Source organism: Pseudonaja textilis, chromosome Z (assembly GCF_049901715.1).
Source record: "Pseudonaja textilis isolate UNSWEBS1 chromosome Z, rPseTex1.2, whole genome shotgun sequence".
Classification (NCBI taxonomy): domain Eukaryota; kingdom Metazoa; phylum Chordata; class Lepidosauria; order Squamata; family Elapidae; genus Pseudonaja; species Pseudonaja textilis.
Genome location: NC_142008.1, coordinates 76,677,296 through 76,741,213, shown reverse-complemented (window position 1 = coordinate 76,741,213; position 63,918 = coordinate 76,677,296). Strand labels below are relative to the sequence as shown.

Sequence of the window (63,918 nt, the reverse complement as noted above, 5' to 3'; positions counted from 1 at the left end):
GATATCATTTTTTGCATAGCATGATGCATTGTCAGTTTTCTGTCTTTTGATCCAAGTTATTGAATTCTAGTTGAGTCCAATTAATTATTCCAGCTGAGTATCATATTATAGGCATGGCCAGGTGTTAATTGCCTTTATGATATTTCCTCCACTCAGTTTTGATCTCAAGATTTTCTGGACTTGTTTTATATGTTGTGTTTAACTAATTTTCTTGACTTGGCTGTGCAACAAATCAGAAGCTTCCAAAACTCCTAAGTACTTCTACCCTTCTTCTGGTATTACTACTTTTATCACCTCTTCATTTTCAAGGTCCAATCCATCATCTTTAATAATTTTTCCTGCCTTAATAGCAATTGTTGCATATTTGTCAATGCCAAATTGCATTTTAATGTCTCTGCTAAATTCCTCAGTACTTTTTAGCAGTGAGCTACATTCAGCTTTTGTTTTTCCAAACAATTTTAAATCATACAAGTAGAGCAAATTCATAGCCATAATTTACCTTGTTTAAAATGCTTGTTAGTGGCGCCATCAATAATACAAATCAAAGAGGTGACAATGAGTCACCTTGGAAGATTCCTCATTTGATTTCAATTTCACCAAGTTCTTCTCTACAGGCCATCAACTTACGCTTGCCATAGCTTCATGGAAATTTTCAGGAATTTCTGGATGTTGTTGCTATTTCCAAAAATGTTGAAGCATTTCTCAATCCAGCTGTGTGGAACAGAATCAAATACTTTCTTATAATCAATCCAGGCCATGAACAAATTCGTTCATCTTTTCTTTGAATTCTTAATAACCAATTTATCAATCATCAGTTGGGTTTTAGTTCTTCTTGAATTTTTGCAGCACCATTTCTGTTGTCAGCATTCCAACCAAACTCTCCATCTCCAATTCAGCACTCAGAGACAAAGTCCATCCAAGTAAGAATTTATTAGAGAAGTCCTATTGGCATGTCTGGGAAAACCCGAATCTGAAATTCTGTGTTTTCCCCTGCTAAATTAAACTCATATCCAATCCCCTTACTGATGACCCTCAAGTCACACTTTCCAGTCCTCCATTCTGAACTCCTGCCAAGTCCAGTCACTCTCCCCTAAATTCCAGCAACTCAGCTTTGAGCTATAGTGAAAGGTTGTTGTTGTGGCTATCCTCCCTTCTCATTTTACTTTCATTCCCAAAGTTACCCATCCTCCTTTGTGGCAGCCCCAAATCTGATTCAAGATGGATGGGGGTTGACATCTGTTCTACATACAGCAAATCCTTGTTTTCTACATATACATAAATTTGGTTTGCATTAATGACTGTAATTTGTATGTTGTTAGCAAGCAAGTGATTGGCCTGTAAATTTCAGGCTTATTTCCCTTTTCTTTATCTTTCTGAATCAAAAAAAGTTCTTCCAGTTGTTAGCCAATTTTTCACTTTCTGTTGTTTTCTGCATTTGATTCATCTAGTCTGCTAATCTTGCATGCAAACGTGTTAATGATTTCAACCAGAATTCATGCAGCTCATTCTAAACCTGGGACACACTTCTTGTTAACCTTATTTCCTTTTTTTTTTGCACTATTTCGTTATGTGAACATCTTCCATTCTAGTCACTTTTACAGTGCTTTCAACCTGCTTCATGCACTTTGCATTCTCATTGTGCTTCTTGTTTTCCCACAAATTCTTCCAAAATGTAAGGGTATTTTCTTTCTTAGATTTGTCCACTTTTAAGGATCTTTACAGAAATGATGCTGGTTTGTTCAAAATTATGAATGTCGTTGAAACTGCATTATTTAGTTATCATATTGCTTTATTTTCTCTGCAACCGCTACAATTCTTTGTTTTAGTTCTTCAATCATCATTGTTACTATCTTCTTCTTTTTCATCTTCTTCAATTCAAGTCAAATAAGGGAGCATACTTTGAAGTAATTTTAGTCTTTACTGGCCCACATCCACTTCATTATGGTATTATAAGCATTGACTTGGTGCTTCTACTGCTCCATTTAAGTTTGATAAACAGGGGGAAAAGAGTTGGGTGTCACCTATATTCATAATGATACACACCCTAAATCCTTGGATGGCAATTATTCAACTATTAAGACAATTATGCAACTTGTCAGTGTGTGTCAGTGTGTGCTCCCTTCAAAATCCAAGAAAGAAATACCCAGACTCCATGAATCAGAGCAAAGTTATTCTTTTACTGGAAAATGAAGAGGAAGCTACAGATGGAATTCCGAAACTGAGAATTTGGCGCACAGATCACACATACAAAGAAATGGAATTGTTCCCACCCCCCGAAGTCCAGAAGTCTCTTCCAATTAAAAGTTCTGAATATGATCATGTGGGCATCTTCAGGTGGTGATGAGGCCTCTGTCCGTTGACCTTGACATATTTTGATAAGACATCACAGCTGCGCAAAAAGGGATAGAGGCTAGCAAGGAAATGGAAAGTTGAAAAGAAGAAATCATACACCCCCTCCTTTTGCTTACCCACAGTAAAGGAATGCAAAACACCTCCAGCTCTTTTCTGCCCCAGAATTACCCCTCCCCTGTTGCTAATGACAGCCGAAAGAATTAAGCCTAGCAGTAGAGAAGATAAAGTAGGTAGGATATGGGAGAAATAAATGAGATAGATAGCAGTTAGGGTACCCGAAGAGATCTTGAGGCTGACATTCGGACCCCCCTAGAAAAAGGACATTAGTCCCTGTAAGAGAGAACAAAAAAATACATTAAGCATTGCACACATTTCTATGGTTTATCAGGATACTTAGCATAAAATTTCTTTAGCAGTTCAGGGGCCCTAATGTCTTTTTCGTTCACCCACTCAGCATGAGATGGGGGAAAATGTTACCAGGCCACAAGATATTGTAGATGACCCCTCCACTTCCGAGAGTCCAAAATCTCTTTAATTTCGAAATGTTGTTCACCCTCAATCAGCAATGGCACGGGGGGATCAGTCTGGGTCGGTCTCAATGTACAGGTATGTTCGGGTTTTAGCAGGCTAATGTGGAAAACGGGATGAATGCAACAAAGAGTTTTTGGTAGAGTCAATTGAACCGTCACAGGATTCACAATCCGCTCAATAGGGAAAGGCCCCACGTACTTAGGACCCAACTTTTTTGATTTCTGAGTGGTTTGCAGATATTTGGTTGAGAGGAATACTTTGTCGCCTACTTGATACGACTTTTGTGGGGCTCTCTTCTTGTCCGCAAACTTCTTATGGGATTGGTGCGCCTCGTCCAGAGCTTTACGAGCGACTGGCCAATTGAGTTGAAGTTGAGATATCCAGTCGTCCAATGACTGGACATTGGGTTTCTCGCGAGGGAGTTCAGGTATGGGTACAAAATCTTGCCCCGTGGCCACTTTGAAGGGGGTAAATCCAGTACTGCTGTGAACAGAATTGTTATACGCCACCTCCGCAAAGGGTAGTAGATCCACCCAGTTGTCTTGCTGATAATTTATGTAACACCGGAGATATTGCTCTAACACCCCATTAGTCCACTCACAGGCCCCATTAGTTTGGGGGTGGTGGGTGGAGCTTAAACCCTGGGTGGAGCCTATTAACTTCAAAAATTTCCTCCAGAAGTTCGAGGTAAATTGAATCCCTCGATCAGAAATTACACGCTCAGGGACATCATGCAGTCTGTAGACATGTATAATGAACAGTCTGGCTAACGACTTCACCGAGGAATCTTGGAGCAAGGTATGAAGTGTGCTTGCTTGGAAAACAAGTCGGTCACCACCCAGATGACTGTGTGCTCAGCACTCTCAGCTAAATCTACTATAAAGTCCATGGAGATTTCCTTCCAAGGGGCAGTTGGTCTGGCCACATTCTGCAACAGACCTGGCGGCTTACCAGGAGGTCTCTTGGCTGAGGCGCAGACTGGGCAGCTTGCTACATAAGTTTCAATGTCTTTTTTCAATGAGGGCCACCAGAACCGCTGCTTCACCAGGTGTAAGGTCTTCACGAAACCAAAATGACCCGCTGCCTTGGAGTCATGAGTCTGTTGTAACACTTGGCTCCTCAATGTTTGTGGTACATACAGCTTTGCACCCATCCAGGCTAAACCATCTCTAACGGTGCAGTTATTCGCATTTGCCTGGAACCACTCATCTGTTTTCAGAGCTTCTTTAAATCGCTCGATCAAGTCATTGGACAGATCTGCCTCTTGTTTCCTCTTTTGCGCTCTGGTGACCACTGGTGCAGCCAGCTGTGTGGTGGGCACAATCGGACTTATCACTTCTTTTCGAACACTGTTGTATTGTGGCATTCTAGATAAAGCATCCGCCATAAAATTCTTTCCTCCTGGGATGTATTTCAGAAAGAAATTGAATCACTTGAAGTACTGGGCCCACTTAACTTGCTTAGGAGATAATTTCCGAGGCATTTTTAAGGCCTCCAGATTTTTATGGTCAGTCCATACCTCAAATGGGTGCCTTGCGCCTTCCAGAAAATGCCTCCAAGTCAGTAGGGCCCAACAGACTGCAAAAGCTTCTTTCTCCCAGACAGCCCATCTACGTTCAGTGTCAGTTAATTTACGGGAGGTGTAGGCACACGGTTGTAGTGTCCCCTTCTTGTTTAACTGAAGTAAGACCGCTCCTACGGCCACATCGCTCGCATCAGCTTGGATCACGAAAGGGGTGTCCATGTCTGGGTGCTTTAGCACTGGTTCTGCAGCAAATAGTCTTTTTAGCTTTTTAGCTTGGCACTCCATGGACCAATTCAATGGCTGGCTGGGCTTTGGCTTCGCTTCGACCTTTGTTTTTAGGAGGTTGGTGATAGGCATGGCTATTTTAGCAAAACATGGGATGAATTGCCGGTAAAAGTTGGCAAATCCAAGGAAACTTTGAAGCTGTTTACGGGTTCTCGGTGGGGCCCAATCCAATACAGCTCGTACCTTCTCCGGGTCCATCTCGAGGCCCTCGGGTGAGATACGATATCCCAGGTAGTCGATTTTTTCTTGATGGAACTCACATTTGGACAATTTGGCATACAATTTGGCAGCACGCAGTTTGTGCAGCACGGACCATACCAGTTTCACATGTTCGTCTCTAGTCTCCGTGTAGATAAGGATATCGTCCAGGTAGACTAAAAACCCCTTGTATAAATGTTCGTGGAGCACCTGGTTGATCATTTGCATGAAAACGGCTGGTGCCCCCTGTAGGCCAAATGGGAGAACATTGAACTGGAAGCAACCCATCGGGCAGTTGAATGCAGTTTTCCACTCGTCTCCCTCTTTAATTCGGATTCGGTAGTAAGCCTCCCTCAAGTCCAGTTTCGTGAAGATCTTCCCCTTGGCCAGGTGGGCTAACATGTCCTTCATTAGAGGAAGGGGGTACACGTTCTCCACGGACACCGCATTCAGGTTTCGATAGTCCACCACCAAGCGTTTGGAGCCATCTTTCTTCTCGCAGAACAACACAGGGGCTGCCACTCGAGGTCTGGCAGGTTGGATGAAACCCTGTTTCAAGTTCTTGTCGATAAACGATCTCAATTCCTCCAATTCCCTTGGGGTCATCGAATACATCTTTGGCTTCGGGAGCGTCACCCCCGGTAGAAATTCAATGCTACAATCGGTTGACCGATGGGGAGGGAGCTCATCGGAGGCCTCTTCGCTAAACACCTCTCTTAGGTCCCAGTACTCTTTCGGGATTTTCTCCTCCCCTTCTATGCGCTCGGCCCCTGCGGAAGCTGTCTCAGCAGGGCTTTGGGGCTTCGGATGGGGATTCTCCCCAGTTCCCGGGTGGGTTGCTCCTCCCCTTCCGGAAGCCGATCGGTGCGAATCCGTATCCACCCCTCTCTCCAGTTCACTTGGGGATTCCATTTCTGAAGCCAGGGCAATCCCAAGATTAGGGACTGTTCCATCCCGGGAGCCACAATAAAACACAGGGTCTCGCTGTGGGTTCCCATGGTCATCTCTAGGGGTTCCGTTATAAAACGTGCAGGGCAACCTCCTGCCTCAGACCCATCCAGTTGGCAAAAGGATATGGGCGTTCTCAAATTTCTCAGTCCGATGCCCATGGCCTTAACTACTTTCATGCTAATTAGGCACCTCGTGCACCCCGAGTCCAATAAGGCCAGCATTTCCCCCTCGGTCCCTGAGGTGGGCACCCTTAACTTAATTGGGATGGTTAGGGGCCCCCGGTTAGGACTTACCGGGACGTCGTCTTCCGAGTCGGTCTCACTCTCGTCGGGGGGAGTCGGAGGCCCCAGCTCTTTTTCTGCTGGGGGAGCGACCTCTACAACCTCCCCTATCTTTAGCCCGGTTTCGCGAGGCCTGGTTGGGGAGGTTTCGGGCTTCCTCCCTGGGCCCCGTCCTCTCTTTGGATCTGGTTTGACCCGACAATCCGCAATCCGGTGGCCCTCCTTCCCACAACGAAAACAGGCAGTGGATTTGGCCCTTGCCATCATCGCTCCCTTTCGGGGTTTAGGGGTCTCTCAGAGCCGGGAGGGGAGCAGGTTGCTCCATGCGGGGCCTCCTCTGCGTCTGCTTCAGGCTAGATCTATTTCCACTTCTTCCGCTAGCAGGTACCACAACTGCAAGTCATGTGGATCCCTTCTGGAGATGCACATGTGGTATACCTCTTCATTTAGGCCATCTTTGTAGGCTTCTATTAGAGCCTCCTGGGACCAGCCTCGGATGCGGTATGCCAGCTGTCTGAACTCTTGGGTGTAGTCAGCAACTGATCTCCCCCCTTGAGTTATGGTTTTCATTCTGATCCTGGCCCTTCTCTCCGCCAGAGGGTCTTCAAACCTCCTCCTCAAGGCAACATCAAGGCTTCGCAGTTGGGGGGAGTTATCATTATACAAAGTCACCACCCAGTCTGCTGCCAACCCCTCCAGGGTCCTGGTAACACATCTTACTTTGGCTGCTTCAGAGGTAAACTCCCTTTCATATTCTGCCATATAGCTTCCGACCTGTACCAGGAAAAACCCCAAATCCTTGGGATTTCCTCCAAACTTCACATCTAAGGGGGGCAGGTGGCGTCTTCTAGGCATTACACCCATTGCTGGGGCTCCCCGGGCGGCGGCTGGTTGTTGCGCTGGTGTGGGCTGGGCTAGGGGGGGGGGTGGCAGCCCGACTTCCCCAGGCTGAACTCGCTCCCCCTTCCCCCTCATATGTTGGAGCCCTGCCGGGTTTCTCAGAAGCATCCATAAAGCTTTTCCCGGCTTGATCCAGCCTGCATTCCATCTCCTCCCCCTCTTGCCACAGCCTTTCCCTCGCACCTCTTCGACTTACAGTGATTCCAGGAGGGGGGGGGGTCTTCCGGATCTCTCCATCCAACTCCTAACGACCATCTGGGCATCTCAGCTGGGGTTTCTTCCAGAGTAAGGTCGGCCAATAAGTCGGCGGCTGGCATCTCTGGTAACAGCATTGGCTGCCCCCCCGCAGCTCCCTGGTCATCTTCATCACTGGCTGGAGATGACATGATGTGAAACCCCCTCGGAAGAAAAGTTGGTGTTTTCTCCGGGTGGGCTGATGGGGAGTTTCGGAATAATGTCAGTGTGTGCTTCCTTCAAAATCCAAGAAAGAAATACCCAGACTCCATGGATCAGAGTAAAGTTATTCTTTTACTGGAAAATGAAGAGGAAGCTACAGATGGAATTCCGAAACTGAGAATTTGGCGCGCAGATCACACATGCAAAGAAATGGAATTGTTCCCACCCCCCGAAGTCCAGAAGTCTCTTCCAATTAAAAGTTCTGAATATGATCATGTGGGCATCTTCAGGTGGTGATGAGGCCTCTGTCCGTTGACCTTGACATATTTTGATAAGACATCGCAGCTGCGCAAAAAGGGATAGAGGCTAGCAAGGAAATGGAAAGTTGAAAAGAAGAAATCATACACCCCCTCCTTTTGCTTCCCCCACAGTAAAGGAATGCAAAACACCTCCAGCTCTCTTCCCCCCACAATTACCCCTCCCCGTTGCTAATGACAGCCGAAAGAATTAAGCCTAGCAGTAGAGAAGATAAAGTAGGTAGGATATGGGAGAAATAAATGAGATAGATAGCAGTTAGGGTACCCGAAGAGATCTTGAGGCTGACACAACTACAGATCATTGGTTGTTGTCATTGTGGTAAAAATCCAGAAATAGAAATAAATATAAACTATTTTATCCCTTCCTTTGCCAACAAGATGTCTGAGGATAAGGGGGGGGGGGGGGGGGGGGGGGGGGGGAGGGGGGGGGTTGGGGGGGGCGGGGGGGGGGATATATTTAACTTTTGGTTTTAGGGTTGTTTTTGGGTTTGTTTTTGGTTGGGGGGGGGGTATTTAATTAATATCCAAAAGGGGGGGTTTTGGGTGGGGGAGTGTAGGGGGGGTATTTTGGGGGGGTTAATTTGTTATACTGGAATTCATTATAATGCAACTATAGAAAACTGAACATATTCAAAGTAGTGTTTAGACTTTAAGAGAGCTGATTTCAGAAAACTAAATGAAAGACTAGGAAGGATTCCATGTATAGAAATCTTAAAAGAAAAGCAGTTCAAAACATTTGAGAAATCCTGGAAAATGAGATACTAAAGGGCTAAACAAAAATGAAGAAACACAGAATGCTCCAGATTAAAGTCAAGGAAATAGTTGGACCTCTAATGACAGAAGATGGCGAGAATGTGATGGGCAGTAGGGAGACAGCAGAACTGCTTAATTCTTTTACCTTTATGTATCTATGTTTATGCAAAAAGAAAAAAAAAACCAACGTATCAAAACCTTAGCACCATGGGATACAGAGTAGGAATGCAAGTCAAAATAATCAAAGAATTAGTAAGAAAACACCTATGTACTTTGGACTAACTGCAATCTTTGGGACCAGATGGTTTACATCCCAAGATCCTGAAAGAGTTGGCAAATCTCAGAACCACTGAATGAAACCTTTCAGAGCTGCTGGAGCACAGGGGACCTGTCAGAGGGCTGGAAAAGAGGTGATCCAGAAAACTACAGACCAATCAGCTGAGAAAATCCTAGAAAAGATAATCAAGGAGCAGATTTGTAATCATCTGGAAATGAACAAGGTCATTACTAGAAATACCTATACTGGTTTTCAAAGAAAGTCTGTGCTTTATATTGAGTTCTGATACTGAAAATTACATAGTTTACATAATAATTTACATATTAATACATGTTTTAAAGAGAATACATAACACTGGGGCAATAGATTAGTTTAGGGTTAGGGAAAACGTAGTAAAATTACTATATATGCATCTTAGTTTTTTAATTGAAGTCATGAAAATGTAAGACTCTCCAGCAATACAAAAATATTTTTCAAATACAGACAATAGATTTTATTTAATAGTTAATAAAATAAGATATATGGATAGAAAATGTTGAGAACAGTGAAGTCTGACAATACTCGACAAAATAAAGATATATATTCTGTTTTCTTGCAATCAAATGACAAAACAATTCAAAAGATGAGATGACAAATCTTTTCCAACTAAAGGAAGCATTTGGTAAATTCACCATATACTGACATTCCTAAATTGATGAAGTAATCTTTTTAAAAGAACATCTCCCATATAATCTCATTAACATAGCAATGTAACTGGTGAAACCTAGATTATACTTTTATCTTTCCAGCAAGAATTTTTACAAATTATAGTGTTAGTGCTTACAATTCTATTCTGATATTTATTTTTGCTATCCTTCTGTTCCATTTTTTTCATATTTTCAGTTGTTACCTTGAAGACACAACTGTAGAAAATAGATGAAACCTTGACATCATATTTTATTTCAGTTTTGAGGTTTTGCTAATGATATATTACTATTCTATTAGCTTGGAACAAGCTAAAAATTTAAATTCACAGATATTCTAGTTAATAGAATGGCCTAGAAAGAACAATTCTATTTCAAATATTTTTCATTAACTGCTTACTCTTCCTAGTTTCCCTTCTCATTCTTACCCTGTGTATATTAGGATCAGGGTATTTATAAACTTCTATCAATACAAGGAATCCTTAGGAACATAGTTTTTAATTTTTCTTGAATTACATTAAGTTTCATGGTTTTCAGAATCAGTATGCAGTGAGTACATATTACAAAGAAAAAAAAAGAAGCAGAAAGGAGATCATCATTTTTTATTTTATTCCTTATACTTCTTGGATAATCACAGCCTATCAAGATAATAGAAGAGCTGTAAAGGAATGGAATGTCCTCTCATACCCCACCTCCCCAGTGAGAGTTTACTAAGTATTCCAGAAGTCTAAAAAGTGAAAAAGGTGTATCTCTTTAATATGAATAGCATAATTCGAATGATAATGTTAACTATGCAATGACTGAGAAATATGATATGACTTTTAAAATTTGTAAAATTGATTTATAAGAAAGTACTTTGAGGACTCAAAAGGAAGGGTTTTTGTAATACACATGATTAAAATTTCAATGTTCTATTAAATCTTGGAGAACAAGGTCATGTTCAAAGGAACTTTCAGTGGTACATTGCAAATGAGGTGTTTTCTGGTCTTGTTTCTATAGCTGAATAGTGAAATATTAACCTTTAATAAGAAAGATTTATAAAATAAGAGGGCGGAGCTGGCGTCGTGACGATACGGCATGCAATCTCAGAGGTCTGAGATCGCTGCCGATATCTTTGCTCCTGGATGGATCTAAACGGACCCAAAGAGACAGTGAATGAAAAGAGCACATCCTGTCAATCCCAGGGATATCGCAAAGTCCCTGGTAGATCCCCCTCCTTACTAGTTTACCTTTTGTAATAGCTATTTGGATATGCAATGTTAGCACAATAAACTTAACTGGAATCACTTTCTGTAAACTATGCTCATTGATTAGGGCCATATATTTAATAAACTGAACACAAAAAATTACATACATTGAAAGGAAAGTAAGCATACTGCAAAGTATCAACATCATCATTATTTTATGACTTGTTACTATTATTAATAACAATCATTTAAGATTAGTGAATAACCAAGAATGACTGGAGTGTCAGGCAAGCAGACAGTTAAGAGCTGAAGCATACAGATAATGCTCGAGTTATGAATGTAATGGAGACTGCCAATTACATTTGTAAGCTGAGGATTCATTAATAGGATCACATTAAATGAATGTGATCCCTCCCTGCTTTATCCAATCTATTCACTAATTGGAGTGCTTCTGACCACCCAAGGCCTCCCCGACCCACATATCTCACATATCCCACCCCCTGTTATCTGGGCATAAAAGGAAGGAGCAGGACCCAGGGTTTCCAGATAAACTTTTATTCAAGCACGGTCAAAAAGCGGCAAGCTGTGGCCACCGCCGGCTTTTTATAGCCAGCACTGTCCAACTCCAGCCACTGACAGATCTACATTCTTCCCACCAGTGGCTGGACCAATGAGTGGAATCTGACATCAGACTCCATTTATATACAGTTCACATGACACCTCCCCCCCCCATCCTCTCTCACCAGGTCTCCTTAGGCACTGGGCCTGTGGAGATTCACTTACCTTTTTAAAAACTTGAAGATCAAACAAGCCATCTCCTCTCCAGTCTATCTGCCATGGTTTCTTTGCCTGTTCCTGGTGCTCCAAAAGAAGAGCAGTGAGAGCAAAGGCAGAAGGAACAAGCATGCCCTGCTCAGCTTCACTGAGGCCTCCTGCCCAGGAGTGTCAGACAGCCTCAGTGAGTCTGAAGGAGCCAAGACCATGTGCCCCAAGGCTTCTCTTCTCTGTACCAAAATGCAAATGACGGAAGGCCTGAAGTAATGCAAGATCGCTGCCCCCAAAGTCTTCCATCCATTTGCAAATGCTTTCAGCATGGAGAAGACAAGCCTCTGGGGGTGTGCTGCCCCATTCACTCACAAACATTTGTAACTGTGGTTTAGTGAGTTTATTATTATTCTCCAGCAATTCCCTTCACCAAAACTCAGAACTGTCCCAATTAAGTCCAGCCATGAGCAGGCCACAGAGCAATGGTCCAATGGTCCACAAAGCGGGATGTGATGCTAGTTCGCCTCCTCATGGTGCACTCTGAATAGCATGTGGAGAGCATGTGAACCAATGACTAGCAACAACTGGTAGCCAGACTACATTGAAGAATTGGCAGTTAACGACAGTTGGCAGTCAGACATCTTTGTAGAATTCCTGGCTCTCTAATACATGACAATGGATAAAAAACAGATAAAGAAAGTCTCAGTGAAGGAATACAACAAAATTATGAGAAACCCACTTCTTCCTGTGCACACTGGTCTTCCTCGTCTATCAATTGGCAGCTTAAATCCAGGAAGACTCTCTGGCATTCACCCAAAAGCTGTCTAACAACTTTGACATCAACACACAGTGGAAAGCCAAATGGGCTACTGAACACCCAGATACAGACAGTTACGTAACTGACCCTTTTTGACCCTACACAAAAGGTACTATGTTTTTACCTTCCTTGCCAGCATTGGTCAACTCTGAACAGGATCCGTACTCAACATGGTGTCTGCCAGGACTCATTGTTTAAGTGGGATCTTGTCTCTACCCCTCAGTGTGACTGTGGTGCTCCTAAACAAAATACTCATCAAATTCAGTGGTAGGATTCAAAAAAAATTTACTACCAATTCTGTGGGCATGGCTTGGTAGGCGTGACAGGGGAAGGATACTATAAAATCTCCAGTCAGAGTGGTATTTGCTGGTTTTCCGAACTACTCAAAATTTCCACTACTGGTTCTCTAGAAATGGTCAGAACCTGCTGAATACCACCTCTGATCAAATTGTGTCTGAATGTCTATCAAGAGCTTACATCGGCCCAATGTCTGATTTTTTTCAACATTGACCACCCTATCTTTGAATGGCTGGGTGGACTGGACATTAACATTTGAAGTACTGTAAGTTCATGTATTTGCCATTAGATAGATAGATAGATAGATAGATAGATAGATAGATAGATAGATAGATAGATAGATAGATAGATAGATAGTCCTCAAAACAATTGAAAGTTGCTCAAACAAAATAACTCTACCAGACAAACTTAAATCCACACAAGAGAATTCACGAAGCAAGAAAAGTCCAGAGTCACCAAGGTACAAATCAATTCCAAACACGGTGTCAATCCAGAGTGAAGCACAAAATACCACAACCAAAAATACACAGCTGGAAAACAAACACATTCCCAGCAACAGCTCCATCTGTCTGCTGTGTTATATCGCCAGCTTTCCAGTGCAACTTTCTCTTTTCGAGGCTGACCTCCACTGCTCCTGCCCTATATGTTCTCAGACTAGGTACAGAAGGCAGTTCCTCTGCTTCTTTGTTGGCCTGCTGCCATTGCAAATTTTCCCCAGCTGAAGCCTCCTCCAAGGAGACAGCCATTCAGAGCCATCAATCAACTGAGTTCCTGATGTTCCAGGAATGGACTCATCATCTCCTGAGCTGACATCTGAAGAGGAATCTGGGGAATCATCCAAGGGAATCATCACAGGGTGTACACTCTTGGTTCCTTCAGGCTTGTCCACACTGAAAGCTTTTGCACATGGGTGGAAGGTCTGAAGCAGTGCAAGATCACTGCCCATCTGTTTGCAAAAGCTTTCAGCACAGAGAAGACTTTGGGGGCCCGGTTTCAGCTCCTTCAGACTCACCAAGACCGCCCAGCACTCCAAAAGCAGATTGTCAGCAAAGCTGAGCAGGTTGCGCTCATCCTCCTCTGCCTCTGCACTCTGCTTTTGAACCACCAGGAGCAAGCAAAGAAACTGCACTGCCATGCAAACCCCATGGCAGAGAGGCTGGAGAGAAGATGTAGACTTGAGGAAAGACAGCCGATCGGACACTGGGAGAAAAATAGTCCTGCTCTCCTATCCCTCAAATGCAAAGAAACTGCGGCAGAAAGCAGCCAGATCTTTGCAAGGTAAATCAGTCTAGCATAGCAGAATAGAAGGGGGAAGCAGTTTTCGGGAGCAGAATGGGGTAATAGGGTGAACATTTCAGTGCTTTTGCAATTGTTCATAAGGGCAAACAACTGCCATGGTGCTGCAACATTTGTAATTCTGGGTCTTTGTCATAAAAAATTGATGGGTGTAATCACATAATTTCAAACATTCCCTCAGTGAACTGTCATAACTCGAGGATTACCAGTACATAAAATAAAAGGGTACATAAGTAAGACTGAATACCAACAAATAGCCTGAACTTCCAAAGATGAAATCAGGAAAGCTAAGGTTTAGAATGAACAAAGACTTGCAACAAATGTCAAACATAATGGGGGGAAAGTTTCTTTCAACTTATAAATAGCAAAAAAGTTAAGGAAATAATTGGCTCACTAATAGGAGAAAATGATTAGATTGTAACAGGTAGAGAGAAAGCATTATTTGCTCAATTCATTATTTTCATCTATCTACATGCAAAAAGGAAATACAGACCAACATACCAATAATATAACTATAAAAGACAGACTAGGAATGCAAATTAAAATAGCCAAGGAAAAAGTAAAGAACACCTGTCAGCAACAAAAGAGTTCAAACCACCAGCACCTGATGGATTACATCTCAAATTACTGAAGGAACTGGCAGAAGAGATATTGGAACCCCTAGTCCATATTTTTCAAAGATCCTGGTGAATTGAAGAACTACCGGAATACTGGAAAAGAGCCAATGTGGTTCCCCTCTTTAAGAAAGGAAAAAAAGAACAGATCCAAGAAACTATAGACCACACAGCCTGACATCAATATCTGGAAAGATCTTGGAAAAGATAATCAAGCAACAAAGCTGTAATCAGTACTCAAAATGAGGTTATGAAAAACAGATAAAGACAAACAAATCTTACTCATTCTTTGACAAAGTGACTAAATTAGTGAACTGGTGAAATGCTGAAATGCTGGTATACTTGGACTTCAACAAAGCATTTGGCAAAGTAGATCATAACCTACTTCTTGGTAAGCTAGTAAAAATGTGGGACAGACTGCTTCACCACCACATGGATTGTAACTGGCTAACAAACCATACTCAATGTGTAGTCCTTAATGAAACTATATTTATATCTAGGGAAATAAGCAGATGGGTTACTCTGAAATTCTGTATTAGTCCCAGTACTTTTCAACATCTTCATAAATGATTTATATCAGGGGTCACCAATCTTTTCGACCTCAGGGACCACCAAACTCATACTTTTAAATCCGGAGGACCACTAATATGATTTTTTTTAAAAAGATAATATATTCAATATAAAAATTTTATTTTTTATATTAAATATAAATGTACTACCTACAAATTAATTTTTAATATATAAATATATATAAATGTATATTTTTAAATATAAAAATGCTTATTTAATTATAAATATATATATTTATATATATATAAAAAGTTGTATATCTATGGCATTCAGCTTTGTTCGGGTATTTTCCTACATCATTGTAGTTGTGCTTTTAAAGTTGTAGCAACGTTTGGCAGAATCTCATCTGCCATCATCAGGCTTCTGTATAGTGTTCATCTGTGAGTCAGACTTTTATAGTGGTTTCAGATTTAAATTTGGGGCAGCCTATTGCTATGCCAGAATGGTTTTTTCTTCATCCTGATTGGTTGGGAGTCTTGGTCTGTGTTTATTGGTCTTGGAGTTTGCTGTGTTCTGCTTGATTGATGTTTCTAATATCTTCTGTCTGTTTTTTGGCTCTTTTGTATCTTGATTGGCTGGCAACATTGTGTTACTTTATTGGAGGCCTTTAGTGCAGCTTGGCTCCGGGTAAATGGATGGCTATCATTAGTTAGGAAGCTAGGTTTCATCTGGGTGCCTGGTTGGGGTGTGTTTGAGCTGGAGGTATCAGGGGGATCTGTTATATATATATATATATATATATATATATATATATATATATATATATATATATATAAAGATGTATATATATATATATAAAGTTGTGTGTGTATGTATGTATGTATATATGTATGTATGTATGTGTATGTGTATGTATATGTATGTATGTATGTGTATATATATATATATATATATATCTCATCATATATATATATGATGAGATTCTGCCTAAACATTGCTACAACTTTAAAAGCATAACTATAATGACGTGGGAAAATACCCGAACAAAGCTGAATACCATACATGTAAGTACCTGCAAAAACTTAAGAAAATATATATATATATATATTCTTAAGTTTTCGCAGGTACTTACATGTATGGTATTCAGCTTACATACATACATACATACGTACGTACATACATACATATATATATATATATATATGTATGGCATTCAGCTTTGTTCGGGTATTTTCCCACGTCATTGTAGTTGTGCTTTTCAAGTTGTAGCAATGTTTCAGCAGAATCTCATCTGCCATCATCAGGCTTCTGTATAGATGAGATTCTGCCGAAACGTTGCTACAACTTTAAAAGCACAACTACAATGATGTGGGAAAATACCCGAACAAAGCTGAATGCCATACATGTAAGTACCCGCAAAAACTTAAGAAAACATACATACATACATAGATACATACATATAAAAAAAGAAAAGGAGAGCCCTCCCCCCCCTCAAATCTGGTCTCCTGTCATTTCATATCTCCTCCAAGTCGGAGGAAACCTCTTCCTCTTTTGCCAGGTGTGGTTGTCTGGAGTTGGGGGAGGGAAGGAGGGCTGGGCTGGAAGCCTCCCCCACCCTGGGTCTTTAACACCTGGCTTGCTTCTCCACTACTACCTCCTCCTCCTCCTCAGCATGTCCTTCTCTGGGGAGGGCAATTATGAACTAACCAAGTGGCTACACTGAAACCCTAGCTGCTCTCTTTCCCATGGTAAGACTTGGTGTGTGGAGAAAGGAGCTGGCAGTTGCTACTTGGTGATCTCACGGGCGAGGCAAAGTCATCATGGTCCCAGTTAAGACATACCAGTCACAAACTCAGAGTCCAAGCCGAGCGGGGTCACTTTTCCTGCCGGGAAGAGTGGCTGGCGTAAGCACAGGCATGCACGGTTCAGCACAGTGAGCAACCTCCACTCTGGGCTGACGAGCCACATGCTGAAGACCAGATGGCTGTCAGGAAGGTGGGGCAACAGGGGTGAAGACCAGATGGCTGTCAGGGGTGGGGCAACAGATGGACTCATACACATGGGAGATCATGGCATAGGCCTGGCCTGTGAGGGGGTGGGGGTGAGGGGAAAGGATCCTCTGAATTGATGTCACCTCCTATCTCTTGCTTCCGCGCATTGAAGAGGTTGAGCAGCTGCCAGCGAAGCCCTCGAGGGAAGATGTTGCAAGGGGGAGGCTCGCCCACCCCAAAAGCTTCCCTTTCTCCTCTACAGAAGCACTCATGTGCAAAGCATTCACCGCCCCTCTGGCCTCTGACAAGCCTCTTCCTTCCACTGAGCATGTGAGCGCTTCTGTCGAGGAGGAAGAGAAGCTCCTGAGGGCAGGGGCGTGGGAGATCATGACATCCGACTCCTTGGGCGGGATTTGGACTAAAATATGTAAAGTTCTTCAAAAGTAATTTTAAAAAATCTTCAAATTATGAAGACGACACATGTTGTATCTCACCCTTTAATATAGCTGTATCTTTTCCCTACATTTATATGGTTATGACATTGTTCTGAAAACATAGAGGTTATGCTTGTGCCTATGAACTCCAAAGTGCTCTCTTTTTTTTGAATGAATTTGAAACACCTCATAATTCAATTTTTACCATATAAAACAGCTTTGTTAGGTGAAATTATGAAGAAACAATGGAGAAACAAAAAGGAAAATGTCATTCACTGGTACATAGTAGATAGCTATTATTTTACTCAGTTCGGTTTTTCCTCTTTTCTAATGGGCCCCCTATTTGTTCCACTGCTCTTAGCTTAAAATATACCAACATGACTATTTAGTTATGTCTAGCAGAAGATATTTGGGATAAATTAGTGTCCAGGATCAATTTTGTATTTGATCAAAACTTCAGCAAATTAGTAGTAGCAATTACTTCATTATGTACTCATAATCCCAAAATATATTGTATGTGAAAAATACATAAACTTCCTATTTTAGTCCACTAAAAAATTAAATATCTATTCCAGTCTGCATAATGTATTTTGTGTATTTTATGAGGCTCTGCCAAAATAAAAAATGAATTCATAACCTAAAATAAAAATTTCTATAAACATTTGCATTTTATGACAGCACTTCTAGGATATGGAAAATAACTCCAGCAGGCATACATGAAAAAAACATAATTATTTTAATATATATGTGTGTGTGTGTGTGTGTGTGTGTGTGTGTGTGTGTGTGTGTATTTATATGTATGGTATTCAGCTTTCTTCAGGTATTTTCCCATGTCATTATAGTTGTGCTTTTAAAGTTATAATGATGTTTCAGCAGAATCTCATCTGCCATCATCAGGTTTATGTATTGTGTTCATCTGTGTGTCAGGCTTTTGCAACCATTTCTGTTTTAAATTTGGTGCGAGCCTCGTGCTTTGTTAGAATGTTTTTTTCTTCATCCTGATTGGTTGGGAGTCTTGGTCTATGTTTATTGGTCTTGGAGTTTGCTGTGTTCTGCTTCATTGGTGTTTCTAATATCTTCTGTCTGTTTTGTAGCATTTTTTTTTTGCCTGTCACACAGACAAACCCAATACACAAGCCTGATGATGGCAGATGAGATTCTGCCAAAACGTCGCTACAACTTTAAAAGCACAACTATAATGATATGGGAAAATACCCAAACAAAGCTGAATACCATACATATAAATACCTGCAAAAACTTAAGAAAACACACACATACACACACACACACTAATCAGAAGCAACTGTGGTTAGCCGACAGCAGGTGTGGACGGCTGAGGAGAACGAGGACTCAGATGAGGGCCCAGGACCATTAGAGAGTGGCCTTCAGAGATTGTGGGGGCTGGCAGCAGCGATGAGGAGGTTCCCAAGGAGCCTGTGCCAAGTGCGAGTGCATGCAGGATTTGCCACAGGAAAGAGCAGCTGCAACAGCATGGGCAACTCAGGAGTAAGGCTGCAAGGTAATGGCCCCTCCTTCAAGAAGATAAAAGCCAGCTCTGAAGTGAACGTTCTTTGCAGGAAGAATGTTTTAAAATTCAGCCTCATGAACCATACAGTATTTTAAGTTGATATCTAAAGACTCCTGTGTTGTGAAATATTTCTTATCTGTGATTCTTGGCAATCTTGTACAGTTTTGGCAAGATTTGTGCTTATCAAAGTTAATTAGTTTGCAGCAGCCTTTTAACCGGGGATTCGTAAGAGTCATTAAAAGGTTTCTGTTCCCTTTGTTATTGTTTGTCTTATTGGAAAAGAGTTTGGGTCAGAACAGCAACAGGAAACTCTGAAATGCATACTTTGCCACTTCAGCTAAATAAGAATGAAACATTCCATGCTTTAGAACATTTACATATCATATGAAATGTCAGAGAGGGTGATTTAGTTGGGGATCATTGAGTCATATAAACCCCACAATCTTATTTTTTACATTTCTTTTATATTTGGTTCAAATACAATGTAATTGTATCTGCCATTCAGACACTACATTATTTATATGCATTAAATTTTATACTCTGGTTTCCCTTTACATCATATAAATCTTTATATGAAATAATATTAAAGGGATCTTGGAGTCCTAATGGACGATCACTTAAATATGAACCAAAAATGTGTGACAGCAGTCAAAAAAGCCAATCCAGTCCTAAGCTGCATTAATAGAGAGACAGAATCAAGATCACATGAAGTTCTAATACTGCTTTACAAAGCCTTAATAAGGACGCACTTGGAATACTGCATCCAGTTCTGGTCACCACAATATAAAAAAGATGTTGAGACTGGAAAGAATCTAGAGAAGAGCAACAAAAATGATCAGGGGGGCAGAGGTTAAAAAGTACAGGATTTGGGTACGTCTAGTCTAACAAAAAGGACTAGAGGAGACATGATAGCAGTAGCAGTATTCCAATGTTTGAGAGGCTTCTACAAAGACAAGGGGGTCAAATTATTTTCCAAAGCACCAAAAGGCAAGACAAGAAACAATGGATGGAAACTGAGGAGAGAAGCCACCTAGAACTAAGGAGAAATTTCCTAATGGTGAGAGCAATCAATCAATGGAATAACTGGATAATCATTTATCTGAAATGGCATAGGATATCCTGCTCAAGCAGGGGATTGAATTAGAAGACCTCTAAGGTCCCTATAAATCTACCATTATACTGTAGATTTTGCCAACTTCTAAGCAAGATATAAGCATACCAAAAATGACTCATGTGCTCTCCCAGTTATCTATTCTTTTCAGCATAACTATATGTTATTATTAAGGTATATTTAACAATAATCATGGGCATTGTTCTAGAAATATAATTGAACCTATAAAGCATTCTAGCTCTTGTGGTCTGTTATGCTGGAATTGCCTTAAGTATTACACACTAGATGTTATATATCTAGTACTATATTTTCCACATTTCACAGTATAATTCTTTCCAGAAATCATTTTATATTCTTTTTTTGGTTTTATGCTACAAGGATTAAAATTTGAATCTTTATTATAGAAACATAAAATGTGCAGTTTTACCACTTCAGTATCTGAAACTGCTGCTTATTTCATTCATTATTCATTATTTCATTCATTCATTCATCTGCTGGTATTTAGAAGACAGAAAAGTAGCCTTTCTTTTGGTCAGGATTCATGAACCATCTCTGTTATTTTTGCTTTTTTTAAACAGATGCCAACATGAAGCACAAATACTTTTTATTTATAACTAAAATTGCACTTAACTCTCCATTAGATGGTGACCATAACCTATAACAGAATCCCAAAGCTATTCAAAGTTTTTTTTAAAAATCAGAACACTATCCTGCAGTTGTATACTAGTAAGAAGGAAGTGATCAATAGCATCTTTGTAAATCAGTTCAATCACATTTGGTCCCTCAGCTCTGGACTAAGCAATTAGCGACCTCTGTTGGCAAGTTCTCAGAATAAAAGAAACAAAGAAAGTATTCCCTGAATAATTCTGGAGCACTTGGAATTCATTTATTTCTTCATCATACTTTAAAAGACAATTTATAACACATGCAATAATAATATAAGCCAATTTGATTTCCTTTTCCTTCATAGAATGGAATGGAAAGGTAGTTCAAACACACATTTTTAGAAGGACTACTGTCATTCACTCAAAAACTAACTTCTAAAATGGTCTGCATAAAATTGCCATTTAAAAATTAGGCTTTTATTTAAACAAAGGATTAGCAGAGATGCTACATCAAAATATTGTTCTTTATTTCACCTTCTGTTAAAATGATAAAAATGATTTCAAACTGTGAATTCTGCAGAGAGAGAGCACAACTAATTGATCTGGTCTGGAGATGAAAACCATTTCATTCAATAACTGCTTATACTATTGATTTTTCAAACGTTAAATGTTACTTATAGCAAACCAGTTCATTATCTCCGTAGAAAGAAATGATTATCCTTTTTATAAAGGAGATAGATCTTTTCCTAAAATTAAGAATATCATGCAGAACAACCACGATCAGTGTTTTCTTAATTTAAGATAGAAATTGGTGCTTAGTTGATTTAATGCTCGATTGTCTCCCATAGCTGTCAAGAGGAAAGGCAGACTGACAGGAACATGTATAAAATCTCGCATATATTTCAGTTTCTCAAGGAACTGAAGGTGATATCCTAAACTCTGGCTGCCATTAAAAAAGCTGGCCCCTTGGGTTTAATCTGTTCTTTTAGTCAGTTCCACTGGAGACAAGAATTGAAAAAGATTTTCCGATTTAGAGCTCCTTTTCTCGAATCAAGGGAGCGGAGGGGCATTTTCCTTGAAACAAAGGCAAATGGAAAGGATTTGGGGGGAATCGCGCGTCTCCTCTCCCCCCCTCCCCATGATATACAAAATCTACTAAGAAGTAATCTTATCATTATGAATCATTCACCGATCCTCCCGCCTTCTTTACTTTCTTGACCGAAAGTCTTCCCCTCCTTTTATTTTGCTGCCAATGACATTCATTATTCATAGTCCGGGGCGTGTCTTAAGGAGGGGATCTATATAGGCACAAACTGCGGCTGAAAGAGAGATCAGAGGGAGCAAAGTTAGGAGGGAGTTGCAGGCAACAAGGAGATTTAAACGACAAAAAGGATAATTTTCTTCTTTAAATTACTATTATTTTGCATCACCTTTTCTTTCCTGCCTTTCTTTTCTCTTCTCCCCTGAGGACATCTTATTTTATCGTTTTTGGGGAGGGACTCTTAAGAAATTGTGTTGCGAATTGGGCGGCGGGGGAACGTAATTTCCAAAATAAGCTATTTTTGTAGCTTTGAAAAGGAAGGAGCTTTGGAAACAGAGAAATATATACCTCTGAATGACTATTGGTATTAAAGGGCAAAATAGGGGAATTGTTCCTACGGCAGAACTGGGGACTGTGACTCTCTTCTAGCTTGTTTCTGCGAAAGAGATTGGTCTTCTCCAGGCTTTGGAGTTAGAAGGTTCATATCTCTAACCTCCTGCCACCTTTTTTAAACTTTAGGGGGCTCCCGCAGAAGCTGCAAGGAGCTACGCTTCTTGCCCTCTCTCTTCCCAGGCAAGCTGGGCGGCGCTTGTGCTCTGCCCTCAACCTACAGAAACGTGTGTGCAAGAGCGAGTGAAGTTGTGCGTCTCTGTTTTCTGTTGGTCTTGCTTGTTCTTGCCCTGGGCACGAGGGGTACCCGGGTCGATCAGTGCACACTGCTCGAGGTTGTTTGCAGACCTTCTTTACTCTCTGCTTGCCAGACTTAATCCTTTTTTCGTCCCTCCTCCCTGTCGCTGTTGCTATGGTGTCTGGGCTCTACATGCTACTCTGGGCAGTGGTGACGGCAACGGCGCTGCTGAGCCGGCTGGCGGTGGCGGTGGGGCCGGTGGTGCGATGCGATCCGTGTGACACGCGGGCTCTGGAGCAGTGCAAGCCCATGGTTGCGGAATGCCCGGAGCTGGTACGCGAACCGGGCTGCGGGTGTTGCTTCACCTGCGCTTTGCAAGAAGGACAGCCGTGCGGCGTCTATACCGAGCGCTGCGGCTCCGGGCTCAGCTGCCGGCCTCGAAGCGACGAGCCGAAACCTCTGCAGGCGCTGCTCGACGGCAAGGGGCTCTGCATGAACGTAAGCGGCGACGCGGCGGGCGGCAGCAGCAGCAGTTCGTCCGCCGGCAACAGGGTCCGTGACTTCCTCCTGCGCGGGACCCATGGACCAGGTAAGAAAACAAAGAGCGGGTCGCGTATAATTTCCCCCTAGTCAGAGATCCCCGGCGGCGGCAGCAATAGCTTGGCCTGCCTGCTTAGAAGGTCCTAGTGCGCGTGCGCAGCTCGTAAGGCAGGTGTGGTGGTTTGTGCGAAACGAACAGCGCCAGCACTCCGCGGCTGGTTTGTACTGCCAATCTCGCTTCTTTTAGAAGATCCCGTCCGATTTTTCCCCTCGGCCACGACTCGCCATTAAGATAGAACTGAGAGAGAAAACTGTCCAAGGTTTCGCAATAGTGCTGAGAGTTCTTCTTCCTCACGGGCGAGTTCAAGACTTTAATCCATTCACGGCACTGAGTAGCTGGAGGCGGGACAGTAAGGTTGGTAGAATGTGTTGCTTTCGTTAATGTGTACGTGCATGTGAAGTTCAACCATTGTGGTAAAAATTATATTGCCTTTAGATAAGTGCATAGCGTGAGTGGATGGATACAAGTGCGATAATATTAATGTTCCTTATTATTAGCCCCTATTAGAAATAACTGTTGATACTTTGTAAAGTCCAATGCTTTTGAGTTAAGTACGCTAAGTATACACGAGTCCGTGTTTCAAATAGTTTGAAATCCGTGTGAGTTCACTAATAGATGACTTTCTGTTTCAGCGTGATTAACTTAATTCTACATGCAAAGGCAATTCCATATAGCAAGCCAGCTGTGTGTCTTGATGGTGCCTGATTCCTATGATCTCTATATGCAAATTTCTCTGGGCAGTCTTGGTGATGAAGTGATATGAATATATAATGTCATATGCAACTTCAATCTGTATTGATCAGGAGCATTTAAGGTTTACTTGACTATACATTGGCCAATGTATAGCAACGGTTAAAAGTCATTAGCCAGTATATTCTGCTGCCAATCTTTTCATTTCTGTTCCTATCTGAAGTAAGTTATTGTTAGAAAACAACTTCGCATAAAAAGTGCGTTCTTATATCAGTTTTATTTATTAGTTATTGAAGTGAAGTAACAGTGACAGTTTCTTTTTGTAACACACAAAGTATTTACACTGAGACCCATGAATTATGCCATTTTATATTAAAGTGTTATTAAATTAAACAATTACTACCAACCTCTCCTCCATCGAGGGAGGACTGCACAAGTCAAAAAGAGGATTTTGAAAATATTTACAGACCCCTCACATCCTGGACACACTATAGGGCACTGCACGCCAGAAAAACTAGACACAAGAACAGTTTTTTCCCAACACCATTACACTGCTAAACAAATAATTCCCTCAACACTGTTCAACTATTTACAAAATCTGCATTACTATTACTATTAACCTTCTCATCACTCCTTATCACCCATCGCCTCCCAGTTGTGACTGTAGGATTGTAACTTTGTCAATTGTATCCTTATGACCTATATTGACTGTTTCCTAGTATTGCTTATTGGACCCTATGACTATTATTAAGTGTTGTACCTTATGATTTTTGACTCTTGAAGAATGTATCTTTTCTTTTATGTATACTGAAAGCATTTGCACCAAGACAAATTCCTTGTGTGTGCAATCACACTTGGCCAATAAAGAATTCAGTTCAATTCTATTCAATTCTATTCTAAATGCATTTATGGGTGCATGTGTAATAGACTGTGTAAGTTGCATGTACAAATACATCCATCCTTACTGCTTCAGAACAATTCTTCCTAAATTAATAGTTCTGCAAAATGATATTCCTTTGCCTCTTTGATTTTCTAAAAAGTGGAAGAGAAGGAGAGGGAGTGGCCAGTTGCCAGTTGCTCAAAATGCAATTCCATAAGTGGGAGGGGTGATCATTGGAAGTTCAAATCGGTGTTAGAAGCACTCATTTGGGGAACTGGCATAATTTAAAACAGTTGTTAAGTGACTAGATGTAAGTTAAGGAGTATTTATTCATTCAGAATAAAAGATAAAATTCATGGACTATCAGTGACCAGGATTGAAAGGAATTATGAAGGGATTCACTGAAAAACTTTTTTGTCAATATGATTTAATTAAAATGGCTCATTTAATGGACATAGACCAATGGGGTGTCAAACTCAAGGCCTGGAGCCAGATTTGGCCCATGGGGTGCTTAGATCTGGCCTGCGGTGCCATCTTGTAAATAGCAAAGGACCAGTCCATGATGCCTGAGAACAGAGCTCAGGAGGGCTGCACATGGCCCTTGCGGACTCCATTTTTGCTGGCAGAGGGTTGCAAGATGCCATTGCAGACTAAAATGGAGTTTGGAAACTAATTTTCACTGGCAAAGCACTTGGGCCACCTCAGGCACCCCCAACACAATTGACATCAAGCTGACCATTCCCACTCTGCCCACATCTGCCCCCCAAGGTCAAACACAACCCTGATGTGGTCCTCAATGAAATCAAGTTTGACACCCCTGACATAGAGGATGAATCTGGCTATATATCTGTATCATAGTGGGGCTTTTTCATTAGAAATCAAACATTTTTTAAAAAGACTGATCTGGTATACTTGGAGCATTTAAAAAGACACCTGTAGAGGTGACCCTTAAGCCCAAAAAAGTTAGCCGCGACTGTCCTATAGTAACCTGCATTGTTGTATATGATAGGCAGTTGGGATTCAAGGTGTGCCCTCTGTATTTTGAGATCCAGGATTTTCTTAGTGAGAAGAAATGACTGATAAGATATCCTGGATGACAGAGTACCGTGAGTAATATTCTCCTGTTCAGTTTCCCCATGCAGCAGCATTCACTATGTTTATGATTCTCTTCTGACAAGATCAGAGGGTATTCCCAACCCAAATCCTAGCAGGCACGCATAAACTATGCATGTACTATAAAATATGTCATAAGAATCTGTGCAATGTACTGAAATATTCCAAGTTTCTTGATAGATCTTTCAATGAAGGTAGAAAGCTGTCAAACTATGGTACTAGATGCTGTTGTTTACAGATGAATGTGAATAAATATGAAGGTCATTACTGAGCAGCATATGACACATTATAAAGAGGGATTAGTAACAGACTTCTTTCTGAGGTGTGCTATAGAACAATGTAGACCTTAATATTTATTAATTTATGAAGCTCCTAAAATGGAAAAATGGTTAGTGATTAGCCTTATTCATAAGGTGGCTTTCTAATAAAAATCCAGGTCTGAATTTCTGAAATAATATATAATTTGTTCTTTTTTAAAAGGGTAATATCTGGCAACACCAATCAATTATACACTAGAAGATTTGGGAGTATATTTTTGGCAAAACAATATTATTGTTTTTTTCCATGAATGTATCTGCTCCAGCAGATGCTCATTTTACTTTTGGCAGTCCTAATTTGTGATGTTCAGGTACTTTACGATACCCCCTAAATGTATCCTTGAAGAATAAGCCATGCAAGAAACAAACCCATTTGGAAATTGTTTTGTTTCTATTTAAGAATAATTTAGAAAAAAATAATTTGTCAATAATTAGTATAGCTGGTTACTATAGGACAGTCGCGGCTAACTTTTTTGGGCTCCTGTGCCAAAAATTGCACGTGCACAAGCACGCACACATTCGCATGCCAGCACCCAGAAGGCAATGCAGCCCCCCCATGCCCCCTGCACATGCACGTGCAATCCCACCCCCTTACCTTCACTGTGCTTCACCGCTGATTTTTCAGCTGGTTTGAAGCCTTTTTCGGCCTCCCAAAGGCTTGAAAAAGCCTCTGCAAGGCTTTTCAGGTTGAATAATAGGCCTTTTAGTCACTTCTGGTATTACAGGAAGTGATGAAACTGGCCTATTATTCGTCTTGCAGAGGCTTTTTTCAAGCCTTTGGGAGGCTGAAAAAGGCCTCAAACCAGCTGAAAAATCATCTGTGAGGCATGCACAGTGAGGTAAGTTTGCCTGTGGTTCGCATGGCGGCACAAATGGCTCTGTGTGCCACTTGTGGCACGTGTGCCATAGGTTCACCATCACGGCTATAGGAATAGACTTCCCAGGACTTTGGAAACTCAGGTTCTGAGAAGGGGCTACTGGATTTGGATGGTCAAATCCAGATCCAGTAGTTTGATATTCTTTACTGCCACCTTATGCCTGTCTATATAACATAGTCTTTCTATAGGGATTACTGTATTATTTAAAGTCATTTTTTCCCTCAAAAAGTCAAAAGGAAATATTTTTAATATGAAGAGTGGGTCAGATTTTATCATTGGTATCTTAAATAGTTCAATGAGAAATTATACAAATCAATTTTGTCATATTTTAATAATAGACATTAAATTTTATGTACATATATGTGCATGTTGGAAAGGGATTTACAGAGCTGAAAAATATGTTTAAAAATGGAGCTGCACTTATATGATAAAACAATTAATAATAAAAAAAGAAAATGCCATTAAAATTACATATAATACTTAAAAGGTTAAATGTTGATGAAGCACAGAAGTAATTATACAAAACAAATAATTTTGCTTCCTTCACCGTTTGTTGGAAATGTATTCTCCACCACTGCTTTTGCCACTTGTCGTTTAGTGGCAGTGGAAAGATATTAATAGCAAGTACCTAGTTTTGACCCCACTCCTTTGTCTTTTGACAACATATCATTGGCCTCTTCTGAGTGGGCTTTTATTTTCTGTAACATGAATAGCATTTTTCCCAAAGTAGAACTTTTTATAGTATTGTATCGTTTATATTATTTTTATAGCTGAATATAAAGTTGGTATGTTTCTGGGTCCATTTTTTTATAGGTGAATATATTCCCTGTTAATAGTTGTGCCTTTTAGAAGCTATTGCCACAGGTGCTTTTTGGCTGAAATATAAACATGCAATGAGCTTGGGAAATATTAACTTCAATAAAATACACAGAGGAAGTGTAACCAGGTCCAGCTGGAGAAAAATTCAGTGTATACACATACTTCTTAACGATATAGGAGCTTTCTGTCTGCCACATATTTAAAACATTTCCTTTATGAAAGTGACATATTTAAGTCTCAGGAAAAATCAAGTATGCATATTTGTTTTTAGAGCCATAGCACTGTAATATTCACAGCACTGAAAGGAATTATCATTTCCTTCAAAATAGCAGAAAATATGAAGTAATAATTCAATAGTGTCAGGTGGCAGTGGGAAAGGGGATGGTTTCGTGTACACAACCTAATCCTTAGATGAGTAAATGGAGCTTTGTGCGCTTGCCCGCTACTTGCGTGGCTCGGTTCCCAGTGGGCTGTCGACTGGTATCAGGCCATGGACTGGGAGTTGGGGACCCCTGTTTTAAGATTTTTTAAAAATTACTAATAATTAGTAATTACTATTTAATAATTCAATTTTACCATTACAGATTATACCATGTCTGCATTCATTTAGGAAAAACCTTCATGGCAAACTCAAAAATAGATATGCTTACAATAAATCTTACAAATAATAAATAGGCAACTATTTCAATCCTTTAAAAGTCAAGTTAATGTCCCAATAGATTCTTGATTTAGGTCCAGATTTAGAAGCAATTCAATCCTGGTACAATTCTGCCCTCTTCTGGTGAGAGTTAAAGCTTATTTAAATATAGAGAAGGCAGTTTTCTAGCTGTGCATGTAGTCCTCAGCTTACAAACACAACTGAGCCCAAAATTTATGTTGCTAAGTAAAAAATTTATGAGTTTCCCCCCGTTTTATGACTTTTCTTGCCACAGTTGTTAATTGAATCATTGCAGTTGTTAAATTAGTAACACCGTTGTTAAGTGAATCTGGTTTCCCCATTGTCTTTGCTTGTCAGAAGATTGCAAAAGGTGATGATATGACCCTGGGACACTGCGACTGTCAGAAATATGAGTCAACACGGCTACACAAAATCAGGATAGCAAAGGCTCAGAACGAACAAAGACTTGCAACCAAAGTCAAAGAAAATTTAAAAAGTTTCTTCCAACCTATAAATAACAAGAAAAAAAATCAAGGAAACAGTCGGTCCACTAAAGAGAGAAGATGGCAAGGAAGTAACAGGCAACAGAGAGAAAGCAGAACTGCTTAACTCATTCTTTGCCTCTGTCTTCACGCAAAAAGAGACTACAGCTCAACCCACCAAAAACATAACTGTAAAAGACAGACCAGAAATAAAAGTTAAAATAAGCAAAAGAATAGTAAGAGAACACCTGTCTGATCTTGATGAAAACAAATCACTGGGGGCTGATGGATTACATCCCAGAGTTTTAAAGGAGCTGGCAGAGGTCATCTCAGAAACACTGCACCATATCTTTCAAAAATCCTGGAGCACCGGGGAACTACCAGCGGACTGGAAAAGAGCTGATGTGGTTTCCATCTTCAAAAGAGGGGAAAAAATAGACCCAGGAAACTATAGGCCAATCAGCCTAACATCAATACCCGGGAAAATACTGGAAAAGATAATAAAAAAACAGATCTTCCAACTTCTAGAAACAAGTAAAGTAATAACTAGCAGTCAGCACGGGTTTGTTAAAAACAGATCATGCCAAACTAATCTTATTTCATTCTTCAACACAGTGACTAAATTAGTAGACCAGCAAAATACTGTGGACATAATATATTTAGATTTCAGCAAGGCATTCGACAAAGTAGACTACAACCTACTTCTTAGTAAGCTAGAAAAAAGTGGAATAGATAGCACCACCACTGATGGATTCGCAACTGGCTGGCAAACCATACTCAACGAGTAGTCCTTAATGGGTCTAAGTCTACATGGAGGGAAGTACGCAGTGGGGTGCCACAAGGGTCCGTCTTAGGCCCAGTACTCTTCAATATCTTCATTAACGACTTATATGAGGGAATAGAAGGGGAAGTTAACAAATTTGCAGATGATACTAAGCTGGCAGGAATAGGTAACACCCAAGAAGATAGGCTCAAGATCCAGATGGATCTTGACAGACTAGAACACTGGGCCATATCTAATAAAAATGAAATTCAATACAGAGAAAAGTAAAGTCCTACACTTAGGCAAGAAAAACCAAAAGTACACATATAGACTGGGTGAAACCAAGCTCAATAGCAGTAACTGTGAGAGGGATCTTGGAGTCTTAGTGGACAACCAGCTAAATATGAGCCAGCAGTGTGCAGCAGCAGCCAAAAAAGCTAATGCAATCCTAAATTGCATTAACAGAGGGATACAGTCAAGATCAAGGGAGGTACTAATACCACTCTATAAAGCCTTAGTAAGATCACACCTAGAGTACTGCATTTTTGGTCACAACATTATAAAAAAGACATTGAGACTCTAGAAAAAGTGCAGAGAAGAGCAACCAGGATGATTAGGGGACTGGAGGCTAAAACATACAACGAATGGTTGCAGGAACTGGGCTTGGCTAGTCTAGTAAAGATAAGGACCAGGGGAGACATGATAGCAGTCTTCCAATATTTGAGGGGCTGCCACAGGGAGGAAGGGGTCAAGCTATTTTCTAAAGCTCCTGTAGGCCAGACAAGGAATAATGGATGGAAACTGAACAAGGAGAGATTTAACCTGGAAATAAGAGAAATTTTCTGACAGTGAGAACAATCAACCAATGGAACAGCTTGGCCTCGGAAGTTGTGGGAACGCCATCAGTTGAGACTTTCAAGAAGAAATTGGACTGCCATTTGTCAGAAATGGTGTAGGGTCTCCCGCTTGGGCGGGGGGTTGGACTAGATGACCTACAAGGTCCCCTCCAACTCTGATTATCTGTATCTGTATCAGTTGTCAAACATCTGAATTTTGATTACGTGACCATGGGGATGCTGCAATGTGTTAAGTGTGAAAAATGGTCATGTCATTTTTTTCAGTGTTCTTGTAACTTAGAATGGTCACTAAGCAATCTCTTGTAAGAACTACCGGTATAGGGTTCAAAAATATAATTAGGAAAACAAATTAATGTAGAGTATATAGGCCACTTTTCAAACATTTAAATATAAATGAAAGATGCACAAGCCTTGCAACCCAATAATTATGTTGAAATTATAGGTTGAAAAGTTACTAGGTTCCTTCAGTCATGGGAACACTGAACTCTAAACAGGTGCTATTACCTATATGATCCCTAAGGCTGCCATCTTAAAACCATGTGCTTTGAACTATATATTGCATTCAGGACACAATAAATATGTATTTTAAGTATTATGGCATCAGTAGCAGATCATTTTCTATATGTAATCCTTAATCTAAATATATGCACAATATTTATTTAGATTTCTACTTTGTTATGCTTCCTCAGAATTAAACTGACCTGATTTTTTGTTTGCTTGCTATTCAGTAATGTTCTATGTAAATGATGACAAAATATAAATAATATTCAATATTTAAAAGCACTTCATAAGTTATTTATTAAACTGACATTGGCTAACAGCTTGTTAAACTTGTTTTTATTTGAAGGGAATTCCAGTGATTCAGATGAAGACCAGAATATTAGTAGTACAGAAAATCAGTCTGTTCCCAGCACCAACAGGATGTTAGATTCCAAGTCACATGTCCATCAGACCAAAATAGATGTCATAAGGAAAGAATATGCCAAAAATACCCAGCGCTACAAGTATGATTCACAAAGCACAGACACACAGAATTTCTCTTCTGAATCTAAACAGGAGACTGAATATGTAAGTATTTCAGTTTGTTACATACTTACTTGCTTACAAATATGCAAGCATTTGTTTAACACTATTATGCGGATAAAATACTGTTTAACAAAGTTATATACATCCATGTCTTAATTACATCATTTTAAATGGATAAATTTTACAGATTTATTAATTTACTTATTTATTTAATTTGTATAGCCACCAATCTCACCAAGTGAGTCTGGGCAATGAACAAAGTTTTAAAAAATAAAAGCATAATAATAATAAAATAATAAATAATAAAAATTAAATACAAATTAAATAATAAAAATTAATTAAAACAATAAAAAAGTTAAAATACACAGCCTAAGTTTTTGCTGTCATCAAAATTATTAGAGTACTAATTTAATGGAATTGGAAGTTTTGTTTATAAATTTTACTCTGTTATTCCATGATTATTCTATAGGTGATTTAAATATTTACTCTTATGGAATTACCCACCATTTATAGCTAAAGATTTTATTTTATTTTATTTCATTTTATTTATTTTTACTCAACCTTTATTGTTTTTATAAATAACTCTAGGTGGCAAACATACCTAATATATCTTCCTTCTTTTATTTTCCCTATAACAATAGCCGTGTGGATTTACTAAGAGGGTGATTAACCCATAATTACCCAGTTAGTTTTCATGCCCAAAGCAGACTAGAACTCATAGTCTCCTGTTTTTTTTTTATCTTGGTGACTTAACAATATACCACATTAACTTTAGTTTGAAGATGTCACCAAACAGCATCTTCAATTACATTTTAGTAAATATAAAAGTTTTTGTTTGGGGAAAACATTGCAGTTTTTTTTAAGAGAAGGTGGAAAGAAAGAATTTTCTTGATTTACCTCCTTAAAAAATATTTTATTTATTCATTATCTATTGTTTGAGTTACATCCTGCCTTTTGTTTGGAAACTCCAAGAAGCATATGCAGTGTTTCCTCCTTCCCTGTTTTTCCCATAACAACTCCTATGAGTTAAATTGGGTTAGCTAAAAGAGAACTGGCCCAAAGTCAATCAGTGGCTTTTTGTGGTTGAAGCTGGGCTTCACCAAAGGAGATCCACCATAAATACCCAAGCTGGTGCCATTATGCTCTTTTACCTTTTAAAAGTACATATTTTCTACTTGAGTTTGTGAATAATGTCTCTATAAAATAATCAGACCAGTAAACAGTTAGATAAACAAATGTTGTGATTCCTGTTCCAGAAAATGTCTAGTAATTTCACAAGATGTAAACCTTTTAATAAAGTAATCATTTAGAAATTAAAAAATTTAAAGAAGAATGTGTACATTTATCCATGCCTATGCTTTGATTAAACTGGTTGTTTTTCTGGGGGTAATGGATTGATTCACTTTTATTCCTCCCAATAGACAAGACACATTATTAATAAATATAAAATTTCTTACTTATACTCTGTGAGCTTGCATCCCAAGCAGCAAATTCCAATGAGTATAGTGAATGTAAGATTCTGAATCAACTTTTGGCTGTCTGTCAAAAGGTGTCTACTGCTCCCAAAGTCATGTCTAGCTTCGTTAGTGATTGCTCTGCCGTACTGAAATGCCTTTGGGCAAAATAACACATGGGGATGAAGTGGCTACTGTTTCTTGTTCCTTATGTGCAGTGTGCGAACAAAGTTTGCAGGCCAGCCGAGTTGTAGGAAATGTGAGCATAGAATACTGTGGTTCATGTACTGTTCTTGGCAGGAAATCTGCTTATCCCCCATGTCTATGCCAACAGGCACACAAAACATTGCTGGGTATTTCTTGGCTTTGCATCAAAACATTCATAGCTGATCTAGACACAGTGTTGTGTTGTTGAAAAGAAAAAAAAATTGCAGGAGACTACTCCAAAAGCCTACAGAAATAAAAATGTTTGGAGTCTCAAAAAATGCAAAAAGTGTCTGTCCTGCTAATTCTGTCATAAAAAGTCTCTCATTTTTTCAGAGGCAGTCCATGGATTTTGGCTTTCAGAGTGTGTTTCCCTCTCGAACAGAAATAAAATAGATATAATAATTGTACTTCAGTGCAGTCACTTTTTAGCTGATGAAAGTACTCAAATTCTAAAATCAGAAGAATTCCGTTTCATTGGTAGTGATGTACTTTTATAAGTTTCCCTATATAAACTGCAGCCATATTTAGGATAAGGGAGAGAGAAGAAGATGACAGAGAATTAGACAAAGGATGACTGCAGGCTCTCAAAGACTTGGTTACTGGAAATAATCATGCATCGTGATTTGGAAAAAAATATTTATTTTTTTATGCCAGATTCACCCAAACTATTCAAATTGTTTTATCTAAAATTGCTATGGATTCTGTTTTCATGAAGTTCAGTGCATCTGGCTTTTGAGAAGATAAGAACAGGAATTGACTAAATATTTTATATTTCTAGGTTTAAGAAATTTCAAAGTTATCCCAGATTTTAGGTCAGAAAATGGTTTATAAATTTGCAAAAGATAGTAAACATTTCATTTCCAACTTTTTTCTTCAACCACGGAAGCTACAAATGTAGTTTTACAAATAAAATTGTAATATTTTTGAAAAATCCAGTCCTCTCATATTCATTTCTACTAGGGATTTACATATACTGTATGGAGAAAATGTGTGTTGTTTTCAAGTTTCAGAAAATAATACTTCTTCAAATGCTTTGGTGAAATGCTTCCACTTGTTCTTACAATGTTTTAGTGTTTCCAGTTAAAAAAATAAAATATTTCCTAAATAATGTAATTATTATTTTATTATAATTTATAAATATTTCTAAAATAATTTTGTCCTTGGCCACTTCTTCTGCAGGTTGGGTGGAAATAAGACCCTTCCTTCCTTCCTCACAGCTGGGCTAAAAAGGAATACAAAAGTTAGCTTTTGTTCAATTTGAATGCCCTATTTTTGTGATAGGATTGGCTAATGGCTGCTGGGGAAAAAAGCAATAAAATATTTCCTTCAAGTTGAGTTCAAATCTATCTTCCACAGCCTCAATTGTCCAATCTAGCCCATAGGCCTAACTGCTTCTGGCTTTCTTCCATCTAAATACTGCTACTTAATTCTCAGGTAAATGTCATTAATAATGTTCAGAGCAATAAATTTACTACTATTCTATTTGCAATTTTCAGATTGCATAAATTAGTAAATTTGCTTTTAAAAGCATTGTGAAATAGCAACAAAATATAAGAGCTTGAAATGAGTGCAGATACAAGTTGTCAACATATTACCATAGTTTGGGCCCAAAATCCAGTTGTAATACTGCAGTCATAAGTCAAGCTACCCAAGTGATCGGACCTTTTTTTTTTCCAATGTTTTTGTGATGTTTGTTAAGTGAATCACACAGTTGTTAAATAACCCCCCCACAGACACACACAAATGGGCACTATTTACCAGAACCAGCCAAAAAGAGACCAAAAATGTCGCATGATTGCAGGATTTGCAACCAGTCACAAAGGCTAGTCATTTGCCAAGTAGCTGAAATACAGTCATCCAGGAGCATGACATGACAGATGAATGTACTTTATACGCCATAAAGTATACCCATTCTGAGGCCATCATAACTGAACAGTCATAAGATAACAGGTAAGCAATTTACTTACAGATGCATATGAAAATCAAAAGTCTGGACCCTGTAGAGGAAATATTGGTAAGCCGAGGTAATATTGCTAGCATCCTTTATTTCCAGCTGTGGAAGTTGGGTTTGATAGGACTTGTGATTCAACAGCATCCAAAGAGCTATACATTATAAATACACACAGGACTTCCCTTCCATAAGTACCATTACAAGCTTGACTTTTTACTGCTTTTTAAATTCACATAACTGTCTTTAGATTTACAAGATATGAAAACTTCTTTAAACAAAAGGGTTTTATTAATATTGGCATTGTGTAGTAATATCAACAGGCTGTGTTCTTGGTTGTCTTCTGTAGAAGAAGAAGTAGATAAGATAATTCATCAGTTCCCACAGCATAGACACAATATCAAATATGTTTCTAAATAACTTCAGGCAAAATCATCAGACACAATTGGTTTATTATTCTCATCCAAGACATACCAAAATGTATGAACTGTACAATGACTAAGAACACATAAAGGGATGGAGAAGAAAAAAAAACCTTTCATGTATGTAAAAAAATGAGAAGATCCGGGAAGACTAAGGAATTATTCTAAACAAGATTTTTGACATGAAGTTAATTTAAGGACAGTCGTGAATGTTCCTGTGTTCTCCCAGGTTGCACTATCTCATACAATTCCAGAGCCTCATTCCCAACTCACATTTTTACAAAAATCACATGTAGTTGTAGTAGAAGCTTTTGGAAGTTAGTTTTAAAAATCTTAGGTTTGTTTAGGGTCCAACTCTTCTTGAATATAAGAAAGAGATGTATAATTAATTCTGATTCATCTGGAGGAGGAGCCTGAATTTGACCTTCAATGTTACGGTTGGCCACCTGCAAGAGTGTCTTCTCCTACTGAATCTCTATGCTTCTTTGAGTATTTTTGCATTGTTTGCTGCAAAGAGCTGGTCTTGCTCCCATCCAGAAAAAAAGGAGCAAAGAGTCAAATTTTTCTTTTCTTTTTCCTTGATTTCCAGTAGGAGGAGGTTAAAACATCAGTCTAGAAACCAGGAGACAGAGTTTAGTCCCAGCACGAAACTCAGTTAGGTGACATCTTCTTTTAATTTCAGACTCAGTATTTTCATCAGGAGAGCTGAATTTAAAGGGAGGAGCCCAGAAGATAGATATTTTTCAAAATACGGCAATCAGCTACAGCACAGAAAACAATGGGTGGTTTTAAAAATAAAGCAGACAGATTCTTAATGTATATGTGTGACAGTAATACGTTCAAAAAAAATTTTTAAATTTTCCTTGAGTGATTCTTGTTATTTTATATAAATATACAAACAGCAAATGTTTTATATAAATTTGCACCTTATATAATAGTATAATTAATTGTAATTATATAACAGATACAAACTCAATGTTAACTGCTCCAAAATTAATTGCAGAAAGTACAACTTCAGCAACAGAGTGTTCAATGCCTGGAATGCACTACCTAACTCTGTTGTTACATCCTCAAACCCCCACTCCTTTAACCTCAAACTATCCACTATTGACCTCACCCCATTCCTAAGAGGTCTGTATAAGTGCAGCATCGTTCCTCCCATGCCTGTCCTATTGTCCCCATTTATTCGTACCTATTTCCTGTATTCTTATGTTTATACTTACACCTATTATCTTGTAAGTGCTTGACAAATCAAATAAATAAATAAAATAAAATAGTATAACATGGATAAGTTGAAACTAGAAGACTTCCAAGGTTCCTTCTAAGTCTATTATTCTATGTTCTAACATACAAGAAATTTTTAATTTATAAAAATATATTGAAATTGCAATTGACAGGGTCCTTGTCGAAGAGAGATGGAAGATACATTAAACAATCTGAAGATTCTGAATGTTTTAAGTCCAAGAGGATTGCATATTCCAAACTGTGACAAGAAGGGATTTTATAAGAAAAAACAGGTGAGATGAACTATTTACTACTGTATTTCCATTTCTTCTTGCAGATGCAAATCCGTTGCTGTGTAATCATCAGTAAGCAACAACAAAGAAGAATTTATGTTCATTTCTTGCTGTTTTAAATTTAAAATAAATTAGCAATAGTTTAGCGCACTTTTTCCTTAGATCTAAAGTCTGGTTGTTTTTGTTTGCTACTTTTAATGACAGAATAAACTTCCAACATAAGTCACAAATCAGCTGAACCAGTGCCCTTCAGTTTTAAAAAGGCAACAGCTCTCTGAAGAAAAAAAAGCAAAAGAGAGTGAATATTGTCATCACCATATGACTGTACAAGATCAATGCTTTGAATTATAAATAGCTGCTTGAGAGAGGCTAGAAAAATTGGGTTAGGTTATGTTACAGATGGCAACTTCAGCAACTCCACGTGTCATTCCTTTTTATTCTGTAGAAGATCATTTCTAAAATCTAGTTCATGAAAATGACATGCAAGGAACATTTATTTCACAGTAATACTGGCATTTCATTTGGATCAGCCCTTGAAGCTGTGGCCTTTCTGACAAATGTGAAGTATTACAGCTATCTCTGCCATTGTTACACTAAGAGTGGTCAGTGTAGCTGATTCAAAAATGCTGATAAAGGACCTTCAGTTAAACAATTCATTTTGCCACTTGATTCATTTTCATTTGATTTTATAAATTATATATAACATAATGTTTAGAAAAATTATGCATGAATTCAGATATTAATTAAATTAGAGATGTTGAATTTCCATGTCTTTAATTCAATATGTATCATTTTGAATAGCAGAAATTTTCTTTGAATTGACTGTCATATTAAGTTGGAAAATTATATATATAAAAACTTTTATATGCAGGTATAAACAAGGTAATGAATATCCAGTAGCACAAAGTGTGAATAGAAAAATGTTCAGATCAAAAAGTTCTATGATCTGATACATGTATATTTAGAAAAACTGCTGAAAGATCTTACTGGTAACAGAAGGATACCCTGAAAAGCAAATATTTTTAATTGACGCAAATCCAAATAAAGTAAAAACTGCCATGACTAATCCTGGTTCAGGGCTAAACTAGAGTTCTTTGATGACAATCCTTCACTGGCATTTTTTAGTGATTCCATTACTTAGTGCAATGTAGCAAATTCTTCTCTGCATATTCTTCCATTAAGGAGAAGAATTTATATCTTACAGGCCAAATTCTCTTTGAAGTTGAAAACCAGCAGATAGGTTATACTACTTAGTTTGCAGGCTCATATGATCAAATGTTCTTCCATATACATAAAACTCTTTTAGAGAAAGCATTAGAATTAAATATCCCTGATGACTAATTTTGTGGTGTGGAGCTTTCTTGTTTGTTTTATGTATTTTTCTTTCTGAGGATGAGAAATTATGGTGGAGGATTTCTTTCATCTGATCACCAGATCAAAGTACTATAGATTAGAGTGGAATATAGAGAATATTTTTAAAAACTCTGATTAATTTATAATAAATTAATAGAAATACTGACTTCTAATTGTCTAGAAACAACAGAAATACAGCTAGAGTAAAAAAAAAGTTTTCAGATGGATGAAACAAGTGTAAATGTTTATATTGAAGAAATGTGTATTGCTGGTCCCCAGAAGAAATTCCTAGATTGAGAATTTTGAATTTATCTCTTACCTTTTGGTGAATCTTCAAGGTTTAAGTCTGTTCAGTCTATAATCTAATACAAGCTTCCCTAATACACATATCTATATTTATGCTGCGATTCTAGGGATCATGAGCAGTTTCAGTATATCTTGAAAGATTGGCCATAAACATTCATTTATGAACAAGAATATAATATCAAACATTATATAAATAAATTGGATTTATGTATTAATTAATGTTACCAAACATTAATTTAGATGGAACTTCCTTTCAGGTTCTAGATCAAACCTCCCACAGGTGTAGCAATTTTTGAAGTTATATTTATTTTTGATGGATTATTATATTGACAAACTTGGCAGTCATCCATTTGAAATTTTTGGGAGGGATGTCTGAATCAGAAGTTGCAGATAGCTCATAGGTATGACTACAAAGTTGTTTTTTAAAATCAAACAAATGGATCTGTACATCACAACCTCTTCTTCCTTCTTCCTCCTCTCTCCTCCTCCTCTTCCCCACAGCATAGATTGTACCTTTAAAAGATTTGGTCAGCAGACAATCTTATCTTCTTATGATTGATTTCCCAGGAAACAGTTCCAGGTGCCATTTTACAAACATGCAATTTTGATTCCTCTGCTTTTATTAGAGAATATTATTGGTAAGGCATTCAGTATTTTTAGATGGGGTTTTATGTGCTTGGAGAATTGAAAAAGAGGAAAGTCATCAAGTTATAAGCCAACCTCCAGAGAATTTGGAAAAATCCAGAGGCTTTCTTTTTAAAAAAAAAAAAATCTGCTCTTTCATTGCTTATATTACTTGATGTTATTTATAATATAACATCTTTATATAATAGTTTAGAAGCAGCTATACTATTATGGCATCATGTTTAACATTGTCTCCTGTTGCAGTCGTCTTATGTTTTCCTATGTACCATTTAGACCAGGAGTGTAAAACTCTATTTCCCTGAAGGCTGCATCAGAGTTGTGGTTGATCTCGGGAAGCTAGGAGGGACATGGCCAGCTTTCCTGCCTTCCTATTTCTCAGTCCCATCTCCTTCCTTCATCCTTCCTTCCTTCTCTCCCTCCCTCTTCCTCATTTCTGTCTCCTTCCTTCTTCCCTCTCCCCTTTCCTGGGGGAGAAGGCAACTCCTCCCCCACACCCACACCCGCTTTTAAATATGGCCCTTATAAAGAACTGGGGATACTCACGCAGATACCAGCTGCTTGTTTTTCCCCAAAAGAAAAAGAGAAATCACTGGCCCATCGTTGGTCTTGTAACTTTTTAAGGATTTCAAAAGCTGTACTTTTAATTTTGGGGTTTTGCTTTTGGGGACAATCCCAACTCCCCTCCCTGTACCTCCTTTGTTTCTAAGAAAAAAAAGAAATCAGAGAAAGGGAGAAGAAACCACCCTCCCACCACGGGAGACAAATCCAAGTTAGTGAAGGAACCCTTACAAGTCACTACCTCTTCCACTCCCACTGCTTTTTCTCCTGAAGAAAAAATCCTCCAGCCCAGACACTCCCAGAGCCGGAGAGCCTCACTGCAAAGTGAGGAAAAAGAGGAAGAAAATTTTTGCAACTTTAAAAACCCAGGGAGAACTCCCCCCAGCCTCCTCCTTCCCCATGTGGCTGCTTCTAGAGAGACTGGTTGGCTTGGCACTGATCATTGCTGGAGCCCCACCAGAGGTCTGGAACTAAAGGAGGTGAGCAATTGAGTAGGGAAGCCAGAGTGGGAGAGATCAACTACCAGCTGGAGCAATGTCAGCTCAGTGGTTTAGTTTTCAGCTCCCCTTTTTCTTCCTTTCTTTGGTTTCTGGGGATTGAGGTTTACTTTCTGTCTTTGCCTGCTTCCTAACCAAGGATTGCTGCTTCTTTTGCTGCCTCCCCTCTAGAAAAACTTTGCTTTCTTTCTCCTTCCTTCCTTCTTTCCTCCCTCCCTCCGTCCCTCTCATTCCAATCTTGTTCCCTCTGCACTCAGGAAGGGACAAGGAGCAGGGAGAGATTGGCAGTGCTGCCGGTGACTGTGCTTACCACAGCTATGGCTTTCCCACATGGGGCAGGATGGGGGTTGTTCCAGTGAAAGAAAAGTCACAGGGGCTGCAAGGCTGGGCCAGAGAGCAGGACATGGAGGCAGTGGTGGGCACAGCTTTATAACTCGATGGCAGCCATCCAACCTGAAACACAGTGATCATTAGATCGTGCAGGACAGTCCTTGAGCCCACTACGGGCTTCTCCCGCCACCTCAGCCTCACTCTCCGGGCATCTGCACAAGAAGCTGTGAGAGCCCAGGGAGTGGAGCTGAGGTGGTGGGGTTGTTCCTTATGGCCCTATGGATCTAAGGCTGACCACGTTCCACCCGGATGGTGGCCATCAAGTTATAGATTAGCGCCTGGTCAGGCTGTGTCGGAACTTAGGTGCTGGGTGCCGGTCCTTAGCTGTCTCAAGGGCAGCCGCGTAGGCTGGATCCAGCCACATTGTGGGCTGGATGCAGCCCACAGGCTTGAGACACCCCTGATTTAGACAATTGAGGATTTTCTTCAATTCATATCTAAAGTTGCTATTCTAGCATTATAGTCATTTTTTTAATATTTTATAGAAGAGTTTTCTGACTTACAAAATTTCATCTTAAATTCCAGCTCTTAACAAAGACAATTTTATTGACAATATAATATTTTTTTTCTGTTTTCCAAACTTGAAAATTAATAATTCTTTGATCAGTCTGTAGAGAGAGAGGGAAAGGGAGAGGGAGACACACTAAACTTAGGCTAAAAATCAGGAGATCATGAATTCTAGTTCCACCTGGTTAATTTTCATTAGTAAGTTTCTCTCAGTCCTGAAGAAGATGGCAAACCATTTCTGAACAATCTTGCCAAGAAAACTTCAGAGACTTGTTCAGGCACTTCAGGCCAGTTGGAGAGAAGAAGGGAGGGAGAAGGATGTTTGGTAATGTGTGATCCTTCAAATATTACTGAACAAAAACTTCCATTAAGATTGATCAATCTTCAATAGAGTGGGAGTTGTAATTCCACAGAACATAGATAATTAGAACATAGTTATGCATACCTCCTGAATAATAATATTCCAATTGATATTCACTGAGATCTTTATTAATCGCCCTTTGTATGTAGAACAGATAATATTTTCTCTGCTCTTTGAAGTGCAAGTTAACTTCCCAAGAATTGTGATTCCATTCAGCAGGAGGGTAGAATATTAGAAGTTAGTGTCTTCCAATGAAATGTAGAAAGTTGCTCAAAAATATCCCAGATTCCATGGCCAAAAAGCTGACAAAGATAATTGAATAAATTAGTCATATCTTTTTGATATTTTTTACAGAATTTGGGAAGCTACTTCAATGTGTAAAATACAGAAATAAGTATGCTAATTTATGAAAAATGAGCAGGATGGTAGCAATTGAGAGACAGAGAAACAGACTAGCTTTTCAAAACTTTCCTTTGGGATTTAAAAAGTTTAAGTTGAGCATTCCTTGTTTTTATGCTTATAGTGAATGGTTTCTGATTATTACAATGAAAGGCTTTTGCTTTTTTTAGAATCCAAATATTGAGACTTTGAATACTGTGTGCCAGTTATTCTATTTCTCATTGGAGTCCATAGGTATGAAGCTTACCAATTTTGAATTTTAATGACATTTATATTCTTTCAATCATGGAGACTGACAGCTTGCTACAAAACTCAGGTAATAAAGAGGGAAAGCTATGCTATTTTCATTGGAGTTATGTGTTAAATATTAGTAACAGTTTTTTGAATCCTTACATTGTAAAACTGAATCATCGTTTGCTGAAAACTCTTTCTGATCCTTTAATCAGAAACCTTCAGAAGAGACTACTCCTAATCATATTGTCAGATTGTTACCGTAGTAAAGACACAATGAATTATATGCAATAAGTGTAATTTCTACCACTTGGAACTGTTCCCTGGCAGTGGGAACAATAGTAAAATGTTTCTTGAAATCATTGCTGCTGCCATAGCTATCATTTGCAGTAACTTCAGATGGAGACATCATGTAGCAGCTGTTGCTGCACTCCATATTGGTGTAAGCATCAAATACATTCCACAAAAAGAGGGATATGGAAATCCCCACAGCTGTGCTCCAGAACGACTGAGTGTTTAAATGGTTACACTGAATAGTTCATAAGAATTGTCGACACTCTTGAGTCCTTGGAGGTCTGCCTTTGTCAGATGAAGAACAATGTTGTACAGTCTTCCATACTCTTTGCTTAGCCGGTCCCCCAGATATGCATCTTCTCTTCTTTTATGTTATGCATGATTATGTGGCCCTGACAGGCATTTCTTTCAAACAGGGATTGGGATCTATGCTTCTCCAGATAAGTGGAGAAGCATAGCACTATGCCTAGTGCTGTGTGAAGCATTTGGCAGAAATTTGCAAAAGGGTATGACACAAGCAGAGCTGTTATACCCTTCAGAAAGCTCAGTAAAATTGTTCAGCTTCCTAGTCCCTCTGAATACTCCGCTCCTTTCCTTCGCTGGCTATCTTAGCAAAAATACAGCTAATCTTCAGCTTAAAATTACAATTGAGACTGGATTTTTTGTTACGTTGGTGGTGGTCATAAAGGGAGTCACCATGAAACCAGACCTAATTTTATGACCATTTTTACTATAGTAGTTAAGCAATTCATGCAGTCATTAAGCAAATCCAGCTATCAGAAACCAGCTGGAAAGGTCACCAATTGTGATAACCTGACTCAGGATGTTGGAGCTAATTGTAAATACAACCTGGTTGCCAAACATCTGAATTGTAATCATGTGACCGCAGGGGTGGTGTAACAGTCATAAGTGCAAGAACAGGTGGTAAATTACTTTTTTTTTAGGGTATCATAACTTTGAAAAATTCTTAAATGAATGCTAGTAAATTGAGGACTATCTGTATAGATAGTTGCCTTTGATGCAGGGATATCAAACTTTCTGGGAAATGGGACTGCTTTAATATGTTGAGAAAGATATTTCACTTATGTGTTGTGATCTGCAATATTTGTATTTATACTTGATCTACAGTTTTCTGACAATGGAATATTCTCGATTGAAGCCAGTAAGGAAAGGACTGTCTTTCCCTGCTGTTTCCCCAATTTCTGTGCATCTTTGACCCAGTGTCCCATCCTGTAGCATTTCAGAATTAGTCGATTTTTGTTCTTTATGCACTTACATTTAGCATAGATATTTCCTCTGCCTTATGGATTCATTTAATTAAAAATTTGATATGTTCATAATTGAAATAGAAATATAATTCTTTCGAGACTACAGGGTTTTAAAGTACAATAAGAGCTTAGATGCTAGACTGTGAACCATAATAAAAATTTGGTTTGCTAAGAGCTCAGATCCCGTACTATCCTTTGAGTCCCCACTCACTCCTCTGGTCCTTCCAGGCTAGATTGGAATTTATACATTGTTTTTCTTTACATAGTTTTTCTTTACTATCTACCTACTCGTACCATTTATCCCAGATCCGATAATATTCCATATCATCTTTCTCTTTTAATTTAAATGTAAGCCTTTCCATTTTGGCGCACAATATATAAAATAAAAAGAAATAAGGATTTTAAGAAATATACTACCATATATAGGTTAAAGGATAGGAAATCATAGAATATGAGCTTTTATTCCTCTCTCGTTTTGATTAAGTTAAATATATGATTTATTTATAAAATTATATAGTTGTAATCCAGGAGTAAGAATAGATTAATACGTAATATATATTATTAACATAGGTATTTTACAAGGGATAGAAAGTAGCTGTCACTTAATAATCTGGATGGAGTATTTAAATCACTATCAAACTGGAGTAAAGGGAAACATGATTGGTTGCACTATAGAATTTGTCGTGATGTTTATTTGTACAATTTTGTCTTTTTTAACCTTTGCATTTGTATATTTTAATTTTTTTGTATTTAATAAAGTTTTTTAAAAAAAATTAAAAAGGAATTTATAAATTATAAGGTTATTTTATACATTAGATCATGTGAGCCCTGTTTCAGTTGACAGTTTGTAGCTAAAACGCACAAACTAGAAAAGTAGATTAATAGCACCTAGGACTAGGAATTTATATTGAATCCAGGAAATAATGGCATAATAAGTGACTGCATTAAAATGAGTTTCAAATTTATACAGATCCAAATCCAATATTTAGAAAAGATTGAAAGTAACAGAAGAAAGTTTGATGGGGAAAAGGACTTTGAATAATTGAATACCAATAATTGACTTGTGAGAATTGAGAATGATAAACTAGTCAGCATTAGTAACCATTGACCCAGGGTACATTTAGATTTTTGGGATAAACATGAAAAAGATAAATTTGTATCTTAGTTGAGCTCAAATCCTGATGGCTACATTGACCTTTATAGGTTTCTTGGCAATAGCAAGGAAATGGGAAAGAAGGAGCTGTGTAAATCAAGTATTTTTTTCTTAGTTTGACTATTTTATTGTTTCTGTCCTATTGAAGCTTCACTTGCCATTTCATTTCTTTTGGCATTGATTTATTTCAAAAAGACAGAGGAAAATAATTTCCTTTTTTTTCTGTATACATCTATATGGATATGTTTCCTAAACGGGGCAAAAGGTTTTGAGTAAAATTAAGATTTGAAAGCTAAAGTACCATGTATTTCCTAGAAAGAAAAAGAGTTGAAGAGGAGAAGTTGAAATTATAACAAAAAACATGGGATTGATGAATATATCTGAGAAGATAAATTAATATGGAAAAATATTAGTTTGAGGAAATTGAGTCAGATGAAAGATTTATAAAATCTGAACTAAAGGTCGTAAGTGGATAGTTTATAATATATTAAAGGAGCAGGAAATTTGATCTACACAAAGCTGTACCGTAGATAAGATATTAAGTAAATAGCTGAGGCTGAAGTTCTGAATGGATGATACTGACTTGCCCTTAGGAGGTAACCACAAGGGGGAATTGAGACTTTGGGCTGAAAAAAAGATCCCTTGCTTCTGAACTGGATTGTTTATTTATTTTTGCAAGTATGTTGAAAAATCCTGCTAAAAAGAAGGCATTTTAGAACTGGTTTAACAGTTTAACAGATTTAACAGAAGTAATACAGTTTTTTAAATAAGTTGTTAGTATGATTATCATATTTGTAATTATTTTGAATCAATCTAAGAAAAGACCTTAGGGATTGGTTGGTAATTTGACATTTGTTCTCAACATTTTTTTCTTGAATTGAGTTGTTTCATATATTTTCCTTAATGAGAATTTTCTGTTTTCTACATATTCCAGCTGACTTTTCCTGCTTATTTTATTCTTTGTTTATGAAATGCCATATAGTAATATGAATAAAGTTAACAGATCTTTTGAAGATTGCTGTGTGCAAGGCATTGTTTTAGGATAGATTATGCTTTGTTATCTTTAGTTTTCTCTAAATCTTTTATTTTGATTTCTCTAAAAAGATCTGGTTCAGAATCCATTAATTTGTGTGTTCTCAATCTCCCTGCCCTTCATTTACAACAGGAAAAATTGTCCATATATTTTCCTATTTAACTATGCATTTGTTTTTGTTATAGGGGAATTGCTGTGTAGGATGACAACCTTACCAGTAAGGTAAAATCTTTCTGCAACTTTACTGTTAAGTTACCATTACCCTATCATTAAGGTAAGATAACCTAGCAGTGAGATTGCAGATATATTTTAAGAAGAAATAACTAATTTGAAACATTCATTGCTATTTCAACAGCAACACTTCCTATAGCAGTCCAAAACATTGGGAATGTGTACCTGTCACAGTGATAGATATTATGACAACATACTGTATTTCTTGCATTGCCCTCCTTTGTTCCATAATCTGTTGTTTTAATAAAAATGTGACATAAAGTCATTACAGCAACATTTTAACATTTTTATTCTATTTTTTTTAAATTTCACATCCTTACCCCTGAGGAAACTATTTTAAATTTTGCAACCAAATTTATTGTTCTAGAAAAGATCTCCTCTTCATATTTCATCATCAGTTTTAGTTTTGTTTAGATGTTTCTTCAGCAAGTTTATTGAATTTCTATTTTTAAAAACTGACTGTTTTCAGCCACAGTAGACATATTTTAGAAATGAGGTAAAGAAAGACTTTCACCTTTATTTTGGGGGAGAGAAGAAATGGTCTCCATATTAATTTCTAATAGACATTCAAGTTCCCTAAGTGAATTGTATCCTAATTAGAATAAGAATCAGAATAGTATTCCTATCTATTTTCTTCCTGTCAACTGATCTAGCAGTAGTAAGCTGTTACATGACAGCAAAAATTATTTATATTTTATCTGCTAGTATTAATAATAGCCAAGTTGATCCATTATCAGTGAAGAATGGGACATCAAGAAGCTCACTATGGTATGTTGGAGAATCTTTAAACTTTTTAAATTTTAACATTATTTGACAATGTCACTTATAAATATATTCTGGATAATTTTGATTCTATAAGAGTATGTATGCATGATAGTTATGTATGGGTTTTTGAATCAGTGTCAATGCTTTCCAATATAGCAGATATTTATTGTAGACCTACTCTTTTACAATTATTAAACTTTGCTTTTATGTAATTCTTTTTAAAATAATCTCCTTTTCAAGGAGAGATTTTTCAAGCCAACTTTCTGATTTTTTAAAGAGTTTCTCCAGTACATAATTAGATGAAAATTGTGAATTAAGATGACTTTGCCAAAATCTCAACAGTTTATACTGAGCGTTGTATAACTAAGCCTATCTATAGTTAAAACATCATTGGTGAGCTGTGTTAATTAGATGGTTAATTTGGAATATAACTTGACATTCTGTTGAACAGACAGATTTTTATTTCTGTAGAGAAAGATATAGGTAATCTTAATTTGTAATATTTAACATGAATAAGATAATTTTTAAAATGCCATTGCCATTTATTGTTTTTTCTGAGTCATAACCGTTGCCTAAATTATATTAAAGGAATTTGATTTCACTGAATATCATCTATTGACAACTGCATGCAGCGGGCTTATACAGATTTCTAGTATACCTAGCAGTTGTTCAAGTGATAACTCTGTTGCAAGAGATTATATATCTATTATATAAATGTCAACTACAAGTCTGAAATTCCTGTGACAAACAGATGCAAGTGGAGTTGTCAGTGTAACCAAAGATGCTTGCGCAGGCATGTGTTCTCTTTAAGGCCTATCAAGAGGCAACTTCCTTTCTTTCCCAAATAAATTGCATGATTTCCATGAGATTCCCATGTATCCATTAAAAGGGTGATGAGGCTCTGTAATGGTAAGACAGCTGTGGTGTGTAGTGTTACTTCACATAATTTAGAATTTTGGGGGGTGAATAAAAATAGTTTTCTTTAAAAAAACTTTATTAAATTTTAAAAAGTAACAAGAAAAAGGTGAAAGGTTTGTTTTTAAACTAAGAGATTATTTTTTATAATTTTTGTGAATGATGAAAAGGGCAAAAGGTTCAAAAATGAAAAGGAGGTGAAAGAAGGCAAGAGATAAGCAACAAAAAAAAAGACTTCTGACTTTTCTCAGTACAGATAAAAATGAATAATCAGGCATTCTCTTTCTCTAAATTGTACATAGCATAGTCGGTTTCTAACTCTAATAACGATATTTAATAATATACAATATTTCTGCAATCTTAAATGAATGTGGTCATTTAAACATTGGTGCAAAAATAATTATTCATCATTTATAAAAAATTATAAAAATAATCTCTTAGTTTAAAAATAAACCTTTCCCCTTTTTCTTGTTACTTTTTAAAAAGTAACAAAATGCTAAAATAATCAAAGTATTTTAACATCTCCATTAATTCATTTTTCCAAATCTTTTGTCACTATTTTTTCATTAATTACATTAATGACTAATGATGAATATAATCATGAAAAAAAGAAAATCTCCACATCTCCTCCATCATATTCATCCATTATAACAAGTTTCCTAATCTCAGTTATACATTAATCTGTACTCATTGTATTGTATTGAAATTGTTTTTAAAATGCCTTAGTCCTTAAACTCACATTTCCCAATAATCAAAGTTAGTACCATGCCCCATTCTAATTTGATTAATTTTGACAAACTATCAATTCAAATATACCTACATCTTAACTATAAAACAACTGTTACTAATACATATGTCTCTTATTAAAATATATTTTCTAAATTCTCTAACAAATGTATATACATTCTAAACAAATACAATTTTCTTGTACATTATTCTCTTGTTATTTTTAAATCAAAATTTCTTTCAATCAAAATCATTTATTCAGCATAATCCAATTGAAAAAAAATTGGGCACCATCTTATTGTACCCCAGAGGTGGTTTTCAGCAGGTTCTGACCAGTTCTGGAGAACCGGTAGCAGAAATTTTGAGTAGTTTGGAATACCACCTCTGACTGGCCCCACCCTCTTCTCTGCCTCTCGAGTCCCAGCTGGTCAGCTGGGCCTTTTTTTGTTGCCCTGCACAGGAGAACGGGGCTAGAAAGCAGGTTATTGGGGTGGGGAGGGAGGATTTTGCAGTAATCTTCTCCCTGGAGTGGGGCGGGAATGGGTTTTTTTCAGTATTCTTCCTCTGCCACTCCCACCAAGCCACACCCACAGAACCAGTAGTAAAAATATTTGAATCCCACTACTGTTGTATCCAATCTTCAGAACAGCACATCCCAAAAAAATTCAATTATTAAAATCTTCATATAACATAAATAGTTAAATAGGCGTGCCACTTCAGTTGTATATCTTCTCTTTCCAATGTGTCTCCTACTTTCCTATTTCCTCCTGGCCTTCATTCACAGTCTCCAGGTTGTTGCTCGTCATGTAGTCTCTACTGTTAAGGTTCTATTAAACCTTGATCAAAATCTTGTACATTTGTGGTACAGAAGTCGATTCCTTTGAATGAGATATAGTGCAAAGTTCAACCTCTGAAAGTTCAAAGTCACATCTTCTCATTTGATCTAGTGAAAACACTGCTTAGTGTACATCTAGTAAAACAAAATGTTCTTTTCTTTTTCTGAAATTTAATATAGAGATTTATTTCAAGGTAGTTAGGTTTTCAGCTTTTAATCTTAAATCAAAATGATTACAAAAAACTTGTGCCTGTATTTTTCTTTCAATAGACCAGAAAATCACTTAATATTTATTGATTGTCCTTGCTCATTTTTAATTTTCATTTTATTATTTGTTTGTGTTTATTTAATTTATACGCCACCCATTGTGGAGCAACTGGGTGGTTTACATCATATAACAATATAAAATAATTAGTATGTTAAAAACATAAGGATTAAAAATTAAAAGATTAAAATTAACCAAAAAAAACCCCACCAGATTAAAAGGACCAATATGTAAATAGGGTAGAGTTAGGATGTATCTTCCACACATGATATCCAATTTATTATCCAAGAATTTTTCAGTTTTCTCAAACTTGACTTCTAAGGTTTGTAATGATTTTTTAAAATAAAAGTTCCATCTCTGAGAATATACTCTAGTTCTTTTCTTTCATCATGTTGAGTAACACACTCTAGTGGCAGATAATTATAATTATGGTTTATTAGTAAAAGAAAGAGCCATCAGAAAGAGCTCTTCCAATTACATTCATTGATCTAAACCAATTGACATAGAACTAAGTAAAAACAAAGCAATGTACCAATGGAAGGCTAAAAGGAAAAAAAAACAGCTTGAAATGTCATAGACATAGGTTCTTCAAAATACACGTTTTAATCCCTTATTTTTTTTAAAAAAACATGGAACTGTTGAACCCCTGCTTCCCAGCTCCAAATCTTCGTTTTGCAACTATCTTGCAAGCACCAGCTATCTGAAGGACCTGTTACTTGATTTCTTGGATTCTCCTTGCAGCCAGAGAATTATTTAGGATCCAGGAAACCTACTTGGGTCCCAAAAATAGCTTACTGTGGACTGACACTTCAGAGAAGCTCTTTAATCTGCCACTAAGAATAGTTATTTTGTTTTGATAACTAGAACCTTAATAGCAATTTGGATAGGTAATGTTTTTTTCTCAAAGTTTTTGAGAAGGTCATCAAAATACCATTTATTCTCATGACAAGATAAATGTTTGCTCTAATTCTTTGAAAATATGATAAAAATAACACTTCTCAAAATTGGTAAATTTTGTATTGGATTCATTGGATCCAGTACATGAGTTTAAACATACTGATTATCAGCAGCAGCACTAGGAAGTTCTAATGTTAAATAAGACAAGTTTAGCCAGTTCATCAATATAATCTTACTTAAATTATCTTCATATATATTAATATGCACAATATTATCTGGATAGTATTTTAAAGTACCAGATTTTGGTTTTTGGTTCTGTGTTGTTTTGAGAAAATTTGTATTAAGACCCCAATGATCCAGTAGTTTGTACAACTGGTTTTTCAAATAAATTTTGCTAGAAATTTTTAAGAATGAACAGATTATTTTAAAAATAATGTAATTCTAACATCAGGCACATAAATATTTTTCTGATACTAGCAGGTATGGGTAGGCTTTGCAGTTTTTCTTGTGGTTCTAGTTCAGTTTGAACTAGAAAAAGCTGATATTTGTCAGATAAATTTTGGGTAATTCATTTTACCCAAATCACTAAGAGACATATCCTTCTTTCTTCAAGTGCTTGGGATAGTTTTAATATCAATTTGAAATGTTTAATAAAATTAATTATTCAAATAATGCAATTAATATCTGCTGTGATTTCCCTTAAGGAAAATACCACTATCTTTGGTTAGGGCCTAGCCTAAAAGTATTAAACATATTTAGGTTTTGTTTTGTTTTATATCAATCAAATGTAACTCTCTGTTTTATAGTGTCGTCCATCCAGAGGCCGGAAGAGAGGCTATTGCTGGTGTGTGGATAAATATGGGCAGCCACTCCCTGGATATGATGGGAAAGGAAAAGGAGAAGTCCATTGTTACAATTTAGAAAACAAATAAGAAGAGGCCACCAACTTCCATGGAGTCTATATATGGCATCTTTACCAGCCAGAGGCCTTGGAGTGACTGGGCTACAGCGTGGAAGGCGTTGGACTTGGGATTCTGAGTTTGGGCCCCTGTCTATATTGGGGAGAGTCAATAACTCTGGATTCTGCAGCTGCATCCTGCCACTGATTCACTTTCTGCTTTCCATAGATTTATATTGGGAGCTCTGAAATCCCAGATAAATCTGCACTATTGATCCCCAGAATGAATAAGAAAAGAGAAAAAAAAGGCACTTCAGGATGGATTCAGGGAGCATCCACTCACTTTGTTTTTTGTTTTTTAAATAATGGCCTGTGACCAATTTGATCCCGAAAGATAATTATGTTTTTATTTTGAAGAATTTGTAGACTTAATTATTGTGAAGATACAGGTATGACACAACCCAAGCTAAGCACTTTTGCTTATATGTTTAAACATCTTCCATTTAAATAAAAGAAACTTAAGTTTCAATCTTTAACCTTAAGAAAGAGCCCCATTAAATTCATTGGGAACTTATAGTTGATAAATGTGTAGGATTTTGCTATTAATAGTGCTTATCTTGGGCTGAATCAAACTCAAGGGTTTAAACTAAGCTGTTTTGTTTTTATACAGGTCTTACAAAAATTTTATTTCACGGGTAAAACATGTTTTATTAAAAGAAAAAGCTCAAAGAACTTTTAAAAGACACATGTTTCTATTTGGTGATTTTTCCTGTAAAATATACTGTATTATGACTATTCTGTTAGTCTGTATTTAATATAATTTTTTAATAAACTATTTAAATGTAACATCTACATCAAATGTTACCCAATCATTATAGTGTATGCTTCTAAATTCTCTTTCCCAGAGACTTACCAAGGTCAATGCATGTTAAACAGACAATTTAAAAGTGGATCATCCACTGTTTGTGATTCAATCAATATTTTTAAAATTCTAGATACAGAAAAAAGCAGTACTTTTCAGTAGTTAAAAGTGCAATGCTCATTAAATTTTAATTAGCATTACTCATGAATCATTGTCCAATACTGAATAACAGAATAACAGACAAACAGAGTTGGAAGAGACCTTGAGGGTCTTCTAGTCCAACCCACCTGCTCAAGCAGAAAACCCTATCAGGGGTATCAAATTTGCAGCCATAGGCCGAATGTATCACATGCTGGCCACGCCCACCCTTATTTTAGTGAAGCGGGGAAAGTTGCAATATGTCATGTGACATGTCATCACGCGTTTGACACCCCTGCCACAAACCATTCCAAATAATTGGCTGTCCAGTTTCCTCTTAAAAGCCTCCAGTGATGGAGCACCCACAACTTCTGAATGCAAGCATTCCACTAGTTAATAGTTCCCACTATTACAAAATATCTCCATAGTTCTAGGTTGTTTCTCACCTTGATTTCTTTCCTTCCATTGTTTCTTGTCTTGCCTTCTGGTGCTTTGGAAAGTAGGTTGACCCCCTCTTCTTTGTGGCAGCCCCTGAGATATTGGGAAACTGCTAAAATTACATTTCTTGAGACTAGTCTGAATCGGTTTCCAAATATTGATTAAATCAATTGAGTAACCATCAGGTAAAATTAGAAATAGTAGATAAGGAGACAAGGATTTGATTATAACAAATACATACCAAGTACGTTACTAGATCCTTAAATAGAGTTTAGTCATAGAATTATTGGACATGAAAATGCCTTTCAAAGTGACATCTGATCTACAAAAGTTTATGGTATAATAAATTTGTCAATTTTTAAGGTGGCATAATATTCTGTTGTCTTTGTTTAAGCAGATATCTGAACAGCCTTTTTAAAGGTTTTCATATTTGTTCCTTGTTTCCGGTATGCATATTAAATGGATCCAAAATTCTTGATATCCTATCCTAAGTAAATGGATGAAAATAAAGACAATTTCATGTAAATTTACCTGGGAAAGGATTATGTATTTATCTGTATTTATTAGTCTTTAGTTAGTTTTTAAAAGAAATACTAAGCAAACACTGTCAAAGCTCTCTCTTAAAATTCATAGAAACTATACAATCTTGTGACAATATTTCTGGTTTTGACTTGTACATTAATGAGATTACTGTATGAGACAGCAGTTAATCCATTTAGCAATAAAAATAATCAGGAATTGAATTGTTTAATTTTCAATTTACTTTGAATTACAGTTAAATTAAATTGGACTATCTAATTAAATGCAAATATCCAATTAAATTAAATTGAAATATTTTGGAACTTATTCCAAATTCTTTAACAATATAACCAGGATTAGACTCACTATCAGTTTAGAATAATAGTTTTACATTCTATCAAAAATGTAAGTTCTAGTTGCTAGCCATAATTAGCATCGGGGACAATTCAGTAAAATATGTGGAATCAACTATTTTTGGCATGCAGAAAACTGAGTATTATATAAAAAATCTACTGTTGTTTTTCTGGACTTGATTGGTGCTCTCAGTGAAGAAAGAATTAATGTTTTAGAACAGGAGTGTCAAACTGGCAGCACCGGGCTGGATGCGTCACGCACAGGCCACACCCACCCCAGCCCTGCAAAAGCAAAAAATCATCACAATACATCATGTGATGCAATCGAATTTGGTACCTGTGTTTTAGAATGTAATTCTGAAATTTCCCATAAAAGCACAAAATATTCAAAATTATATCCAATTACTGATAATCATTTTAGATAATTCTGGAAAATATATAAATAGCAAATACCACAAATTTGCTTAATGTTCTATATTAGAAATGCATGAATCTTTTCAAAGTTCCACATCATTTAACATCGAGCAGAGTGAAATAGGAATTAGGTAATGAAAACGTAAGATGTAGTACCTTATGATGAAGTAGGAAACACTGTTTTAATATTCCAAGCAAACAACAAAACAGTTTATTGATTTGCTGATGTGGCTGCTGTTCAAATGTGGGAGAGAAAGGAAAGGGAATTTTTGGTGAATGTAAGCTGTATAAATCTGCTAAGTAATTCAAAATAGGAATTCAACATATAAGCCTGATCTGTTTGGAATTTATATTGAGGAGAGCAATAAATACATAGCTATATAAATTACTACTTCTAATACTGTCAATAGATGGATCTATTATATCTCAGTTCCTCAAGAAAAGTACTTTTTTCATCCACATACAATGCAATAGTCTCTGGAGCTCACCTTCCATTTCTCTGGTATGCACAGCTAGAACACATATTAGCTATTTGTGCACAAGGAGAAGGAAAGTTCAATGCATGGTTAAACCACAGAATTAATTAGTTTTAGTACAGTCTGAATTTATGACTAAATTCTATATAAACAGCACAACGTAATCTTTCATTAAGTAATGGTTTTATAAATCTTTTGGGAAATCTTGTTTGGTATCTCTGCTTGCATTAAAAAAAATGATAACTCCATACAGATTTTTGCATTAACTATTTAAATTATATTTAAAGAATGATGTGTGCTGAGCAATATAGCAGAAGCTTTTTTATTGAAAAATAATTTATATGGAGAACTATTTTGAAAATGGAGCATTTGAAAGTTATCTTGGCTGCTGATAAAAAAAAACCTGGACTTAATTAATCATTCAGAATGCCTAGAGGAAGTATCCTAATGAGTCTTGGACAGAATTCTATGAAAGGAGGTAGAAAATGTAACTTTCCTATGCTAAACTATTACTGATCTTGTTTTATCCCATCACTTGCTGCTAGAAAGAATTGTGTGAATTGAGGGTTCATTCTCTAAGCTTGTAGACTGATTTCAGAATGTTTCATTACCAGGCTAGATAACATCTTTAGCAGAGATTAGGAGACGTTACTAGCCTGATAGCAAAACACTCAGAAACCAGCCTACAAGCTCAGAGAACGACCTTCATCCTACATCAAATTACAGATATTCACTACTGTTGCAAATTGTGTAAATCTTCCAGCACATCTGAACTCCAATTAAGCTTTGAAGGCAGCAGAAAAAGTTGGATTAAAGTTGTATGTATCAACCTAAATGTTTGAAGTAACATTCTTTTCCAGGAGGACACTATAACAGAAAATATTTGGATGGTAACAGAACTCAGATTGCTCTTGTACCTTTAAAAAAAAAAAAAACTTTTATTAAACAATTTTTCTTATACACAACATCGTTTCCATTCATTACAACACTTTCATGATGGTATACATACTTTTACATAAATCTTAACTATTTATACGGTATATATACTTTTACATAAATCTTAACTATCTATACACTTGTCTATATTGCTTAATCTATCTTTATCCACTAGATCTTTTAGCTTATTATCTTATTGTCTTCTCTATTCAACATTATTTCTATTATTTAGCCAATCATACAGTATATTCCATGTCAAATAATAATCAGTTTCCTCTCTTTCCTTTATCTACATGGTCAGCTTATCCATCTCAGCACACTCTCGTATTTTTCTTATCACATTTTCCTCTGGTGGGATATTATCATTTTTCCAATTTTTAAGTTATTCTTGCTGCCGTTAATGTAGCATTAAATACTCTGTTTTCTTATCATATTTTCCCATTATTATACCTAATATAAAAGTCTCCAGTCTTAATTCAATTTGCTGTTTAATTATTTCTTCTATTCATTTTTTTTTGTCCTTATTCAATATTTTCTCGCTACAGGGCATGCCCACCACACATGGTAATATGTTCCTTGCTTTTGTTTGCATTTCCAACATTCAGATGATCTGTTTGGGAACATTTTTGCTAATCTAGCAGGTGGTAAGTACCACCTGTAGAACATTTTGTACAAATTTTCTCTATATGATGCAGACATCAATTTATAATTCTTTCCCCCCATTTCTCCAATTCTATCATACAACCTATTTTTTTTGCCCAAACTATCATCGTTTCTTTAACCCTCTCCTCTTCCATTTTATAATCCAACAAATAATTATATATTAATTTCTCCTCTGGACCTTGTAGAATCTTATCTAATTGCAATAGTTCTCTATATATTCCATGACTTTCTGTATCTTTCTTGAATCTTCCTTGTATTTGTATATACATCCACCACTCTACATCAATTCCTTGCTCTTTTAATTCTTGTTTCATTTTTAATATCCCTTGTTCATTTTGAGATGTCCTTATACCTTACTATCTTATCCAGATTTAACACATTTGGATATATTGATGCTTCCATAGTTGATAACCAGATCGGAATTTTGTAATAATTATTTCTTTTAATCTTTTGCCAAATTAATAGCAATGCATTTCTTATTTGATGTCTTTGGAAATAACTGTCTTTTTTCCATCCCATAAAATGTGTGCCACCCTAATTGTAAGTCATGTCCTTCAATTGTCAATATTCTTTTATTTTTCAACATTACCCAATCTTTGATCCATGTAAGGGTTGCTGCGGTATAATATAGTTCCTAATCTGGCAGAGCAAAACCCTCTCTCTTTCTGCTCTCCTGTAACTATTTTAACTTTATTCACAGTTTTTTTTCCCAGTTTTTTATATCAAATAAACTTTGATATTAATTTGTTTAACTCTTCAAAAAAATTATTTCCTAACTTTATCAGTGTCATTTGGAACAGAAACCAAATGTTTGGCAATATGTTCATTTCTATTGTGGCAATTTGTCCTATAAGTGAGAGTTGTAAATTCTTCCAATTATCCAAATCTGTTTTAATTTTTGTTAACAATTTTGTATAATTATCTTCTTTAATAGATATACTTTTCACTATAAGCTAAATTCCTAAATATTTAACTTTTTTAACAATTTGCATTTCTATTTTTTCATCCGATTCTTTGTTCTGTTTCTTAATAAGATTTTTTTGTTATGATCTTTGTCTTATTTTTATTTATTTTAAGACCTGCCACTTTTACAAATTCTTCTATTTTTCTAATTAATTTGGGTCCCAATTCTAATGGTCCTCAAGAACAAATACCAAATCATCCGCAAAAGCTTGGACTTTATATTCCTCTTTTTTTATTTTGAGATCTTTTATTTATTGTTCCTCTCTAATCTGTCCAAGTAATACTTCTAAACTCAGGATAAACAACAATGGTGATAGCGGACATCCTTGCCTTACTCCCTTTGATATTTGAAATTGTTCAGTTAACTCTCCATTTCTTATTACTTTTGCCATTTGTGTGGAATATATTGCTTATACTATTCTTATAAATTTCCCACCAAAATTCATAATTTCTCATTGTTTTGAAATAAACTACCAATACAAATTATTGAAAGCCTTTTGTGCATCTAGGAACATCAATGCTAATTGTCTTTCGGAATGTACTTCATAATATTCCAGTATGTTTATAATCATTCTCAAATTATTTTTCATCTGTCTCTTTGGCAGAAATCTATTTTGATCTGAATGTATCAACTCATTTAACACCTTTTTTAGCCTTTCCACCATTATGGATGCAAATATTTTATAATCAGTATTCAGTAAAGAAATAGGCCTATAATTCTTTATTGGTGGTGGTTTGTCTCTTCTTTTGGGATTAATGCTACGTAGGCTTCCGACCAAGTTTTGGATGATTTCGCTTCTGCCAGTGCTGTATCATAATTGTCTCTAATGCTTTTGTATATTTTTATAAAGTTCTACAGGTATTCCATCTGGGCCAGGGATTTTATTATTCTTTTGTTTGTTTTACCACCTCTGCCATTTTCATCATCATTTTTTTCATTTAACATCATTCTTTTTATCTCTTCAATTTTGCTTAATTTTTTTCTTATCGAAATATTCTTTAACATTCTTTTCCGTTATATTTTCCTGACTGTATAAGTTCCTAAATAATTTTGAATAATTTTCCTGAATAATTTTCTTTTTCTCTTCTGTTCTATGATATATATTCCCTTTGTCATCTTTCAATTGGTGTGTTATTCTCTTCTCCTTTTTTTTTCTTAATTTATTTCCTAGCCATCTTTCCGGCTTATTTGCACACTCAAAAAATTTCTGTTTCACCCTTTTAACTTTTTGTGCCATTTCTTCCTGTACTATCAAATTCAGTCTGTCTTATAAGTTCCATTTTCTTTTTAACTTTGCCCTTTTGAGGATCATTCTGTAGTTCTAATTCCCATTCCTCAAGTTGCTCCTGTAGGGTTTCTTGTTGATATTTTTTCTTGCCATATAAGCTATTGTCAATTCTTGGATGTACACCTTTGCTATGTCCCACAACATTTGTGGTGGTGTTCATTCTTTCCTATTTTCTTTGAACTCCCTCTCCATCATTCGTACATATTCTTTGTCTTTCATTATTGCTTGATTCACTATCTTCCTCTTCTGACCTCTCCATATCAATTTTTTTGGATTATGATCAGCCCAAGTGTTGGTTGTTATTTATATTTACTCTATATCATTTCTCAATCCCAATGTAATCCACGCATATCAATTCTTGACCATGAACAATGTGCATTTGAGTAAAAGTTATACTGCCTACTTTTTCATTTTGTTCCCTCCATATGTCTAGTAAGTTTAATTCTTTTGTCATCTCAAAAAATGTGCTTGGAAGTAGTCTCCTCTTAATTTTATTATTTTTACTACTTTTATAGTCCTTTTTATCTTCCACCATTGCATTGAAATCACCTATTAAGCACACATTTTCATATTCGGTCTCAATTATTTTTTCATGTTTCTTATAAAAATTTTCTGATTATTGTTTGGTGTATATATTACAGTAAGCAAGATTTGTTTTAAATTTATTACTATTTCCATCATTAATACTCTTCTGTCTCCATCTATATATATTTGTTTCGCATTTATCCTTCCAGGAGCAGCCATCTGAACATCACATTATATTTATTTAGTTGGGTAGTTCTCTGACCTTTCTGGGTATCTGTCTTAGTGTATAAATCTCTCTTCCTTTATATGTCATAGGCTCCTCCCTTGTTCTCTGGTACACTTCCTCTCTTATTGTCTTTCTTGCAAATCTTATATGTACCTCTCTTGGCAATCTATGTCTCCTTGCACAATTTGTGTGTATCCTGTACACTTTGTCTAAGTCCCCTTGCATTGTAATTTATCTGCTAACAGTTCTATCATGATTTGGGGTAGATCTTCTTCCTTTTCTTCAATTATATTCTGGAATCTTAGAAAAATGTATCCTTTTCCATTTCTAGAAAGACAATTGATTCTCCCAGCTCCTTATTAGCTTGGGTGAGCTTTTGTTCCATTGTCTCCATTTTCTTCTCCATCTGTTCCACTTTTGCCTCTGCCAATTGTATTCTCTGTTCACTCTTGGCAATTGCTTCTTGAATATTTCCTATTTTATCATCCATTCTTCTAATATCTCCTTTCATTTCACTAATCTTATTTTTAATCTCCTCGTGATTTCTTGCCATTGATTCTTGTGTTTTTGTCATGGCCTCCTTTGCTGATTTGATGCTTTCCTAAATAAAAGAATTTGTTTTGGAAGATGGACTTTGTTCTTTTCTTTTTAAATGGATTTCATCACTTGGAAACCTGACATACTCACTCTTCTGTTTTGTTTTTTTTAAATCCACTTTTTCCGTCAACTATTTCTCGATTCTAAATTTTCTCACTGTCTAAGCATTGTCTTCTATTTTCTCTTCCTGCTATCTCTCTGGCTGTCACGGCTCCAGGTCCACCAATGCTGGCTGATTTTTTTCCTGCTGGAATTCAGAGGTTTCTTCTAGTCCATCAGGGAGATTGCCTCCAAAGCTTCCCCTTTCTCTTGCCACTCCCTCCAGGATTCAAATTGCTCTTTAAGAGCCTCCTCACAGGAAAATTCAGGCCATCAGAACAGAGCCCTGTTCCTTAGAGCCAGTTCACCATGACATCATCAGAAGGAAGAGGTTGCCTTTGTCCTTAATCAGTCTAAAATGCTGGGGAATGATGAAAATTTGCAAACTTAAAAGAATAAATGGGGAGGACTGTTTGCCAAATTGCTTTTTCTGCAGACTCCACACCAATTAAGAAGTCTTTCAATAATTAAGAGAAAAGTCTTTGGGAAAAGACATTACACAGAAATTACCTTTACTGGAACAAACCTTAATGTTGTATAAAGTCAGTTATACTGGCTATCAATCCATGGGATGATGATGTTTGAATAAAGTCCAACATATGAGAAGGAAGTCAAAGTTCTGCAATTCATATAATTTGCTGATGCACACATGTCCTTCCCGAGCTCCATTTTCACTGGCAGGGGCACTGCAGGCCAGTCCTTTGCTGTTTCCAAGGCAGCCTCATGGCCAGATCTAAGCACCCCATGGACCAGATTTTGCCTGCAGGGCTTGAGTTTGACATAGTTGGTTTAGAAGGAAAAAACAAGGAGGCATGATATATAAAATCTTTTTCCAAGACATCCTACAAAAAGTCTTATGGAATAGACAGTATCACCACCAGCTGGATTCATAACTTATTGACAAACTGTACTCTACATGTAGTCCTTAATGGAATTTAGATGGAGGAAATCATGCAATAGAGTGCCACAAAGTTCTATCTTGGGGGTCAGTGCTCTTCAACATTTTCATAAATGATGTAGATGAATCAGTAGAAGGGGAACTCATCAAATTTATAGATGGCATCAAACTAAAGGGAATAACCAACAGTTTAGAAGACAGACTCAAGATACAGAAAGATCTTAAGACTTGAACACTGGGCCCTTATCCAGTAATGGGATTCAAAAAAAATTACTACCAGTTCTGTGGGTGTACCTTGGTGGGCATTGTGTGGCTTGGGGGACATGGCTTGGTGGGTGTGGCACGGGAAGGATATTATAAAATCTCCATTTCCTCCCCACCCCACCAACCTGCTTTCCAGCTTTATTCTCCTGTGCAGGGCAACAAAAGAAGACCCAGCTGATCAGGGAGGCAGCAAATAAATAGGGATGGGGCCAGTCAAAGGTAGTATTTGCTGGTTCCCTGAACTACTCTAAACTTCCATTGCCATTTCTCCAGAACTGGTCAGAACCTGCTGAATACCATCTCTGGCCTTATCCAAGAAAATGCAATTTAGTGGTGAGAAAAATAGGGTCCTACATTTAGACAAGAACAACCAAATGCACAAATATAAAATATGTGGTACCTGGTTCAGCAGCAGTTATTGTGAAAGGAATTTAGGTGTCATAGTGAATCACCTCTTAAGTATGAGCCAGCAGTGTACTGCAGCTGCCAAAAAAAAAGCCAGTGCAGTCCTAGGCTGTTAGTGCTCCATCTGTCTTCAATGGAATAGGGTATTCTGCTTGACCAGGAGGTTGGACTAGAATAGTGGTTCCCAAAGTGGGTGGTACCACACCCTGGGGGGCGGTGGGATGCCTTAGGGAGGTGCTAAGAGGCAAGGGGACTGACGGGGGCGCTAAGAGGCAGCAGGGGGGCATTCGAGGTGCTGGCCCTGTAGGTTCACTCATTGACTGTAGCACTGCTCGGGAGCCGGCACCTCCAATGTGGAAGTGGTAGCATGTTATGTGCTGCTGCAGCAGCGTTCAATGCACCGTCCCCTGCTGCCTCTTAGTGCCCCTCTGCCAGCCCCCTTGGGGATGTTAAGAGGTGGCAGGGGGGCATTCGAGGCACCAGCCAGCCCTGCAGGTTCACCCATTGACTAGCACTGCTCTGGAGCCAGCACCTCCAATGCAGAAGTGGTGGCACGTTATGTTCCACTGCAGCCATGTTTGATGCGCTGCCCCAACCACCACTTAGCATTCCCAAGGGAGCTGGCAGAGAGGTGCTAAGAGGAAGCAGGGGGGCGTTCGAGACACCCGCCGGCCTGCAGGTTCATCTATTGAGGCACCGGCTCCGGAGCAGTGCTACAGTCAATGTGTGAACCTGCAAGGCCAGTGAACCTACAGGGCCTCGAATGCCCCCTTGCCACCTCTTGTCATCCCAAGGGGGCCGGCAGAGGGGCACTAAGACGCGGCAGAGGGGCGGCACGTTGAACATGGCCATGGCAGCACATAACGTGCCACTGCTTCTGCATTGGAGAGCGGTGCTAGTCAATGGGTGAAACTGCAGGGCTGGCCAGCGCCTCAAATGCCCCCCTGCTGCCTCTTAGAGCTCCTCTGCCAGCCCCCTTGGGGATACTAAGTGGTGGCAGGGGGGCGTTTGAGGCACCGGTCCTGCAGGCTCACCCCATTGACTGTTATACCGCACCAGAAACGGTGCCTCGAATGTGGCAGCACATTGAGAAAAGCCACTGCCACCGCTTTCCCAAAGTGCCACCGCTGTCACATTGTCCATCTGTCTGTCCATCCATCCATCCATCCATCCACCCAAAAGGTCTGTCTGTTTGCCTGCCTACCTTCCTGCCTACCTGTCTGTCTGTCTTTCTGTCTACCTACCTACTTATCTACCTATTCATGCATCCATCTAAAAGGTATGTCTGTCTTCCTGCCTACCTGTCTGTCTTTCTGTCTACCTACCTACCTAGCAATATAGATATATCTACCTACCTACCTACCTATCCATCCATCCATCCATCCATCCATCCAAAAGGTATGTCTGTCTTCCTGTCTGCTTGCCTGCCTCCCTGCTTGTCTTCCTACCTTCCTACTTATCTATCTATCTATCTATCTATCTATCTATCTATCTATCTATCTATCTATCTATCTATCTATCTATCTATCTATCTATCTATCTATCTATCTATCATCTATCTATCAATATCTATCTATCTATTTGCCTGCCTGCCTGCCTGCCTGCCTATCTCTCTCTCTCTCTCTCTCTCTCTCCATCCATCCATGTTCGAAGTGCCGGCCCCGCAGGCAAATTGAAGTCGAGCAAAGCCAGTCTGGGAGGGAGGGAGGGAGAGAGAGAGAAAGAGAGAGAGAGAGAGAGATCTGATGCATCAGATTGAATGAGACCTAGTTTAGACTGAGGCCCTTTTCCACATTGAAACATCTCTGCCAGCACATTGAAACCTGGCTTCAATGGCTTCTATTAAAAGTTTTGTAGACAAAACATGGACAAGGCTATCAGGAAGCTCTCACATTCTGTTGAGGCTTTAAACAGGATCCATTGGACTAGATCTTCACCGTAAAAAATATTTTTCCCCAATGTATTACAGTGCTAATTCTGAAGAAGGCAAAACCAAAATGTACTGGTAAATTACAAGGAAAACACACACACACACACACACACACACACACACACACACACACACACTCCCTTCTAACACTGCTGGAGCAGGTGATTGGACTAGAATAGATATCTTATTATCTTTCTCTTCCCTCCCTCTCTCCTTTCTTTTTCTTTCTGTCCCTTCCTTCCATTCCCCCCTTCTTTCTCCCTTTTTATTT

At 37.6% G+C, this 63,918-nt stretch overlaps 1 protein-coding gene across 5 annotated transcripts; it reads left to right on the top strand.

Moving 5' to 3' along the window:
* The first annotated feature begins 20,593 nt into the window (after window positions 1–20,593).
* On the top strand, window positions 20,594–52,502 carry IGFBP3 (insulin like growth factor binding protein 3). Of its 5 annotated transcripts, none has more exons than XR_015740145.1 (5): window positions 20,594–23,082; window positions 31,399–31,619; window positions 37,006–37,125; window positions 42,376–42,457; window positions 51,561–52,502. XR_015740145.1 is itself a non-coding variant. In XM_087916618.1 (5 exons), exons 1-5 carry the CDS (start codon window positions 22,668–22,670, stop codon window positions 51,608–51,610), a joined length of 870 nt encoding a protein of 289 aa, XP_087772744.1. In that variant the 5' UTR covers window positions 20,594–22,667; the 3' UTR covers window positions 51,611–52,502. The 5 variants fall into 5 exon arrangements, 2 of the variants coding, with proteins under 2 accessions (XP_087772744.1, XP_026558105.1); XR_015740144.1 differs by having other exon boundaries at window positions 42,369–42,457; XR_015740143.1 differs by having other exon boundaries at window positions 42,312–42,457.
* Window positions 52,503–63,918: the final 11,416 nt, after the last annotated feature.

Coding starts and splice junctions, on each gene's coding strand:
- IGFBP3 (XM_026702320.2), top strand. CDS start 22,668: ATGGTGTCTGGGCTCTACATGCTACTCTGGGCAGTGGTGACGGCAACG. Junction 31,620..37,005: donor CTAAACAGGAGACTGAATAT/GTAAGTATTTCA, acceptor TGCAATTGACAG/GGTCCTTGTCGAAGAGAGAT. Junction 37,126..51,560: donor GATTTTATAAGAAAAAACAG/GTGAGATGAACT, acceptor TCTGTTTTATAG/TGTCGTCCATCCAGAGGCCG.